Source organism: Prionailurus bengalensis, chromosome X (assembly GCF_016509475.1).
Source record: "Prionailurus bengalensis isolate Pbe53 chromosome X, Fcat_Pben_1.1_paternal_pri, whole genome shotgun sequence".
NCBI lineage: Eukaryota > Metazoa > Chordata > Mammalia > Carnivora > Felidae > Prionailurus > Prionailurus bengalensis.
Window position 1 is genome coordinate 98,488,052 of NC_057361.1, and position 70,038 is coordinate 98,558,089.

At 50.0% G+C, this 70,038-nt stretch overlaps 2 protein-coding genes and 1 long non-coding RNA gene across 3 annotated transcripts in view; 2 read left to right on the forward strand and 1 right to left on the reverse strand.

Annotated features, from left to right (window-relative positions):
- Window positions 1-18,023: 18,023 nt before the first annotated feature.
- On the reverse strand, window positions 18,024-19,390 carry LOC122477712. The gene is made up of 2 exons (XR_006295756.1): window positions 19,249-19,390; window positions 18,024-18,483 (listed from the first exon to the last, which is right to left on the reverse strand). It is a non-coding gene; the product is annotated as an uncharacterized LOC122477712 (long non-coding RNA).
- Window positions 19,391-22,363: 2,973 nt separating this feature from the next.
- SLC25A43 (solute carrier family 25 member 43) lies at window positions 22,364-56,143 on the forward strand. The gene is made up of 5 exons (XM_043571027.1): window positions 22,364-22,955; window positions 30,702-30,943; window positions 33,552-33,724; window positions 54,670-54,804; window positions 55,389-56,143. Exons 1-5 carry the CDS (start codon window positions 22,681-22,683, stop codon window positions 55,587-55,589), a joined length of 1,026 nt encoding a protein of 341 aa, XP_043426962.1. The 5' UTR covers window positions 22,364-22,680; the 3' UTR covers window positions 55,590-56,143.
- A 10,701-nt stretch (window positions 56,144-66,844) lies between these two features.
- The window catches only part of SLC25A5 (solute carrier family 25 member 5), a 3,220-nt gene continuing 26 nt past the window's right edge, over window positions 66,845-70,038 (forward strand). The window contains exons 1-4 of the mRNA XM_043569760.1: window positions 66,845-67,104; window positions 68,147-68,633; window positions 68,851-68,991; window positions 69,656-70,038. The exon at window positions 69,656-70,038 is cut by the window's right edge and continues 26 nt beyond it. Of these exons, the coding sequence (XP_043425695.1) occupies window positions 66,994-67,104; window positions 68,147-68,633; window positions 68,851-68,991; window positions 69,656-69,813 (897 nt within the window). The 5' untranslated portion in view covers window positions 66,845-66,993 and the 3' untranslated portion in view covers window positions 69,814-70,038. The remainder of the gene's footprint in view (window positions 67,105-68,146; window positions 68,634-68,850; window positions 68,992-69,655) is intronic.

A 70,038-nucleotide genomic window follows, 5' to 3' on the forward strand; every position in this document is an offset into this window, starting at 1 on the left:
TAATTTTTGCCAATCTCCGAAGCGTGAAGTGGTGCTTCCTTATTGTTTAATTTTGCAATTTCTTGATTGCAAATGGTAGTAAATATTTTTCCATATTTTTATTGTCCCTTCAGGTTTCCGCTTTTGTGAACTGCCCATTCATAGCCCTGATCGATTTTCCTATTGAGCCATTTGTTCCAATATTTCTCTTTTTTAATGTTTATTTATTTTGAAAGAGAGAGAGAGAGAGAGAGCATGCACAAGTGGGGAAAGGGCAGAGAAAGAGAGGGAGAAACAGAATCCCAAACAGACTCCACACCGTGAGCGTGGAGCTCGACGCAAGGTTCGATCCCACAAACCGTGAGATCATGACCTGAGCCGAAATCGAGAGTGGGGCGCTCAACCGACTGAGCCACCCAGGCACCTCATTTATTCAAATATTTCTAATTGAACTGTAGTTCTTTACATACCCTGGATACTAGTCCTTCATCATTTATATTCATCTGATAAATATTTACTAGGGTATGCCATGTGCTAGACATTGGTTGAGGGCCAAGAAATATGGCAGCCAACAGAACAAAGTCCCTGTGCTCAAGGAGCTTGAATTCGAGTGGAGAGGTGGGTAGTAAATAAATGAGCAAACAGATGTAGAATATCAGGTCGTAGTAAGTGGTGCGTAGGCAAAACAGATGATGAAGTGATGGAGGTGTTATTTTCAAAAAGGAGGTCAGGAAGTCCTCTCTGAGGAGGAGACACCTGGACGGAGACATGACTGAATTGAAAGAAAGAGCCAAACGTGCGTTTGAATGAAGACTGTTCCAGGCAGAGGAAGATCAGATTGCCAAGGGTCTGAAGGTAGGAGCCAGGACATCACAAATGCCTTTCCCTGGTCTGTGGTCTGTTTTTTCATTTTGTTCATGATTTATTTACTTGTACGCAAATTGTACATTTTCAGTGTAGTAACACTTATCCAGCTGACGCTTACGGTTCATCTATTGACATTTTGTTTAAGACATCCTCCCTTCCCACAAGATCATAAAGATACAGCGTGGGGTCAGGGTGTAATTCTGGTTTGGGTTTTGTCTTTCCACATAGATAACCAACAACGTGGTTCCAGCAACGTGTATTAAATAATTCCTCCTCTCCACCCTGGTCATGTATCAAGTTTCCATTTACGTGCGGGTCTGTTTCCATTTATGTGCGGGCTTGCTGTGTGGTGACACTGGTCTATTTCTTTTCCTCTGCACTGTCTTAATTACTACCACTTCTGAAACGTGTTGACATCCGCTAGGGTATAGTGTGCTGCTTCAATATCGCCTTGGCTATTCTCGGTCCTATTTAGAGAGACTTGGTATGATTACTTATTAAGTTTCCCTCCACATGAGCATGTCTCATCCGTCCATTAACTTAGGCTTTCTCTAATGTCATTCAATAAAGATCTACGCTCTTCTGCATACGGGTCTCACACATCTGTTGTTAGACTTGTCCTTGGGAGACTTTCAGCGTTTGCTCCTACTGCAAGCTCTGAGTATTGCCCTACTGACTTTTTTGTGCAGCTCTTACATCCTCAAACATTGCTAACCGTTCCGAATTTTTCAGTATTTGTATATTCTCTTGTATGTAGGCAAGCATGCCATCTGCTAAGAGCCCCCTCTGTTTCTCCCTTCTCAATCCTGACTTTTTATTTACTCTCCTTTCTTTACTATACTGATGGTGACTTCTAATGCAACGCTGAATAGACGTGATCGTTTCGTTCCTTGATTATTGTGGTGATTTAATAGATTTTTCTTTTTTCAGAATTTTTTTTAATGTTTATTTTTGACAGAGAGAGAGACAGAGCATGAGCGGGGGAGGGGCAGAGAGAGGGGGAGGCACAGAATCCGAAGCAGGCTCCAGGCTCCGAGCTGTCAGCACAGAGCCCGACACGGGGCTCGAACTCACGGACCGCGAGATCGTGACCTGAGCCGAAGTCGGACGCTCAACCGACTGAGCCCCTCAGGCGCCCCTAATAGATTTTTCTAATGTTAAAACATTCCTATTACAGAGATACATACAACTTGGCCCTAATGTAGTCTTATACGTTATCGTTTCTGGCTCGTTTCGCTTGGTTTGGCATGACAGTTACGTTAGCCTTGATAAAACAAGCTGAAAGGGATTTACTGCAACAGTTTATATAGTATTGAGATTATCTGTTCCCTGAATGTTTGATGAACTCATCTGTACAGCCAGCTCTCTAGGGGATCCATGGTGAGTTGCATATTTGCTTGTCGGTTGGTTGGTAGATTGTACCCACCGCTTCAATTTCATTAACAATCATAAGTCAGCTCAGCTCTCCCATTTCTTCTTCAGTCGGTTTTGCTAAATTGTAGTTTCGTATAAAATGAATCATTTCGAGGGCGCCTGGGTGGCTCCGGCAGTGAAGCGTCCGACTCTCGACTTCAGCTCAGGTCATGATCTCCCGGTTCGTGAGTTCAAGCCCCGCATCGGGCTCTTTGCTGAGAGCGAGGAGCCCCTTTGGAATTCTCTCTTTCCCTCGCTCTCCCTGCCCCTTCCCCAGGTGCACCCCCGCATGTGCTTTTCTCTCAAGCTAAATAAACTTGAAAAAAAATACAATTTGTCAGCATATGTGGTGGAACTTGTAAGTTTCATGTGTTTACGCTTTCACTGCGAGTTTGTTGAATTTCTTCCTACCACCTTGACTTGTGCTTTCTGCTTACCCTGCTTTTCTTTTTTTCCTTTGTTTGCTATTTCTTGGTGCTTGTGGTATTAGTGTTATCTTCAATCTATGGCACTGGGACGTGGAGCAGAGGAGTCTTTATTTGTTTTTACAGGAATCTTTTTAATCCACATGTACATTTTGTACGTGTTAGTTTAACTGAAACAAGATCATATTATCCATGAATTCACTTGACTCAGCACAGTAAACGTGTATTTCTTTTTTTTTTTTTTAACATTTATTTATTTTTGAGAGACAGAGAGAGGCAGAGCATGAGCAGGGGAGGAGGAGAGAGAAAGAGAGAGAGATACAGAATCCGAAGAAGGCTCCTGGCTCTGAGCCGCTTGTTAGCACAGAGCCCGACGCGGGGCTCGAACGGACGAACTGCGAGACCGTGACCTGAGCTGAAGTCGGAAGCTCAACCGACTGAGCCCCCCAGGCGCCCCAGTAAATGTGTACTTCTTTCAGGATACTTTGCATCCTGCCTCTGCCACCAACCGTCACAATAAGGTGTCAATATATGTCCTAAATATTAATATCTTACTTGATGTCAATATATGTATTAAATATTAATATCTTACTTTCTGGTTTAAAAAAATGAATATATATTCTAACATTTTTATACCCCTCCTAAAAAGGATTAGTGTTATGGGTTGAATTTTACACACACCCCCCACAAAGATATGTTGAAGTCCTAGCCCTATAGCTCAGGATATGACCTTGCTTGGAGAGAGAGTCTTTACAGAGGTAATCAGGCTAAAATGAGGTCATCAGGCTGGGCCCTAATCCAATATAACTGGCATTCTTTAAAGAGGGGAAATCTGGGGCGCCTGGGCGGCTCAGTCGGTTAAGCATCCGACTCTTGGCTTCGGCTCAGGTCATGATCTGATGCTTTGTAAGATCGAACCCCGCATCGGACTCTGTGCTGACAGCACAGAGCCTGCTTGGGATTCTCTTTCTGTTTCTCTCTCCCTGCCCCTCCCCCATTCACGTGCATGTGCACTTGCTCTCTCTCTGTCTCTCTCTCTCTCTCTCTCTCTCTCAAAATGAATACTTTAAAAAAATAAAGTTAGGGGCGCCTGGGTGGCTCAGCCAGTTAAGCGTCCGACTTCGGCTCAGGTCACGATCTCGTGGTTCGTGAGTTCGAGCCCCGCGTCGGGCTCCGGGCTGACCGCTCAGAGCCTGGACCCTGCTTTGGATTCTGTGTCTCCCTCTCGCTCTGCTCCTCCCCCACTCACACTCTGTCTCTCTCTCTCTCTCTCAAAAATAAATGAACACTAAAAAAAAATTTTTTTAATAAAAATAAAAAATAAATTAGTATTAATATTAGTGTTACTGATGTGGTTGCGAAGCACTGATCTTTTTTCTTTAATGTTTATTTTTGAGAGAGAGAGAGAGAGAGAGAGAGAGACAAAGCGCGACCAGGGAAGGGGCAGAGAGAGAGGCAGGGAACAAGGATCTGAAGCGGGCTCCGTGCTGACAGCAGCGTGCCCCATGTGGGGCTCGAGCTCACGAACTGTGAGATCATGACCTGAGCCGAAGTTGGATGCTCAAGTGGCTGAGCCACTCAGCCGCCCCATTGTTTTTTAATATTTTTATTTTTTTAAGTAATCTCTACACCCGACGTGGGGCTTGAACTCACAACTCCAAGATCAAGAGTCACATGCTCTACCGGCTGAGCCGGCCAGGTGCCCCTCTAATACGCTTTTATTCAATGATAGAGAGCAATAAATCGTTGAAGATATTTTTCACTCACGCCTTCGTTCAACAAATGTCAAACAGGGGCTTCCGGGTGGCTCAGTCCGTTAGGCGGACAGCTGACGGCAGCTCAGGTCTTGAACTCATGGTTCGTGAGTTTGAGCCCCGCATCACTTCAGATCCTCTGCCCCTCCCCCTCAAAAATAAATGAAACCTTTTCAAAACTCTAGTCAGTCTTCAAGTGGGGGTGTCAAGTGGGCAACTGAATATGTAAGTTTGGAGCTCAGGGGAGAGGTGTGGGTTGGCCTTTTTTCTTTTGAGTCATCAGCATCCGTGATATTGAAAGCCATGGGATTACGAGGGATTGTCCAGGGAGTAAGTGTACATAGAGAAGGGAAGAGGGCCAAGGACCCAGTCCTGGAGCATCTGACATTTAGAGATTAGATTTTGTCAGATCAGCATTACAGTCTGAAGACTCTCCCTTCCTGACTCTGCGGCCTCCTGACTCTGCGGCCTATTCCCTCCCTGTTCACAAGTGACAGGTCTGTGGTCTGGCCTGAGGCATTTCCTGCCCACTCCTGCTTCCTCCCCCTTTGTTGTTTTGGGGTTTTCTTTTTTTTTTTTTTAACATTTTTTTTCCTTAACATTTTAATTTATTTTTGAGAGACAGAGTGTGAGCAGGGGAGGGGCAGAGCGAGAGGGAGACACAGAACCCGAAGCGGGCTCCGGGCTCCGAGCTGTCAGCACAGAGCCCAGCGCGGGGCTCGAACTCACGGACCGTGAGATCGTGACCCGAGCCGAAGTCGGACACTTAACCGACTGAGCCACCCAGTCTCCCCTAGTTTTTTTGTTTTTTTTTAACGTTCATTTTTTTATTTGGAGAGAGAAAGAGGAGGCATGCGAGCTGAGGGAGGGGCAGAGATGGGGGGGGGGAGCGGAGAGAGAATCCCAAGCAGGCTCCACACTGTCAACGCAGAGCCCGACACAGGGCTCGATCCCATGGACGCTTAACCAACTTAACCAATTAAGCCCCCCAGAGGTCCCCCTCCCCCTTTGTATCTCACAGGCAAAACTCCCGAACTCCGAGCTGTTTCGGTATCTGCTCCCGAGAGGACCTAAAGTGACAGCATTCGTCCTAGGGTTGGTCCGAGAAACAGAGCTAAGGTGGGGCTGTGGGACCGGATCGCTTACCACCTGAACTGACACGAGGACTTCATCTCAGGTGATACAGGAGGCCAAGAATAGTCCTTCGTACAAGGTGGTGGCCCAGTGGCTAAAACTTGCACTGGCAGCGAGGTGGGAAAATGTGGTGAAAGCATGATGCTCAGAGGCAGCTGAAATGAAAAGTGGGGGTAGACAACATTACTTACAAGGACAGCGGAATCGGCTGGCTGTTATTAATCGGCATTGACACCCCACGGAAAGAGCATGAAACCGCTGAGGGCAACGGAGAATAGAAGTGGGCGCCTGGGTGGCTCGGTCCGTTGAGCGTCAGACTTCAGGTCAGGTCATGATGGTGAGAAAGAAAAGGGTCTATGTGCCAAGGGGCTGTAAGCCCTGGCCGACTGTGTGATCAGTGGGGCTAGAACATAAGACTAGGTAACGGAGAGTTTGTTGACGTGGGGGTGCTCTCTTGAGATACAGGACTCAAAACCCTGGCAAGGACCCTAGGGGTAGGTGCAAACCCACTGTTATGATGGTGGCTTCTAGAAGCCTGGAGAAAGTGATGACCCATACCGGGTGAGGTTAAAATGCCTGAATTGCCACAGCAGATGGTAAAGAAAAGAATTAAACCCCTCAGAAGACCCGCCAGAGAGTGACGTTGCATGGGAAGGTTCTGGAAACGCCGTTTACCAGAGCTGAGGGACACACACCAGTGCAGGCCAGTGGGAACGGTAGGAGAGGCAACCACAGAGTTGGGTTCGTTAATAGAGACCAAAGCAACAAGGATTAGGCAGCTGGGTTTAACTGCCCAAAGCCAGGAGGCTACGGTAACCATACTGGCTGGCAAGGGCCGAGGGGCAGCCAAGGGGGCTTGCCCCTCAAGGAGTCAAGAAGATTAAGAGAGTATGGTGTCCCCAGGGGCAAATAGATGGACAGCCAACAAGGATATTGTTTAATTATATCATTTTTTTTTTAAAGCAGCAATAGAGGGGCGCCTGAGCGTCCGACTTTAGCTCAGGTCATGATCTTGCGGTTCGTGAGTTCGAGCCCCGCGTCAGGCTCTGTGCTGACGGCTCAGAGCCCGGAGACTGCTTCGGATTCTGTGTCTCCCTCTCTCTTGGCCCCTCCCCTGCTCACGTCCTGTCTCTCTCTCAAGAATAAATAAAGATGAAAAAAATTTTTTACGAAGCAGCAAGAGAAAAGAGGCTAAGGGTAACACCGTGAAAATCCTAGAAGAGAGCACCAGCAGGGATATTTCTGACACTGGCCGTAACAACATTTTTCTTTTTTTTTTTTTATGTTTATTTATTTACTTTGAGAGACAGAGAGAGACAGCGAGCAGGGGACAGGCAGAGAGAGAGAGAGGAGAGAGATAATTCCAAGCAGGCTCTGAGCTGGGAGCACAGAGCCCGATGCAGAACTGACTAACCATGAGATCATGACCCGAGCTGAAATCAAGAGTCGGATGCTCAACCAACTGAGACACCCAGGTGCCCCCAGACTCTTAACTATAGAGAACGAACTAATGGTTACCAGAGGGGAGGTGGGTGGGGGATGGGTGAAATAGGTGATGGGGATTAAGGGGGGCAGTTGCCTCGATAAGCGCCAGGTGATGTATGGAATTGTTGGATCCCTATATCGTACACCTGAAACTAATATAACCCTGCATCTCAACTAATTGCAATTTATTTTTTTATTTAAAAAAAATTTTTTTTTTCAACGTTTATTTATTTTGGGGACAGAGAGAGACAGAGCATGAACAGGGGAGGGGCAGAGAGAGAGGGAGACACAGAATCCGAAACAGGCCCCAGGCTCTGAGCCATCAGCCCAGAGCCCGACGCGGGGCTCGAACTCCCGGACCGCGAGATCGTGACCTGGCTGAAGTCGGACGCTTGACCGACTGCGCCACCCAGGCGCCCCATTAACTAATTGCAATTTAAACAAAAACTGGAAAAAACAAAACAAACAAAATTTAACTTCATCCAGAAACACCCTTAGGAACACTCGGAAAACAAAAAAGAGGGGCACCTGACTGGCTGAGTGGGTGAAGCCTGTGACTTTGGATCTCAGGGTTGTAGGTTCCAGCCCCACATTGGGGGTGGAGATTACTTAAAAGTAAAATCTTCAGGGGTGCCTGGGTAGCCCAGTCAGTTGAGCACCTGACTCTTGGTTTTAGCTCAGGCCCTAAACTCATGGTCGTAAGATCGAGCCCCGAGTCGGACTCCCATGCTGAGCGTGGAGCCTGCTTAAGATTCTCTCTCTCTCTCTCTCTCTCTTTCTCTCTCTCTCTCTCTCTCTCTCTCTCTCTCTCTCCCTGTCCCTCTCCCCGACTCGCTTCTCGCTCTCTCCCAAAAACATCCACTATTATAACTGGAGATTTTCTCCAACACACCCTTTGGTTGGCAACTGATAGATGGAGTGGACAGAAAATCAGTACAAGTCTAGAATGCATATTGGAGAACAGAAAGGTGAGGACCGACAGTCGCAAGCCCTGAGAGCAGCTGCGGAGAGGTGTGGCGCTTCTCACTCGCCTCTTCTTCTATGTCTCTCCTCAGGGAGAGAAGCCCACGGGAGCACTGAACAGGCTCGGAGAAGGGGGTCCCTGCAGCGCCAAGGGTGGACTCCGACAGCAATGGCGGTGCACGCTCGATCTCCCTTCGGGAAAGAATTTGCCACGTGTCTCTGAGGAGCGCGGTTAGCCCACAGCCTCCCACCGCAGCACCTTGGGAGATCAGCTGCAGCACCCTCAACAAGGCCATGTTTTCTTTGGGAAGATTCTAGCCAATGACCAAGCGCAGCAGCAGTACGAGGGCCTAGCCCCTTCGGCCCAACACGGGACTCTTCCAGCAGGAAGTCTTTCCTCCGGAGCTCCCCACTGGGTTGGCCAAAACTTTGTCACATCTGCCTGGCAGTCTAAGGCAATTCTGCCCACTACCCGTCCTTCCCCTCCCTTTCACGAGCGTCAGAGCTGCGTGATGATGTAAGGGCTTTCCCCGCCCATTCTTGTACCTTTCGCTGGCATCGTCCCCAGTCAACGGCTTGCATTCCCAACTCCATATTAGCATCTGCTTCCTGGAGGACCCAAATTGGCACAATTAGCCACTCACCACTGCCATCCACTTTGGAGAGATTCTGCAAAAGACCCTTAATCAAGCATCTCAAGAGTCTCTTCATTATAATCAAAATGTTGGTAGCAGGCTTCTCTGTCGAATTCAAAACTAGGTAATTCCGACCACGAAAACCATCGAATACCCCAAACTCCACAATCTCCCTCAAGGCGTATACGTGTTACAGCTACAGTTTTTGCGACCGTGTCATTGGGTTTCTCGTGCACTGATGAAGCCTGTCATGAATTTGGGTTGTTCCGGGTCAATCCTACTCGTGCTTATGATCGTTCGGATTGAAGATGTCCTCCCCGCCCCCCCCCCCCGCCGTGCCCAGAAAGACACAGATTTTTTGTAAAGTTCAAATAGTCGGGTGATGACTTCTCCTCGTGAAGACCAGCGCAAAAGTAGTTATTTGTAGTCCTTGCCCATCTCTTCATAAAGCTGAGGGGAAAAGTTCTTGACATGACTGGCAAGTATTAAGCGCTTCCCTCCTATCTTCGTTGCAACTCAGGCGGAGAGGGCTTCTCTGTGGACGACCATGGGGAGACATGTTCGTCAGGGGAGATGAGACTCTGCTGTGGTAACAGATCCACCCCCAAAATGTCAGTGGCTTAACACAAAGGCGGATTTCTCACTCGCACAAAGTCCCATGAGATGGTTCCAGTCTGAACAACTCTCCCAGGTAGGTTTCCTCAAAGCGGTAGGCTCGAGGGTCCAGGTTCCTTGAATTGCACGAAGCCCTTTTAGAGTCCATCGCTTAGTGGCACTGATCAATCCCGTCCGCAGTCCACTGCCTGAAACAAAGCCACGTGGCTTCACTTGGCTAAAAGGAAAGTCGGGAAATACGAGTACACAGGTGTTGGTGTAGTCTCGGCCATAACAGACTTTGCTTTTGGCGTAACCGCTTGAATATATGCAACGAGCCCTCAAGTTGGATTCACCATAGCTTGAACGTGCTTCATACTTTATCTTGACACATCGCCTTCAGCCTAAATTATTCCCACGAAATCATCAGTGAGCTTAAAGTCCTTCCCTATCTCAGTTACTTGCAGCACCACCCCCACCCAGTGAGTCCAGTCCAAACTTTAGACGTTCTTTCCTCTACATGGAAACAAAACACGAGAGAGCCAAGGAGCCCAGTGCGAGGGCGATTCCAGAAAAACTTCCATAAATATTACAGTCCAATAGGAAGGCATATTCCCCCTAAAGGAAAGAGGGTGCCCTGAATATACAATGTGAGTATTCAGGTCCGCTTAGCTGTCATATTTCTCACAGTAAGTTAATAAACAGACATTCTAGGGGAGCCTGGGTGGCTCAGTTACGTGTCCAACTCTTCATTTCAGCTCAGATCGTGATCTCCAGGTCGTGAGATGGAGCCCCACATCTGGCTCTGTGCTGACAGCCCGGGGCCTGCTTGGTATTCTCTCTCTCTCTCTCTCTCTCTCTGCCCCCTCCCCCACTCACGCATACTCTCTCTCACCCATGCTCTCTCAACATAAATAAACATTCTTAAAAAAACAGACACTCTGGGGCCCCTGGGTGGCTCAGTCGGTTAAGTGTCCGACTTTGGCTCTGGCCATGATCTCGCGGTTCATGAGTTCCAGCCATGTGTTGGGCTCTGTGCTGACAGCTCAGAGCCTGGAGCCTGCTTCGGATTCTGTGTCTCCCTCTCTCTCTGCTCATGCTGTGTGTGTGTCTCTCTCTCTCAAAAATAAACATAAAAAAAAAAAACCCAGACATTCTGATTTATATATCAGTATCTTAAAGTAGGGTCATTCTAATATATATATATATATTCAACAAATATTTATGTATATAATGTATAATGCATATATATAATGTATATATGTATATGTATATCATATACATATATTCAACAAATATTTATCGAGTGCCTACTAGCCTACTATGTTCCACAGCAGTGTTCTAAGTTCTAGAAATATGGAAGTACAGTTGACCCTTGAACAACACGGGTTTGAACTGCATGGGTCCACTTATATGCAGATTCTTTTCAATAAACACAGTACGGTACAGTAAATGTATTTTATCTTAGGATGTTCCTAATATTTTCTCTTCTCTAGCTTACTTTATTGTAAGAATACAGTATTTAATACACATAACATACAAAGTATGTGTTAGCCAACTGTTTCTGTTATTGGTAAGGCTTCTGGTCAATAGCAAGCTATTAGTATTTAAGTTTGGGGGGAGTAAAAAGTTGTATGTGGATTTCTGACTGCACAGGGGGTCCATACCCTTAACCCCACGTTGTTCAAGGGTCAAGTGTATACAAAATAGACAAAAACAGACTCCTCGCGGAGTCTTCAGTCTAGCAGGCTAAAGAGATGTTTTTTTTAAGGAAAATGTGTGGTACATCAGACAGTGATACATTCTATAGAGAAAAAAGAAAGCAGGGAAGGGGGCAACGGTGGAAGCAGAAAGACCGGTTAGGAGGAAATTCCAATAACGTAGGTGAGAGATGATACATTTTAAAGACAGGAGCACCTGGGGGTGCCTGGGTGGCTCGGTCAGCTAAGTGCCTTTGTGGCTCAAGTCATGATCTCAAGGTTCATGAGTTCCAGCCTCGCGTCGGGCTCAGTGCTAACAGCTCAGAGCCTGGAGCCTGCTTCGGATTCTGTGTCTCCCTCTCTCTCTGCCTCTCCCCTACATGTTCTCTCTCTCTCTCTCTCTCTCTCTCTCTCTCTCTCTCTGTCAAAAATAACTAAATAAACATTTTTTAAAAAGAAAAAAAGAGCGCCTGGATGGCTCAGTCAGTTGAAGCGTCCAACTTTGGCTCAGGTCATGATCTCATGGTCCGTGGGTTCGAGCCCCGTGTTGGATTCTGTGCTGACAGCTCAGAACCTGGAGCCTGCTTCAGATTCTGTGTCTCCCTCTCTCTGCCCCTCCCCTGCTCATGCTCACTCTCTCTCTCTCTCTCTCTCTCTCTCTCTCAAAGAATAAATAAACATTAAAAACAACTTTTTTTAAAAGAAAAAAAGATAGGGGCACCGGGCTGGCTCAGTCAGAACATGTGACTCTTGATCTCAGGGTTGTGAGTTCAAGCCCCATATTGGGCATGGAGCCTACTTTAAAAAAATTAAATATAATTAAAAAAATTTTTTTTTCAACGTTTATTTATTTTTGGGACAGAGAGAGACAGAGCATGAACGGGGGAGGGGCAGAGAGAGAGGGAGACACAGAATCGGAAACAGGCTCCAGGCTCCGAGCCATCAGCCCAGAGCCTGACGCGGGGCTCGAACTCCCGGACCGCGAGATCGTGACCTGGCTGAAGTCGGACGCTCAACCAACTGCGCCACCCAGGCGCCCCAAAATATAATTTTTTAAAAAGATAAAACTGGGTGTCAGGCAGACTACAAGTGTTTTGGCCTGAGTTACCAAAAGAACGAAGTTTCCATTCACGAAGATGGGGAAGACCAGGGGTTTGGTTTGAGACACATTAGGTTTGAAGTGCCCATTAGATGTCCAAGAGGAGCTGTTAAAGAGGCATCCGGGTATGAGAATCTGGAGTTCGGGGAGAATTCAAAGCTGGGGATACACATTTGAGAGCCGTCAGGACATAGATGAGATCCCCATGGAATTCAGTGTAAATAGAGAAGAGGTTCAAGGATTGAGCCTGGAGGACTTCAATATTTAGATAAGGAGAAACCAGGGGCGCCTGGGTGGCTCAGTGGATTAAGCCTCCAACTCTTGATCTCGGCTCAGGTCATGATCTCGCGGCTTGTGCTCTCGCTCTCTCTCTCTCTCTCTCTCTCTGTCTCTAAGTAAATAAAGAAACTTTAAAAAAAACTTTTAAAGAAAGAGATAAGGAAGAAGCAGCAAAGGAGACTGAGGCGTGACCAACAGTTATCAAGAGTTGACTCACTGCACCAGTTCACACTGCTGGGTACGCTCCTAAAGTGGAATTTCTGGATCCACAAAGCTAAGGCATAGATACCGGGGACCCCCACCAAGGTATTGCCGTCCTGTGAAGTCTGACTCAGTAGCCGGGCAGCCTTTCTCTTTGACTTCTTTTCAGCGCAACAAACCTCACGCAAATCATAGGGAGAACAGCAGCTGCAGCATGGCGATACTTTGGTAGGTGTGGCTGGCCTCTAACTGGGACGTTAAACACCAGCACCATGCATGTCACACTTGCAGGGGGGGCTCGGCCCTGTGACCTCCCCCACGCCGACTAGGTCCTTGGGCCCCATCTTGGGGAACACCCAGAAGAGACGCTGGAAACCATTCCCAGTGCCCCAATAGCGAAGGGCCACATGGCTCATTGTAGCCAGAAGGCGAGGGTGAGGGTGAGGGTGAGGGTGAGGGTGAGGGTGAGGGTGAAGTCAGGGTTAGGGGCTAGGTTAAGGTTAGAACTGCCAGGCTGTGATGGGCCAAGTCCCTCCAGCCTCGAACCTCTCCTCAGGACGTTCCCTCCACATCCTGCTGTAACTGAAACCTTGGCGGTCCGCTGACCCCTCTGAAGACCAGGCTGTCTCTTCTCTGTCTCGGAGGCATTGAGAGGCCTGAAAGGGTGCACGGAGTGGAGGGGGGGCTCCCCCTGCTCCCCAAGGCCGCCTCAGCTCTTGGCCAACGACCACTGCCGTGTGGGGAAGCACTTCACAAGCCCAGGCTGGAGCACTAGCGTGGGGCCTTGTATCTTGAGGGTCCACAGACCTCAAGACGCCATTGCCGGAAGCTGACAACCCAACCCTTCGTACAGGAAGGAGGAAAAGGCGTGTATAATTTTTATGAGGAATTAGGCCAGTGCTTCATTCTTCTGCTTTGTTTTCTTTCTTTTTTTTTTTGTAATGTTTTTATTTTTTAAAATGGACAGCCAAATTAGCATATAGTGCAGCCATGATTTCAGGAGCAGATTCCTTAGTGCCCCTGACCCGTTTAGCCCGTCCCCCCTCCCCCAACCCCTCCTGCAACCCTCAGTTTGTTCTCCGTATTTACGAGTCTCTTCTGATTTGTCCCCCTCCCTGTTTTTATGTTATTTTCGTTTCCTTTCCCTTATGTTCATCTGTTTTGTCTCTTAAGGTCCTCATATGAGTGAAGTCATAGGACTGTTGTCTTTCTCTGACTAATTTCACTTCCCAGAATACCCTCCAGTTCCATCCACGTAGTTGCAAATGGCAAGATTTCCTTCTTTTTGATGGCCGAGTAATACTCCGTTGTATATATACGCCACATCTTCTTTATCCATCCATCCATCGATGGACATTTGGGCTCTTTCCATACTTTGGCTACTGTCGATGGTGCTGCTATAAACATGGGGGTGCATGTGTCCCTTCGAAACAGCACACCTGTATCCCTTGGATAAATGCCTAGTAGTGCAATTGCTGGGTCGTAGGGTGGTTCTCTTTTTAGTTTTTTGAGGAACCTCCATACTGTTTTCCAGAGTGGCTGCACCAGCTTGTATCCCCAATTCTGTTTTGTTTTCTATTGAACTCAACATGGATCAGTGGTTACAACTGGGATTTTAAAGTTTAACAGCAGATGAAGATCAACCCCAGCAACACCAAAATACATATTCCCAAAGTTATTCATTGTAACATTGCTTTGTGTGTGTGTGTGTATTCATTTTTGAGAGAGACAGAGGGAGAGCGGGGCAGGGGCAGAGAGAGAGGGAGACACAGAATCCGAAGCAGGTTCCAGGCTCTGAGCTGTCAACACAGCTGTTGACAGATGTGGGGCTTGAACTCACGAACTGCGAGATCATGACCTGAGCTGAAGTCAGACACTTAACCCACTGAGCCACCGAGGCACCCCTGTAACAGTGTTTATAATTGCAAAATATTGCAATATAAGTATGAAATGTCCGTACTTGGGAGTGTGGTTGAATAAACAGATACATCTATACAATAGAATACTATGTGGCCATTAAAAAAAAAGTGAGAAAAATGTCTCTGAACTGAGTCGGAGTGACTCCTTAGATATCGTGTCCAGTGTAAAAAGCCAAGTGACAGGCTGCATCCACAGAATGCAACCTTTTATGTAACAAAAGGAGATACTTTCTTTTTTACTTTTTTTAATGTTTATTTATTTTTGAGAGAGAGACAGAGCGCGAGCAGGGGAGCGGCAGAGAGAGAGGGAGACACGGAATCCGAAGCAGGCTCCAGGCTCCGAGCCGTCAGCACAGAGCCCGACGCGGGGCTCGAACTCACAAACTGTGAGATATGACCTGAGCCCAAGTCGGACGCTCAACCGACTGAGCCACGCAGGTGCCGCTAAAGGAGATATTTTCAGACCAATGCCTGTACAGAAATGTTCATGGCTGCTTTATTCATAATAGCCCCAAACTGCAATCAGCCCAAATGTCCACCAATGGACGAGTGGGTAAACCCTGTGGCGGGGCCCGCACAACGGAACACGACTCAGCAATAAAAAGAACAAATTACCGAGGAACACCGGAACAGGGATGCATCGCGGAAGCATCCGGGCCAGTGGAAGAAGCCCGTCTCGAAGGGTCACCGGCTGTACGCTTCCATGTGTGTGACATGCTCAAAAGGCAAACCTAGAAGGCCAGAGGAAAGATCGGCGGCTGCCCAGGACTGGGAATCGGGGAGGCCCTGACGGGAAAGGGGCAGCGCAAGAGCATCGCGGGGGCAGAGGGGCAGTGGCTCGGTCGGTTAAGCATCAGACTCTGGGTTTCAGCTCAGGTCACGATCTCAAGGGTTCTCTGCAAACCTTGTAGGATCAAACACTCCCCCTCGCGACCTGTGGGAGGAGTGCCCCCAAATGATCGGAAGCAGCCTCCAAGAGAGAGGACCCTGTCCCGGGTCCTAGACCGCCTCCCTCACAGAAAAGGAAAGGACCCTGTACCCTCAGGGCAGTTGCCGCCTCGGGGCCTGCCAGCTGTCCCACCTTAAGTGTACTGTCACTAACAAAGCTGCTTTCTGCGTTCACTTTGGGCGCCCGGGCTCTAATCCCTTATTGTGTCCCTGCTAAGGAGCACAATGTTTTTTGCACCGGGGCGCCTGGGTGGCTCGGTCCCTGAAGCGTCTAACTTCGGCCCCGTCCCAAGCTCATGGCTCGTGAATCCGAGCCCTGCATTGGGCTCCCTGCTGTCAGCAGAGCCCGCTTTGGATCTTCTGCCCCTCGCCTGCTCTCTCTCTCAAAAATTTAAAAAAAAAAAAAAAATTTAAAAACAGTGCGTTTTACGCCGACACAGTACTACAGATGTATCACTCTATCAACCTGGACCATCTCTCAGAGTTGTAACCTACCAGCAGCCAAGAAACTAAAAGTATCATGTGACTACCATAATAAAAAAAAAATTGAAATTTGGATTACTGTGGCCTGGTCACGGGAGCTAATTAAATTCCATGAGGTGACAGCATAGTTCCTGATATAGAGCAAGTATTCGTTAAATATTTGTGGAATGAATAAATGAGTGATTGAATGAATAAATGAATGAATGAAAACCTCACCTAGTTTTCACGCGAAGGCTTCCCGCGTCAAACATCATCGAAACTTCTGAAGCGGAGCAGAAGGATGTCCAAGCATCGCCTAAAGTTAAATACCGCGTGCCAAGGGATAAAAATGCCAAAGCCATGGAAGCCACATTTTATGGTGTTTATATTTCACTGCGAAGGTTTTGTTTTTTAATTTTCTTAATGTTTATTTATTTTTGAGAGAGAGAGAGAGAGACAGAGAGACAGGATGTGAGCAGGGGAGGGTCAGAGAAAGGGAGACACAGAATCCGAAGCAGGCTCCGGGCTCCGAGCGGTCAGCACAGAGCCCGCCGTGGGGCTCGAACCCACGAACCGGAAGATCACGACCTGAGCCGAAATCGGATCCTCAACTGACTGAGCCACCCAGGCGCCCCCTGAAGTCATTGTTGACACGTCTGCCAAAAAAACTGCCACGGAAGACAGGGTGACGGTGAGGACTGGGGCTAAAGCCAAGTGTCCCTGTCAAGTATCAGTTCACTTTAGAATTCCAGATGCGGCTATAAACGTAAACTGGCAAATATCCAATTCTGACCAGGCCGAATATCATCCAGTGCAAATTGAATCCACGGATCTTGTGAATTCAGCTAATCTTCTGCTATTTATCACACATGACCTAGAAACTTTCATGAAGACGTTGTGTTTCGCTCATCTTTGCCCAATCGTACGGCGGAAAAAGAGATTTCCTTCCTCCCTTCCTTGTTTTTTTTCCTTCCTGTAACTAACGATGGCAGAGTGACGTGCGTCAACCAGCGCTCCGGGCGCGGCGGGGGACACAGCTGTGAACAAGCGACAAGATCCCTGCCCTCGTGAATCTTACACTCTGGTAGGTGAAAACACAGGCGATCAACCGAGAAAGAAAAGTAGCAGATCGGGACAGATGCTATAGGGAGAATTGGAAGGCGGCAAAATGTGGTAGAGTGAACAGGGCCTCCGTGGAATGGGTAGAAAGGCCAGCGCTCTGGGGCGCCTGGGTGGCTTGGTCGGTTAAGCGTCCGACTTCAGCTCAGGTCATGATCTCACGGTCCGCGAGTTCGAGCCCCGCGTCGGGCTCTGTGCTGACAGCTCAGAGCCCTGAGCCTGTTTCAGATTCTGTGTCTCCCTCTCTCTCTGACCCTCCCCTGTTCATGCTCTGTCTCTCTCTGTCTCAAAAATAAATAAACGTTAAAAAAAAAATTAAAAAAAAAAAACAAAAACGAAGAAAGGCCAGCGCTCTGGGGAGGTAACGTTTCGGCTGAGCTTTAAACGAGCCGAAGGAACCAGCTCCTCAAACGTCTGAGGAAAACTTTCCAGGCCGAGGGAGCAGCGGCGAGAGCACGTGGTTCTCAAAAGGAACGGCGCTGGCTTCTGGGGGGTGTTTTGAAAATTGGGGCAGGGGCCGCCTCACCGATTGCGGTGCTCTACTGGCAATCAATGGGCAAAGGCCAGGCCTCTGCGATGCAGGGGAATGTCCTGCCTCCTTCATGACTTCCATAGATCCTACCAGACACTCGTGTTAATAATAATCATCCGAGTTGAGAGCTTAACTCTGCTCAACTCAAAGACGAACCGGCTTTTGCACGGTTTCCTGTGCATGAAATTTCCCAGGAACGCAACTAACACGTAAGTGGAAGCTAGGTCGTATTTTGTTGCATTCGGACCTTCACCAAGAGCCGGTCAACATTTTGAAACCGACCCCTCCTGAGGGTAAAGCCAATGTCACAGAAAACACTGTACCGAACGGGAATGCTTCAGAGGAAATTGATGGCGGATGAGAGCATTTTTTTTAATTGGTAGAGATTTTTTGTCGTTGTTGTTAAATTGGCAAAAAGAGCGGGGGAGGGAAACAGTACTGGGAGGAAGGAAAAATTACCTCTGCCCTCCAGGATCCTTCTAGCTGGAGTAAGAAGCAAATGGACCGGAGACAAATTAACAGGAGAAAATCAAATTTAATTTCAGGGGCATAGGGAATCCACACACGCGTAAGATTCCAAAGACAGCCAGGCAGTGCGAAGTCACCCTGAACTAAGGAGGAGGAAGGAGTCTGAGACTACAAAGGGAAGGAATGCTCACAGGAAGAATGAAAAAGAGCGAACGTGGTAAATAAATGTTGACTGGGTCATCCAGAAACAATGGGACACAGGGAAGATATTGATCAACCAGACTTTGCTGAATTCCTCGCTCTCCACCATACCTACTTCACATTATAATGTAGGTAAATATGGCAATGGCTCCCTTCCCGGAGCACGTCCCCAATCTCATTTCTTTGAGGCAGTTTTGGGGGCAAGGTCAAAATTTCTCCCTGCGTCTTCTGGGCCTGGATTGTTTTCAGCTCGGCATGGTCTGCGTGACCAAAGTGGCACATCTTGGGGGCAGTCGGCCTTCGCCCCTACAACACAAAAGGGCACAGTCAAAACTCAATCTCCCTTGCACCTCTGTTCCCAAGTTTCACGTTTCCCTTCCTTGAGGGAACCTGTGGAATAGCTTTTTGGATGTCTCTCCAGAGGAATTATCTCGCTTTTGTTTAAAAGAAAGCCTGGCATGGGGCGCCTGGGTGGCTCAGGTCATGATCTCCCAGTTCATGAGTTTGAACCCCGTGTCCGGCTCTGTGCTGGCGGTGAGGAGCCGGCTTGGGATTCTCGCTCTCTCCTCTCTCTCTGCCCCTCCCCTGCTCGTGCTCTGTCTCTCGATAATAAATAAACACTTAAAAACGAGAAAAAAAGAAAAGAAAAAAATTCAACTGAGTAAATGTAAAGATCAAATTGCCAGCACTCCATCTAGCAGATAGTAAGGAGCTCCACTGAGCTGCAGCCGAGGGTTTTAAAGGTGGGGGTGGGTGGGCCGGTATTCTTAGCAAAGAATGCATTGTTTTAGGCAAGGTCACCCCCCCTAAGGGGAACGGGAGGGTCCAGCAGCGTTACCTCCAAATGCTGACCAGAAAAGTCCCAGGTTGGTTAAGGACCACATTTCTGGGGAAGCTGGGAAGCTGCAATTAGCCTGGGTACTAAGTTTTGGTGGGGTTTAACGTAAGTGACTCCATTTTTAACAGAAGGAGGGAACAAAGGGAGGGGGAAACCCACATAAAGGAGTATCTGAGCGTGAAAAAAAAAAAAAAATGCAAGGAAAGGTGCACAGATGCCTGCCAAGCTCTTACCCCTGAGCGCCTCGAAGCATGTGCAGGGGGCGCCTAACTCTCTTTAATACACTTCTGTACTGTTTGTCCCAGCTTCTGACAGGCATGTACTACTTCTGTAATTTGCAAAATTCCACAAGGCTAAAGAATAGAAGACAAATTGGGGCGCCTGGGTGGCGCCGTCGGTTGGGCGTCCGACTTCAGCCAGGTCACGATCTCGCGGTCCGGGAGTTCGAGCCCCGCGTCGGGCTCTGGGCTGATGATGGCTCGGAGCCTGGAGCCTGTTTCCGATTCTGTGTCTCCCTCTCTCTCTGCCCCTCCCCCGTTCATGCTCTGTCTCTCTCTGTCCCCAAAAGAAATAAACGTTGAAAAAAAAAATTTTTTTTAATAAAAAAAAAAAAATGAAAACCAGAGGCACCTGGGTGGCTCAGTCAGTTAGGCGACTAACTCCACGTCAGCTCAGGTCTGGATCTCAGGGTTGTGTGTTTAAGTCCCGCAGTGGGTTCACATGCTGGGCACTGGGCGTGAGGCCTACTTAAAATATTATATATATATAAATATATATATATATATATATTTATTTATTTAGATGCCTTTTAGAAAAGGTTTCTTTATTGTCCTGTGTGTCGGTAACTTGTAGAAAATAACTGTATGAAGGGCGCCTGGGTGGCTCAGTCAGTTAAGCATCTGATTTGGGCTCAGGTCGTGATCTCACAGTTTGTGGGTTCGAGCCCTCCATCGGGCTCTGTGCTGACAGCTCAGGGCCTGGAGCCTGCTTCGGATTCTGTGTGTGCGTGTGTCTCTCTCTCTCTCTGTCTCTGCTCCTCTCCTACTCATGCTCTTTCTCTCTCTCTCAAAAATAAAAAAGAGGGGTCCCTGGGTAGCTCAGTCGGTTAAGCATGCGACTTTAGCTCAGATCATGATCTCACAGTTCATGGGTTCAAGCCCCGCGTTGGGCTCTGTGCTGACAGCTCGGAGCCTGCTTCGGATTGTGTCTCCCGTCTCTCTCTCAAAAATAAACACTAAAAAAAATGTTTTTTAAGAAGTAAAAAGAAGATGGGGCGCCTGGGTGGCGCAGTCGGTTGGGCGTCCGACTTCAGCCAGGTCACGATCTCGCGGTCCGTGAGTTCAAGCCCCGCGTCGGGCTCTGGGCTGATGATGGCTCGGAGCCTGGAGCCTGTTTCCGATTCTGTGTCTCCCTCTCTCTCTGCCCCTCTCCCGTTCGTGCTCTGTCTCTCTCTGTCCCAAAAATAAATAAACGTTGAAAAAAAAAAAATTAAAAAAAAAAAAAGAAGTAAAAAGAAGAAAAAAAGAACTGAATGAGCCTAAAAGCAACTGTGTACCTGGGATGTTTTACCCTAAGAGACTGCTGACTGCCCCTTTCCTTTTCACTGTTATTATCAATGTGGCTTTTTAAAAAGACAGGGAGAAATTGGGAATTCTTTTAAATTTTTTTTTTCAACGTTTATTTGTTTCTTGGGACAGAGAGAGACAGAGCATGAACGGGGGAGGGGCAGAGAGACAGGGAGACACAGAATCGGAAACAGGCTCCAGGCTCCGAGCCGTCAGCCCAGAGCCCGACGCGGGGCTCGAACTCCCGGACCGCGAGATCGTGACCTGGCTGAAGTCGGACGCTTAACCGACTGCGCCACCCAGGCGCCCCGTATTCTTTTTAACTTAAGAAAATTCTTCTTAAAAACAAAAAAAGAAAATTCTTCTTGGGTTCTGGCCAAATCACTCTTAGCCTCCATTCCTTGCCCTCTGAAGCTTACAAAACCACTGAAATGTCCCTATTTGAGGTACACCCTGCAGTCATAGTGGACGTGTAGTGTAGCTATTAGGTGGCAGAAGACTGACCTAGATTTGAATCCCGCCTGCCTCCAGCAGCTGTGACCTAGAGCAGGTCAACCTCCCCGTCTCGGTTTCCCCTTCTCCAAAATAATACCTAATCGTAGCACACACAGTGTGTGGACAGGCGGTCCCAAGATGGACCACTTGGGCAGGCCAACTCTTTGGAGCTGAGGCAATCGAGAACCCGTGAGCTCAAAAGAATCGTTTGCCCCTCCCTTAACGACACAAAAGAATTTAAATTGAGGGTCTTTTCCTGAATAAGGGCTATTACCAGAGATAAATTTTATCTGAGTGACGCATCTGTCTGGCAGGACAAACATCTAATTACCAAACATCTGCTCTTACTGCCCTGTGAGCTGCATTCCTTTCCTTTCAAGTCCCAGACCCTACCCCCTTCTGAGTTCAGGATGACATATATCCCTTGTTTTGCCTGTCTTTGGAATTTCCACGTGTGTGTGGTTCCCTGTGTGTACAAAATTAAATTTGATCTTCTATTAATCTGTCTTATGTCAATTTGATTCTTTTGTTTAAGTATACTTCTTTCTTTCTGACAGAGAGAGAGAGAGTCAGAGACAGACAGCAAGCACGAGCAGGGAAGGGGCAGAGAATCCCAAGCAGGCTGTACAAAGTCAGCCCGAGCTGCACTGGGGTGGGGGGTGGGGGGCGGGGGGCAGGGAGCTCGAACTCAGGAACCGTGAGATCATGACCGGGGCTGAAATCCAGAGTTCGGCGCTAATCGGACTGAGCCACCCAGGCGCCCCTCGTGTCAATTTGATTCTTTATCTAGAAGGACCCTGAAGGGGACAGGAAATTCTTGCTGCCCGGAGGTGCTTACTCGTGTCATTGTTCATTTAATCTTTACAACAACTCCTGGAGGAAGTAACTACAGATCGAGCAACTGAGGCACGGAGAGGTTGGACTTCCCCCAGGTCACACGGCTGGTAAACTGCGGAGCCGAGATGCTAAGGCAGGTTCCAGAGTCCAAACTCTAGCCGCCACCACGTACAGCCTCTCCAAAGGAGGGCAGTAAACGAGGACGTACCTGTTCAGGGATGATTTGAGGATTAAATGAGATCATGTGCGGGAGGGAACCCGATGTTTGACAAGGGCGACGGGTGGCAGCTGTGTGTAATCGGTTTCTTTTCCCCTTCTGCGTTGCGAAACTGGCCCGCCTTCTTCTTGGAGCAGAAAAGCAGAGGTCGGAAGGAGAGCCCCGGCCCGGGGAGGAAGCGGCCGAGGTGGAATGTGGAAAGGGGAGGGGAGGGGGAGGCGGGGGAGGAGAGGTAAACACGAGAGACGAGGCGGTGGGGGGAGCGCTGAAGACTTAGGAACCGAGAAGTGGGGGCGGCGGGGCCCTGGGGACTCTCAACGGCAAACAGAACCGGGCCCTCCGCAGCGCGCGCGGTGCAGGGGCGAGGCCTCAGCCCGGGGCGGCCTCCCCGCCCAGTCCCGGCCCCGAGGCCGGCGCGGGCGAGGACCCGGCTTCCCGTCCCGGCCGCGGCCCGCCCCGTTGCCGGGCGGGGCCCGATCCGCCCGCCGCGCCGGGAGCCGCAGCCCCGCGCCACGCGGTCCCCACGGGCCGGGCCGGGCGGCCGGGGCGCGATGGCGACGTGGCGGCGGGACGGCCGGCTGACGGGCGGCCAGCGGCTGCTGTGCGCCGGCGTGGCGGGGGCGCTCAGCCTGAGTCTCACCGCGCCGCTCGAGCTCGCCACCGTGCTGGCCCAGGTCGGCGCCCGGCGGGGCCGGGCCCGGGGGCCGTGGGCCGAGGGGCTCCGGGTGTGGCGCGCCGAGGGGCCCCGGGCCCTGTGGAAGGGGAACGCGGTGGCGTGCCTGCGCCTCTTCCCCTGCAGCGCCGTGCAGCTCGCCGCCTACCGCAAGTAAGCCGGGGTAGGGTAGGGGCGGGGCGGGCCCGGGAGCCGGAGCCGGGAGGCCGCCGCGGCCCGACGCCGCCCTGCTGCCCCGGCCCGCGCTCGGGGCGGGGGGGGGGGGGGGGGCGGCGCGCTCGGGGAGCGGGGGGAGGGGGTGCAGCCTCCTTCCGGATCGCGTGCGAGCCCCTCGGGGCACTTGGGCCGGGACGCGGGCCCCCGGGACGCACTCTGGGGCTCCCTGCCCCGCCAGGCACCGTTTTGTGGGGGCGCGGCCACCGCCCGGAGAGGCTCACCGGTGTCGGACGGGCGAGGACGTGGAATGGGGCAAAAGCATCTCCAGAGAGCTGGCTCCATACCATTCCCACCGTCCACCGACTTGGAAAGTTCCGTGCACCGACTTGCAAAGTTCGCCTTGGGCTGCCTCAGGAGAGACAGACCCCGTGGAAGGGGTGTCTGCGCGGTGGCGCAGTTGTGAGCAAAGCCCGCCGAAGAAAGTGCTTGGTTAGGGGGAGGTGCCACAAAAGGCCACAGATTTCTGCCCCCCCCCCCCCCGAAGCTTGCCTTTTGGGCTCACCAGAGGCTGCAAACAGGCCCCTCAACTTACTGTCTCGCCGCACCCTCTGCCCACCGGCCTCCTCCTTTGGGCTTTTTTTCACCTTCTCCAACAAGAGCTCCTTTTTTTTGTTTGTTTGTTTGTTTTTGAAACAGAGAGAGGGCAACTCGGGGAGGGATAGAGAGAGCCGGAGGAGACCTAGAATGTGAAGCACGCTCCAGGCTCTGAGCTTGTCAGCGCAGAGCTGGAGGCGGGGCTCGAACTCCCGAACTGATCGTGACCTGAGCTGAAGTCGGAGGCTTAACCCACTGAGCCACGCAGGCGCCCTCAACAGCTGCTTCTTAAGGAAACTTATCGAAACATGTAAATACCAGATGAGTCTTCAAAGCTTCCTCAGAGCTCAGAAATATCTGCATTTTAACTGAAAACAAGCTTAAAAGAATGAAATGGTACTGATGGAATTTCAGGAAGAGGGGATGTTTCTGTACTTGGGTTGGGATGGTCCCTGTGTTCCTCATTCCGTGGCACACAGTGCCAACTCCGAAGACTGGCCTTGGCTCTGAATTAGACAAACAGCTCACAGTCTTGACCACACAGTTGAAGCCTTGGAGGCGAACAGCCGGGATTTTTGCCTTTTTTCTGGGAGGCCCGGCTTACCTGGCAGCTGACAAGCCAGATAGAATCATTCTTCTCATTGCGTCTCTAGCGTGCATGACCTAGGCTTGGGAGAAGTTACCTTCTCTTCCCCTGGGGAGGAAAGGTAGTGAGATCCTGGGGCATTTCTCTCAAGGCTCTCTTGCGACATCTGGCCTGATGTCTGTAAACAGTTCTCTGAGGGTTGTTTTTTTTTTTGTAAGTTTTATTTATCCTGAGAGAGAGTGTGCAAGCGGGGGAGAGAATCCCAAGCAGGCTCCCTACTGTCAGTGCAAAGCCCGACACAGGACTCGAACTCAGGAAGCTGGAGATCATGACCTGAGCGGAAGTCAGACACTCAACTGACTGAGCCACCCAGGCGCCCCAGTTATCAGAGTTTTAATGACTCCAGTCCTCCCTACTTCCCTCCATTCTCCACAAAGTGGTATGGAACTCTTGCTTTGGAATGTGTACCAAGGAGAAGGGGGTGGAACTTTGAAGGCTGGTTGAAGTATTGTCAGCTGTTCTGGGGACAGCCTTCCTCTGAGAGGAAGACCTTTTCCTCTGTGGGAGGTTCTTCTAGCTGGACTAAGAAATTGACATGAAACAGATTAAGGGAAGAAAGCCAAACTTAATTTCCTATGTATGTTCGGGAGTACACACACACACACACACACACACACACACACACACACGAGATTGCAAAGACTGGCAAAATGAGGTAGAGATGTCACTCCGAACTAAGGAGAAGGAGGTGTAGGGGTCTGGGACTAAGAGTAAAATGTTTGGTGAACAACTGTTTGCTGGGCCACTCAGAAACAAGGGGACTTAGGAATTTTTTTTATTATTTTTAAAGTTTTTTATGCATTTATTTATTTTTGAGCGACAGAGCATGAGTGGGGGGAGGCAGAGAGAGAACAGAACCTGAAGCAAGCTCCTGAAGATGACGAAGCCTGCCCTTGGCCTTGGCACCACCTAGTATGTATAGACATCATTGGATTTTTTTTAACAGCACCATTGAGATATTGACCTATAAAAAGTGTATATGTTTAAGGTGTACGACTTGATGTTTTGATGGACGTTGTGAAATGATCGCAATCAAGCTAACCAATATATCCATCACCTCTACATTGTGTGTGTGCGTGTACACGCACACATTGGATTTCTACAATTCCTGCCTCCTGCCCTGTAAGGTCCATAAGGTGGGAAGCATTATGCCCATTTTACAGATGGAGAATTGGGCTCAGGCTGGCCGCACCACTCCTCAGTGATCGAGCAGAGAGCCCCGTCACCTGACCTTCTGCCTCCAGATCTGTTACTCTATTACATCATGCTGCCTTTCTGTCTGCATTCATCTGACATTAATTTAGCCAAGCTTCATTAAGTACCCGCTGTGTGCGTAATGCTGGGGCCACGCAAAGATGAACGGGGCGCGGTCCCTGTGCACCAGAGCTTACAGAGTGATAGAAGAGTAAGACTTGTGTGTCTGTAGCATGTGGCTGAAATGCTATAGAAATTCACGCTTCCGGGGCGCCTGGCTGGCGCAGTCGGTAGAGCGTGCAACTCTTGATCTCCGAGTTGTGAGTTCCAGCCCCACGTGGGGTGTAAGGATTACTTAAAAATAAAATCTTAAAAAAAAAAAAAAAAAGAAAAAGAAATTCACACTTCTGATGAGGAGAAGATGTGAAGACTTCACAGAGGAAGAAAGCCATCTGAGTTTGGCCTTGGGAGAACGAGGAGGAATCTGCTGGCAAAGACGGGGAGAAGGAGGTTGCAGGTAATGTCAAGAGCAAAGGCACAGAGGCGGGGAGGCATGTAGCATGGCTGGGACACAAGGTGGGTCTGCAGCAGTAATGGGAAGTACAGCCAGAAAAACAGGTTAGAATGAGGCCTCAGAGTGCCAGGTTAAGAAGTCTGGTTCCGCACGGCCAAGGTTAGGCGTGGGAGGTTTTTGAGGAGGTGGGGGGTGGGTGTGATGATGAAAGCAACTCCACGGGAATTACTGTCATCTGGTGGCAGGACCAGTTAGGGACCTGTTGCACTAGTTCGTGTAGCAGCTGAGGGCACCTGAGACAGGCTGGTGACTGGGAGAGGAAGAAAGAGATAGTTACCCGGGCTAAGTTTGCTAATAATTTTTCCTGCGCGATTATTTTCTTTCTGGAAACTAAAAGGAAGTGTTTCAGTGAGTGGCTAGGCATAGAAAGCCAAGTGGTTGATTAATCATGGTGCCATCCTTCCTACATAAAGATGATACCTTTGGCCCAGCATCCTACTGACTCATCTCTACTCTTTCCTGGCCATGAGTTTGTGAAAACAGTTGATGGAGGTTAATGGTATAGCCTATGATCGTGGGTTTGAACAAAGCATAAGCATCCAGAATGTTCAGGAAATGGAGTGGTTAATTGACTTGCCCCCAGAGAGAATTAATGGCAGAGTTGGAGCTTGAACCCGGGTCTTCTGGCTCCTTAGTCCAGGGCTCTGCCCACCATCATCTGTCTGCTCACTTGGATTTCTGATCAAAAGTCCACTCCATAGTCTTTTAGGAGCTAGGTCCTTGCAATAAATACTACGTAACACAGTAGATGGCTTTCAAATACATCAAATAGTAGATGCTCATCCAACTTTACTCCACGACTCCTCGCCTAGCTGTATAAACATTGGCCTGGGTCCCTGCAACACTGAAATAGTTCATAACCAACACCACCTCTTTATTGTATAACCACGTCATGAGCTTGGGTCTGGCTGCTAAGCTACGTTAGGTTGAAGCTCTACCTGCATATGTCCAGGGTGTGTGAAATATCATCGCGGCTGAAAGGCAAGGGTCACTGCTGTTCACCAGCTTACCCAGTCTCCCTGGGAAAAGCTTCTGTGCTTGCGTGGGAAGCGAGCTGGGGGAGGAGAGCAGAAAGGGGGCCATTGCCGCCCCAGGCAATCAGACAAGAGCTTGAGCGGATGTCATCGATGGCCTATCAGGGTTGCCTGCCTTGACTCTGCAATTCTAAAGGGGAAGGATTGGTGGTCATTGCCTGTTCAGATGCTAAGAGCCTGAGAAGAAAGGACTCCTTCCTCTGGTTCCTTGTAATTTTGGAGATTTGAGAGGAAGACCCTCCTTTGTAAACCAGACTGATCAAAGACAAGGTTCCTATTCCTAGTCCGTCCAGGTATTCAGTGAACCAAGGGCCTGTTTCCCCTCCCGTTGCCCCGTGGGTCACTGCTTTGGCAGGACTGTTGAGCTCGGTTAGGACCATGCTGGGCGCTAGCACCGTGTCTGGCACGTTGTAGATGTTCAATAAATGGGGAATGAATGAATTCAGGCCCCGGACGTGGCCAAGTGGGATAGGGAAAACGGTGAGGCGATGAGAATGAATGGTGTTTCTTTTGGCATTTCAAACTCCCACCTTCGTCTAGATCCGTTCCAGCTTGCCGTGGGCCGCCCTTCCGGTCGAGCATTTCCATTTCCTCTGTCCCCCCTGCCCCTCCTCAGGGTCCCCTCCAACCTGACTAGCCTGGGGAGAAAAAAAAAAAGGGAGGAACAAGGAAGTGTCCACGCCATGAAACAAGTCAATGGTCCCTTGGCGAATGCCTGCTGTAGTTACTGCGACTTTCAAAAGCAGCTGGTTGGGGCGCCTGGGTGGCTCCGTCGGTTGCGCACCCGACTTCGGCTCAGGTTGTGATCTCACAGTTCAGGAGTTCGAGCCCCGCGCCGGGCTCTGTGCTGACAGCTCGGAGCCTGGAGCCTGCTTCGGATTCTGCGTCTCCGTCTCTCTCTGCCCCTTCCCCGCTCATGCTCTGTCTCTCAAAAATGAATAAACATTAAAAAAAAAATTTATACAAAAGCAGCTGGTTAACTCACGAGTGTTTCTTTTCTTTTTTCAGTTTTCCATTAGTGCGGTTAAGGCAGGTTGACAAAATGAAGTTAAGACTTTTCCTACAGTTTGAAGGAGATGCTTTTAATCAATGCGTGTTTACCTGGGCGCCAAGGAAACCTTCCTGGAACCTCTTCAGTGACTTCAGGACATGCCTCTTTGCGGGAGATTTAAAAGTCAAAGTACTGAGGATGCTCTCGTTGTTAAAAAGATAACAATAATTTTATTTTAGCCTAGCCCCGTTCACTTTCCTTTCAGTCAAACCCTTGATATTTCTCTCCCTCCCCCCTACCCCATTCTCTGGCAGAGAATATTGTTTTTCCTGGTCTCCAAGCGCTTTTTGATTTTGTCCTCATCAGCAAGGAGTACTGTGTGAAAGTCCCTTTATAACCATTTCTGCCAAGGTAGGCCCTCATGACTAGGGGATGCACTGCTTCCAAAAAGGGGCACCTGGGTGGCTCGGGCGGTTGAGCGTCTCTGCCTCTTGGTTGCAGCTCGCGTCGTGATCTCGCGGTTCATGGGTTCAAGCCCCGCGTCGGGCTCTGTGCTGACAGCGCTTGGGATTCTCTCTCTGTCCCTCTTGCTGTCTTCCTCTCTCTCAAAATAAATAAATAAGCTTTAAAAAGCTGGGGCGCCTGGGTGGCGCAGTCGGTTAAGCGTCCGACTTCAGCTCAGGTCACGATCTCGCGGCCCGTGAGTTCGAGCCCCACGTCAGGCTCTGGGCTGATGGCTCAGAGCCTGGAGCCTGTTTCCGATTCTGTGTCTCCCTCTCTCTCTGCCCCTCCCCCGTTCATGCTCTGTCTCTCTGTCCCAAAAATAAAATAAACGTTGAAAAAAAATTAAAAAAAAAAAAAAGTTAAATAATAAACAAGTAAATAAAAGGGGGGAGAGAGAGAGAGAGAGACTGTAACACAGTGGCTTTCTGGTTGGCATTTGGAAAAGTCCACCCAAAGCCATTTTGGACTCCATTATAAAACTGTAGAGAAACACAAACCCCGTGTGCCCGCCGCGCGGAAGTAACAGTACAAGCGACAGTATGAAAGTATAAAAGATACTTCAGGTATCTTCTTTGTTTTAATACAAGGAAATACAATATTACTAAGAAAGCTGGAGTCCTGTTCATTCTCATTCCCAGCCCCTTCCCCCCCCCCCCACCTTCCTGGAGGTCTATTTTACACATTTTTAGATGTATCTACGCCTCTCAATGAATGATACAAGGTATGATTTTCATGGGTGTGTTTTTCAGTGTAAAGAGTTTCTTAATTGTCATACACTGGAAGTCAGCCTGAGACTTGCTCTCTGCGCTCAACTTTATGCTTTCAGGATTATCCACGTGAATACATAGTTGCAAAGTCATTTTCACTACAGTATCCATTGTATGAGCGTGCTACAATTTATCTCCCTATGAATGGGCTTGTAGGTTGTGTGACTTTTCACAGCAACAGTGTCCTATGTGTCCTCACATGTACATGTGCAGAAGTTTCCCTAGGGGATGCACCTAGAAATGGAATTTCTGGGGCGAAAGGCTTTCTTTCAGTTGTGCTAGATACTACAAAGGGGCCGCACCAAATTTACATTCCTTTTTTAAAAATGTTTATTTATTTTCCAAGAGAGAAGAGGGAGAGGGGCAGCAGGAGGGACAAAGAGAATCCCAAGCAGGCTCTGCACTGTCCGCACAGAGCCTGATGTGGGGCTCGATCCCATGAACCATGAGATCATGACCTGAGCCGAAGCGGGATGCTCAACCGACTGAGCCACCCAGGCGCCCACCCCCCCCCCAATTTACATTTCTACCAGCAGTGGGTGAACATTCCTGTTTCCCCAGGTCCTCACCATCACTTCATATTCTCAGACTATTTCATCTTTGCCAATCTGCGAGGGGAGAAATGGTACCTTGTTTTTACTTGTCGTTTCCCAGACAATGAGTGGGGTAACACATCTTCTCTTATAATTGTTCAACCAATACATTTTTAAAACTCAACTACAGGGGGCGCAGTGGTGGCGCCTGGCTGGCTCAGTCGGTAGAGCGTGTGACTCCTGATCTCGGCATTGGAAGTTCAAGCCCCACATTGGGCACAGAGCTTAGTTAAAAAAAAAAAAAATCAACCACTGGGGATGCCCCAAGTTATCATTTCAAGGGATTCGTTCAAGTTTCAACAGAACCAAAGGGGTTGACAGGCAGATAACAGGGGGGAAATGCTTAAAATGAAGTGGGAGGAGGGGCACCTGGGGGGGGGCTCAGTGAGTTGAGCATCTGACTCTTGATTTCAGCTCAGGTCATGATCTCGCAGTTGGTGAGTTCGAGCCCCTCATCGGGGCTTGGTGCTGACAGCACAGAGCCTGCTTGGGATTCTCTGTGCCTCTCCCTCCCTCCCCACTCCCCGCCCCTGTCCCAACTCGGGCTCTCTCTCGCCAAATAAAGAAAGAAACTTTCAAAAAATAAAATGGTTTTTTAAAAAATGAAGTGAGAAGAACTTAGGGTAGACATCAAGAAGAAGTTTGGACGGCTCCTCGCAGCTAACTAGAATTCTACAGATATAGTAGAAGCGAATGTGCTATTCATTCACCCTAATACATTAGTATAGTACTTTTCACTTTGGAAAACCTTTCCAAATGCTGGGAGATAATGCAAGAAATTGTAGAGAGCACTCTAGCACAATCCATAGCCGACACTCTTGGGCTTTTCCCCCTTTTGTCTCCTAGGTTTGTCATGCTGTTCACGGATGACCTGGGCCATATTTCCCAGTGGAGATCTATCATGGCGGGGAGTCTCGCAGGCATGGTTTCCACTGTTGTGACCTACCCTACAGACCTCATCAAAACCCGGCTGACTGTGCAGAACCTGCTGGAACCATCTTACCGAGGGATCTTCCATGCTTTTTCTACTGTCTATCAACAAGAAGGGTTCCTAGCCCTTTACCGAGGGGTTTCCCTTACTGTTCTAGGTAAGATGGAACTTTTCACCTTGTCCAAGAAAAGGCTGTGTTCTGTGATATGTATGAACGTACCGTATACCGTTGCTCGTAACCAGTTAAATGCAGCTTTTTGAGGTCGTGGTCACATGGATCCAATCCATATAGAGCCAGTTAGCTTGGTTCTATTCCATAGCTATACGCCCCACTTGCAACTTTGGCCTGTCACACCCCAGGGTGGGAAGGAGGAGACAGTGGAGGTGGCTCAGCCCAAACCGATAGGAAGGCAACCCCACGCACCCCATCTGACTGCGGGGAGGCGTCTCAGCCTGCACCCATGGGCGCGCACGACCAGGGCAACAACTGGAGCTTCTGTGGTCTTGGGAACCTTTGCCAGGGCTACAGACGCACGAGTCGCCCGTGTCCCCCAGTTGCCAGACGCAGCCGACTTTCACCCATTATCTGACCTTTGTTGCAGCGTTCGAGGAGACTGGCCACCCCTTCTTCCGGAAACTTGGCTTCTAGGACCCTACCAGCTTCTGGGTGTCTTCCCCATCTTTCTGGCTCACCTGACACTCTCCCCGGGGCTCCTTCCTTACCTTTCTTTCCACCCTCCATCCCGTCCCTGGGTGGCCTCAGCTAGGCCAGTGGCTTAAACAGGCATCATGATACTCTAATGACCCCCCAACGTCACCTCTGTAATAACAGAGACTAACGGTTCCCCTGCTGCTTCCTGTGGCTCAAGCGGGAAGAAATTTACAATCGAAGAAATTTACAATCGCCTCAGCTCCGCCCCTCTCACCGCTGTGGCTTCAGTCAGCGCATACCGTGGACTCGACCCCTCCACTCTCAGTCTGTCGCCCCCTCCTTCCCTGCACCCACTGCGCTCATCCTCCCTTCCCCGCAGACATGAGCAAGACGCTCCCACCTGGTCCCAGGCCCGGGTCTCTCCTGCCTACACTGAAATTAGCCCTTTCACCACCCCCATGCTGCTGTCCTCCTTTAGAGCCTTCACTGATGGGCGCCCGGGTGGCTCAGTCGTTAAGCACCTGACTTTGGCTCAGGTCACCATCTCACAGTTCGTGGGTTCGAGTAGCACATCGGGTGAGCTCGAACCCCACTTCAGGTGAGCCCTGCTTCTCTGTCTGTCTCTCTCTGCCCCTCGCTCACTTGCGCCCCACCCCCTCTCAAATAAACAGATAAAGCCTTCACTGACTTCTGAGCTACAGGGGAAAGCCCAAATTCCTTATGGCACACCATCAGATCCTTCACACACGTGGCCCCCACGGCCCATCCCACCTCCTCTCCTGCCCCGCCTCCACCTGCACTCACTCTCCAACCATACAGAAAAACCTGCAGTTTCCTGGAACCCCACTCCCTCTGTAACAGCTGTTCCCTCTGCCCGGACTGCCTGTCCTCTCTCCCGATGTCTGGCGAACTCCTACTCAATCGTCAAGACCCAGTGGAAAAGTTCTCTCTTCTGTGAAATCCTTCCTGATCCCCCTAGGCAAAATTACGAGGATCGTCATGTGCCTAAAGAACTTTGTATAGCCCACCCCCCCCATCCCCGCCCCACCCAATTATGGCACACATCCGCTGCCTGTCCCCTCCACTAGAGGGTGAGTATCTCTAAGAATTAGCCTACTCTTTGTGTTTACTCCTCTTTGTATTCCCAGCAGCTGACACAGGGCCCAGCATATGACATAAAGTCCACAAATATTTTCTGAATGAAGGTAAATGCGGGGTTGGTGCTTCATGTTTAATGTGTTTATTAAATAAATATTATTGCATCTTCCTAAAGGCAAGCAACCCCACTGATGCTATCCCCTCTTTTAAATCTCATTTGAAGGAAATGTAGTACCTCTGTAAACTTAAGATAGCTCCCAAAGTTTCTGGAAGACCACTCCCTCCTAACCGCTTCCAAAACCTGATTAAGTGCCACTCACTGACTTTTTCTTTATGGGAGTGATTTTTTTCCCCCCAAGATTTTATTTTTAAACATTTCTAACACCCAACCATCCAGATGCTACAATTAACTTTTTTGCTTTATCATCTATCTGTCCATCCCTCTGGCCATTCACCAGTCCATCTTCCATAATTTTTGATGATTTCCATGTAATTTCCAAACATCGAGGCACTTCACCCCTCAACCCGTTCAACATTGTGTAATCATTATCTAGAGTTCAATATTCGTTTGTGGTTCCTCGTAACGTAAAATTTACGTAAAGGGCGCAAACCTTTAGTGAACCATCCCGTGCGTTTTGACAAGTAACACAGCCCCTATCAAAATGTAGCACATTATCAGCACCCAAGAAAAGTTCCTTCCTATTGCTCTGGTGGGAGGGATTTTATTTATTTATTTAAAAAAAATTTTTTAATGTTCATTTTTGAGAGAGAGAGCGCAAGTGGGGCAGAGAGAGAGGGAGACACAGAATCCGAAGCAGGCTCCAGGCTCTGAGCTGTCAGCACCGAACCTGACATGGGGCTGGAACGCACGAACCTTGAGATCCTCCTCCGTCATCTGAGCTGAAAGTCGGACACTTAACCAACCGAGCCAGCCAGGCGCCCCTGGTGGGAGGGATTTTAACAAGCCCAGTGTTGCCAGAGACAGAAGCAGCCTCTTCCTGGCCTCGTTTTCCAGGTGCTCTCCCGTTCTCTGCCGGCTCCCTTCTCGTTTACATGAACCTGGAGAGAATCTGGAATGGACCCCGAGATCGGTTCTCTCTCCTCCAGAACTTTGCCAATGTCTGCCTGGCCGCTGCAGTAACCCAGACCCTCTCCTTCCCTTTCGACACAGTGAAGAGAAACATGCAGGTGAGGGGTTCTGTTGGGGGCGCGTCGCGTACGAAGGGGCGCCTTGACGTGGGCTGCAAAGAACACTGACCCTGAGTGATGCCGGGTCTCCAGGGCGCTCGTGACCACTCACGAAAATCCTGTGCAACGCCACGCACCCTCCTCCCGGCATTTCTGCTACTAACCTCAGGGCTAGTGGCCCGAGCCAGGTCACCTCCCTGTTCCCATACTCTGCTTTTGTAGGTCCTTGTCAAAGCCTCCAGATGAGGCCCACTTTTCTTTCCTCTCTTCCTCAAAGCTGCCTCAATGAGGGAGACTGGAAAGAACCAAAATCAGTTTAGCTTAGTTTATCTATAATAATGCACATGGATTATAGAAAATTTGGGAGGGGCGCCTGGGTGGTTCAGTTGGTTAAGCATCCAACTTTGGCTCAGGTCACGATCTCATGGTTTGGGATTCTCTCGCACTCACTCTCTGCCCCTCCTCTCTCTCTCTCTCTCTCTCTCTCTCAGAATAAACTTAAAAAAAAAGAAAATTTGGGAAATACAGAAAAGTATAAAAAAGAAAACAATAATTACCTATAAACCCAGCACCTATGCACTATGATTAATAGTTTTCCTGCATGTTTGTGTGTGTGTACATGTATACATGTGTGCGTATGCATAAATGTATACGATACATGTATATGGAAATTTGGGTTTTTTTACAAACTTGTGTCCCTACCACATATAAAAATTGATATCCTACTTTGTTCACTTATTATATAATGGATATTGCCCCAGGCCATCAGCTATTGAAAATGCCTTTTTAAATTTTCACATAATATCCCATTATATGGGAGCGCCTGGGTGGCTCAGTCGGTTGAGCGTCGGACTTCGGCTCAGGTCATGATCTCATGGTTCATGGGTTCGAGCCCCGCATCGGGCTCTGTGCTGACAGCTCAAAGCCTGGAGCCCGCTTTGGATTCTGTATTTCCCTCTCTCTGCCCCGCCCCCCACTTGTGCTCTCGCTCTCTGTCTCTCTCTCTCAAAAGTAAATAAAATGTAAAAATATTCCATCATGGGGATGTGCCATAGATATTTTTTTTAATGATGATTTATTCTTGCAAAGTTCTCGAGGCTAGAATTTTAATATCAGGTTGATGCCAGGGCCAGGCCCCATTTGAAGGCTTTGGGGTGGATCCTTCCTTGTCTCTTCCAGCCTCTGGTCGCTTATTCCTTGGTCTGTGGCTGCATGCTTCAATCTCTGCCTCCATTGTGCCATAAATAACAATTTCTTGGTTTTAAAATATTTAGGCTATTTCTAATTTTTCCGGGTGATAACGTTACAGTGAAAACCTTTGTATTTTTTTTCACATCTGTGATGACACCCTTCAGCTCTATTCCTACAAATCGACTTACAGGTCTCACGACAAAAATAATTGTAAGGCTCTTTTGCTTTTTTAAGTTTGTTAGTTTGTTTATTGTTGGGGGGGGGGAAGACGGGGAGGGAGCATCCTAAGTGGGCTCCACACGGCCAGAGGAGCCTTATGTGGGGCTTGAACTGACAAACTATGAGATCATGACCTGAGCTGAAACCAAGAGTCAGATGTTTAACCAACTGAGCCACCCAGGTGCCCCCCCCTCTTAAGTTTGTTTGTTTGTTTATTTATTTATTCATTTATTTGTTTATTTTATTTTTAAAATTATTTGTATTTTTTTATACTATAAATCGGGGTAAGATGCACTAGAAGTAGGTATTCGGGGGTAAACCTGATTATCTTTTTCCCTGGTATGGAAACCTTCTTGATAACAGATGCCCAGAGCTTCAACAAGAAGCTTTAAAATATACGCAAAGTCATGATGGTTATTGGAAAAAAAAAAAAAAAATCCCAAAGAGGTAATTGCATGGGTTTCATAAAGTATGATCAGCATCCAGTTATGAATAACATCATAAATATCACCCAAAGATATAGGAAGTGAATTCTTAGGGTTGCGGTCAAAGTGTTATTTTACAGGCATTAATAAACATAATAATACCCGGTCCGCCCTACTTAAAAAAAAAAAATTCACTCCCAAGACAGAACCACAGGCTGCTGTTCCATGGCAACATGCATTGCTTCCTCTGGCCATTAGATGTCGCTGCAGTAAACGGGGCATTTCTGGGCACTCAGGATCTTAGCCTTGCAGGTAGCGATCTCTGTCCAGTTAACAACCTCCTAATCCCTGCCTGAAATCCACCTTCAGTTTGGAGGGTAGGGAGCCTAGAAACAACAGGCTAACTCGAAACTCTGTTGTGGTGGGTTTTTTCCTGCAAGGCACACGATCCACATTCTCCAAGACAAAGCTTCGCTAGCAGCAACCCCCCCCACCCCCCCCCCCCCCCCCCCCCCCCGGCGGGAGCCTGCCAGTTTTGCCAGTGGAATTTGTAACGAGGGGACTTTGCCTGGGAGCCAGGCTGCCCTGAACTGAGGACACTTAATGGCAATGTTTGCATTCCGCTGGCTTTCCTCCTCGAGCTGCCTGTCAGGAAGCGAATCCACGTCAGGTGTCTGTTAGATAACCAGCTGGGCGGGGAATTTTCTCCTAATATGCTTTTGTCCAGATACACACACACACACACACACACACACACACACAGTCTGCCCATCCAATGCCCTATCAGGTTGGAACGCTCTCGAACATTAATGAGAATCATCAGAAGTCTCGTTTAACCAGCTGAACCCTTCCTTCACCATGCTTCCACTCATTTTTACTCCTTTCTCTTTTTCTCACCCTGGCTCCTGGCTGGCATGCTAGGGAATGGGGAGGTAAATAAATTATGAGTGTGCATGTTTTGATGCAGTGGTTTCCGGTGGGAAGCGGGGGGTGGGTCAGCCCTGTGCACAAATGGCAGGAGGTGTCCCCCACCCGGTGTGCCGCCTGAAATCGCCTTGGCCGCTCTTCAGTGCATCATGGCTCAAGCTCTTGCAGGCACAGCCTGTCCTTTTCATCTTCATTCTCCCTCACGTGGCCCAGAACGTGGGCCTGAAATGTGTATTTCAAGGCAGCACTGAGTGTACTGAGGGAATAAGTGGCACAGGGAAGATATTGACGGAGACTAAGCCGTCTAATTAATCTGTGGGCCCTTAATAAAGGCCGGGGACGGAGTCCTAAGCAAAAGGTTCTCTGGACAGGTGCATGTGGAAGAGAGAGGGAGACCGGCTGCCCTGACACTCGAGGGAGCAGCTGAGAACATGGGAGCCTTGGAACCTGGCGGGCCCTCTGAGAGGGTCAGGTGGGAGGCACCGGGCACCAGCTTGGTGTCGCCCCCCCCCCCCCCGCCCCGCCCCACACCCAGCCCAGAATCTCTGACGCCCTCCCCCGCGGCCCATGTTAGGTGTCTCCATTTCATCAAATATAAAACCGAGTGCCTGCCTGTTGCTCTGTACCCCAGGGGACTTTGACCCCATCAAGGCTCACAAGGCAAGCAGGATTGGGCCAGGTCAGCATTTGAACTGAAAGTACATAAACTGAAGGACAAAGGTGGTATCCGAGTGGCACAGCTGACCGAGCAGAATACACAGGGTCCCTGAGCGAAGAGAGGCCCCGGGGCTGTTCAAACAGAGACGCTGAACCCACCCGAGATGCTTAGCACCTCAGGCTGCCTTTACCAAACGGGGCGCGCTGTCACTTGGTCCGTCCCCTCCCGGCACAGCCCTGTCCTCCTGGGTCTCACACCCAACTCCACGGGTTCAGCCCCGACCCACGCTCCTCGCTGCCCGCTGCGCGTGGTTATCACCTGTATACACTGTCGCCTCTAATGTAATCTGTATCAGACCGACCTCTCCTTCCCCTGCAACTTTGTGCCCAGGGCTTTCCATTTCAGTCCCACCACCCCCCACCCCCCAGTCACCCAGACTGGAATTCCAGAAGTTGCTGCTCACGCTTCCTCTTCCCCTCGCCCAGGCAACCTTCAGTCCAGTTGGTTCTTCATGCCTGCTGCTCCCACCCTGGTCTTTTTGTCGAGGTCCCTGCCCTAACCTAGGACCTTGTCAGCTCCTGCCCAGGCTATGGCAGTAAATCCTCTAACTGGGCTCCAGGATTAAATCCAAAAATGGGAGGGCGCCTGGGTGGCTCGGTCGGTTGGGCGGCTGACTTTGGCTCAGGTCATGATCTCGTAGCTCATGAGTTCGAGCCCCGCGTCGGGCTCTGTGCTGACGGCCTGGAGCCTGCTTCAGATTCTGTATCTCCTCCCTCTGCCCCTCCCCTGCTCACGCTCTCTCTCTCTCTCAAAAATAAACATTAAAAAAAATGTTTAATCTAAAAATGATCATAAGCACCGAACTTCATGCTCATTATCTCATTTCATCCTTAACAACGACCCTACGAGGTGGGTACTGTTCATATGAAGCCCATTTGACAGATGAGAAAACAGAGGCACTGAAAGGTCCCAGGGCACCTGGGTGGCTCAGTTGGTTAAGCGTCCGACTTTGGCTGCGGTCATGATCTCACGGTTCAGTTCATGAGTTCAAGCTCCGCGTTGGGCTCTCTGCTGTCCGCACAGAGCCTGCTTCAGATCCTCTGTCCCCTTCTCTCTCTGCCCCTCCCCTGCGTGTTCTCTCTCTCTCTCTCTCAAAATAAATAAACTTTAAAAAAAAAAAAAAGAAAAGAAAGAAAGAAAGGTCCTGCAGCCTGCCCAAGTAACTGAGCTGTGATTGAAGACCAGGTAGCCTGGAGTGGCTCAGTCGTGAAGCACCTGACTTTCGCTCAGGTCATGATCTCACGGTTCACTCCCCGCTTTGGGTAAAAAAAAAAAAAAAAAAAAAAAACAACCACAAGCCCTACTTCCCTCTCCCTCTCTCTCTCCCTCTCTCTCTCCCTGGCTCACTTGTACACCCTCCCCCCTCAAAAAAAAACAACAGAAAAAGACCAGGTAGAGGTAGCTTGTCTCCAGGGTCAGTACTTATTTCAGTCCCTCCAGCCCAGCCCAGCCCCTGGCTCCTGCCAGCCCCATTTCCTTAAGATCTGCCTGTGTTCTGTCCTCCTTTATTGCCCGTAGAGAACACAAGCTGAAGTTGAGCCCCTTGGCCTGGCCTGCTGCCTGTGCCCACTTTGCCACCGCATTGCACAGAGGTCCTATATTCGGAGTTGCAAAATCAAATGCCAGCAGCAACTTGGAAGTAACATGGAGAAGAAAAAAAAAAAAAAAAACCCGACACAGGGAAACCCAGATAACAGACACTCACCCACTAAAGACGGCTTTCAAAGGCTTTCTGAGCCATCACAGTCTTTTTGGCTTGCGAAGCATTTTGGAGAGCTAACTGGTTCTGTGCTCACAAAACGTGATTAGCATCTCAATACGGGTCGCGGGAGGGAATAAAGGAAGCCAGTGGAGGCCAAGGCGAGTTCCCCTTCTCCAAGGGTTGGATGCCATTTTGAAACGTGGGCCCAGTTTTTCAGGGGAGGCTACACTCCAGATTTTTATGTCAAAATCTCCCAGTGTTCCAATGTTGGCAAATAAAAACTGTTGAATCTTGCGTGGGCTAAATAAGCCCTGCCTTTTTATAACCTCTGCTCTATTCAAGCCTCCAGTTCCGTCAGAATGATCTTAGTCCCCGCCCCCCGGGCCCCCTAGAGAATGAATAAATGTATTTCACATTCCTGTCACCTCTGCCTGGACCATCTACCTGCCTCTTGAAGGCTCAACTGAGGTGTTTCACCTCACAGTGAGGGTGTTCCAGACCACCACGAGGAGGGGATTGTGGGGCAGGAGAGGCAGAGTTCACTAACAATGTGCTTTACCAACAATTGCAGATTGGAAAGCACTGGAAGCCAAGGTTGCTTGGGTGGCTCAGTCGGTTAAGCGTCCGACTTCGGCTCAGGTCATGATCTCACGGTTCGTGAGTTCAAGCCCCACGTCGGGTTCTGTGCTGACGGCTCAGAGCCTGGGGCCTGCTTCAGATTCTGTGTCTCCCTCCCTCTCTCTCTCTCTCTCTCTCTCTCTCTCTCTGTCCCACCCCTGCTCACGCTCTTTCTCTCGCCCTCTCTCAAGAATAAACATTAAAAAAAAAAACAATTGCAGATACTATGTTTTCATTTTCACCCCCACCCCACCCCTGAGGGCATACTTATTTGTTTCAAGAGCTCAGTGGGTAACACCTCCCCCCCCCCCGTTTTTTTAATGTTTATTTTTGAGCGAGAGTGCGATCAAGCAAGGGAGGGTCAGAGAGAGGGAGAGGGAGACAGAGAATTCCAAACAGGCTCTGTGCTGACAGCAGAGAGCCTGATACCAGGCTCAAACCCACGAACCATGAGGTCATGACCTGAGCCCAAGTCGGACGCTCAACCCACTGAGCCACCCAGGCGTCCCCCCCCCCCCAAGTGATCCCTTTTAAATGACGCCGTTAGTCTGTATGTGCCCTCTGAGCCAGCCAGTTGAATTTCCTTAGCGTTTCTCTACATGCCCCACCCTCTCCCACGTCTGTGTCTCTGCCTCCCCCCTCTCAGGGCCACCTCCTCAAGCCTTCTGTCCCCTCACAGCGGGAGTCTCCCCCTTCGGAATGCCCCATAGCTCAACTCTCCTGACGGCTCTCTCCTGGCTCGAAGTCACCTGCTTCCTTGTGTTATAACCTTCCGTGTCACGAGCCCCTCCATCCCCTCGAGACTGCAAGCTCTTTGCCTTCGGGAAGTAGGGCTCACACATTTGTGTGTCCCCACCGCATGTGGCCTCATGTGGCAGGCACTCGATACTTGCTGAAAAATGAATGAAGTTCAGGGCCGGCTTATGAGATCTCACTGCCCGCGAGCACAGAATTGAGCCTTAGCTGCCGTGGGGTGAGCTCCAAGTCCTGTGCCCGTCCCTCCCCAGCTGTTCCCATCTGAAGTCAGGTGAATATGCTGAAAGGCCAGCGTCGGAGAATTTGGATTTGTTAGTTTGTTGATTTCAGTAACTGTGGCCCAAGGTGAACGAACGGGGGGGTCTCAATCTGTGCTCTCTTGTGACGGGGGAGGCTTTTGTCAGGGGCAAGGGTGGGGACAAAAGTAGGTCAGGAGGAGGGAATGAAAGGAGAGTCTTGCCTGGGATTAATAAATTATAATCTGATAAGAACTACCATTTATTGGTCATGCAGCAGGGACGAGGCAGTTTATTATCCCGCTCCATCCTCCTTATCGACCCTTTGAAATAAGTGCCGGTACTAGTCCTGTTTTCTAGCTGAGGAAAGGAGGCGCAGAGAGGGTAAGTTACTTGCCCAACAGTCACACAGCCAGCAAGTGGTGGGGCTGGGATTGAACGCAGGCCTCTCCTTCCTCCGGCCCATGCTCTATCTTCCAGGACGGAGTACGGGGCGCTTGTGCCTAGACACCAGGTAATCTGTCCATTTCTTTCCGTTCCCTTGCCCTGGAGGCAGGAGTAGAGGATGAGGGCGGAGACCTGACCTTGACCACTGGGAGCTCACGGTCTCAGTGCCAGAGCAGTTGAAACCAACAAACAAAAAAACAATAACGTACACGCTCAGAAACGGACAGACAAGAGCGTGGTTTGGGCCAGGGAATGGTTAACTCACGTTAAAAGGGCGGGGAGGGGAGTCTTTAGAAAAACCGGGCTGCCCAAAGGCTCTCTTTTAGTCCCTGGCAGCCTGACAATGGAAGGCTTGAAGCCAGCAGATCGGAATGAGGAACACAGATGGTTCAGTAGCCAGGACCTCTGGCGGGCCACAAACTGACCAGGCAGGCACAGGCGAGCAGGGTTTCAGGTCTTCTGTCTAGTTCAACACTCCTTGCTTGACATAGCGTCTCTTCCCAGCAGGAACAGAGCTGGAACAGAGCTCGGTAGAGCCACCTCACCGATCCAGTGGTGCAAACACTGCTGAGTTCTAAAGCTCTCCGGGTAGTGGGAGAGGACGGGAACGTTGCCTTTACTCTGTTGACATTTTCCGCTCCTGGCTGGCTGCTGGCTTACTCTGGGGTCTGGCCCCTTTGGGGAGTAACTTCTGCCTAAGTCAGTAGCATTACCTTGGCAGTCTGCCAAAAAAAAAAAAAAAAAGAAGAAGAAGAAGACACTTTTCGGATCCAGGTGGATGTCCGGACATCCCTTAGGCAAGACGGCTTTGGTTGAGCGTCAGTTGTGCCGGTGTAGGGGAAGAACTCTCCCCTGGGTTTTCCCAAGAGGTGTAGAGTGGCCTAAATACTTTGGGGATGGCAGTTGTTGGTCATGGAAACAAGACTGGCCCTAGAGGCAGGCGAGGAGGCAGTAGGGAGGGGCCTGCCTAATTCCACTCCTGTAAAATCACTCTGCCCCTTTCCTCTGACCTGAGCTGGCTTACTCTGGGAATCAAAATGGCCGCCCTGCGCTAAGCAGGCTTCTCTAAGCTCCAGCTCAACAGTAACAGCAGCTCTGATAGGCGCTGACCCCCCCCCCTCCACAAAAGGGGTGAAGAAGGAGGTAGGGGAGAGAGCGAGGTCCCCACCTCCACAGCAGGGGTGAAGAAGGAGGTAGGGGAGAGAGAAAGAGAGGTCCCAGAGAAGGCCTGCTCTCAGCCAGGAAAGACCGCAGCCCCTGCTGTCAGGAGGAGACCAAGACCACAGCTTGCTGACCCCTCTGCTGGCCTCCAGCCAGCTGGGAAACGCACACACCCCTGGTGGTCACCCCCTCCCCCCACGGAGCTGTTGCTTGTTTGGCTTTGACAGCTACGTTCCTCTTAAAGCCGTAATGGGCAGACTCGCTCAGTGGTCAAGAGTATGGGCTTTGGGGGGCACCTGGGTGGCTCAGTCAGTTAAGCAGCTGACGTCGGCTCAGGGCGTGACCTCGTGGTCTGAGAGTTCGAGCCCCGCATTGGGCTGTCTGCTGTCAGCACAGAGCTCGCTTGGGGTCCTCCGTCTCCCCCTCTCTCCGCCCCTCCCCTGCTCACGCACTCTCTCTCTCTCTCTCTCAAATATTAAAATTAAAAAAAAAAAATTCCGAGCGTGGGGTCTGGATGCCGGCCCTGCCCCTTACCCCTCTGTGAACTTGCGTAAGGCGTGCGGCCTCTCTGAGCCTCGTCTTCCTCATCCGTAAAACATGGGGATAAGTGTAGTGCCTGCCTCATACACCCGCAGAGAACACAGAATTGGGTTAATGCAGATACAGAGCCGGGCACGCGACAGATCCTCAATAAAACTGAGGTGCTGTTTGTTATTGTTCTTGAAGCATCTCTTCAGAATCTATGCGTGGCGTTGGAGGCCCGATTCGAGCTATAAAAGCCTGTCCAGGTGTGTTTCCGTGTGCTCTGTGATTGTCATACCCACACAAAAGGGCCAGCTAGCCTCACAAAACCTCAAAGGAAAGGACCCTCGATCTCGAGAGAGAATGGGGAGCGGAGACGGTAGGAGGGTTAATGATTCATCGGGTTGGGTGAGCTTGACAGGCATTTACCTAGAGGCCACCGTGCGCCAGCACGGCACAAATCTGTATACTCCCAGCCCTCCGAAAAACTGCTTTCTTGATCTTTCCCCTCAGCCCCATCGGGGTGACGCTAAATTTGGCTCTTCGGGGCCACTGCTGCTCCCAAGGCCTCAGCCGGCTCCACCCCCCTACATCTCAGTCGCTTCCTCGAGTCCCCGCGAGTCCAGTCGGGCCCAGCCGCACCTCTGGTTTCCCCACCCCCACCTCCCGACCCCGCACCCAGGAACTCACCGTTTCTCTTCTCTCTTGCCAAGCGCAATACTAACCTGCGGTCCCCTTTGCCGGCTTCCCCGCCATTCCCGTTACCTCGGGCTTTCTGGACTGCTAGTGGCCCCCCTGGTCTGCTGAGAGGCGAGGCGTGCGGGTAGGGGTGGAGGGTAGCTTGTCGGCGGCCGTGATGAGGCCAGCTGCCCACACCCACTGTGCGGACCTCCCCACGGCAGAGCCGGGCGTTCCCCAGCCGTATGTGGACCGCCCTTGGGGGTCAAGGTCTGCCAAGAGCAACCTGGGCCACGCGGTTCACAGGACCATGAAGGTCCTCTTACGCCCATACGGTGGGCTTCTTTTGTCGCTCGGTTATTGGAGACGGGCCAGAAGACAAAAGCTTCCTACCATGACTGCCTTCCGCATCTATACGTCCTCAGACGGTGTGGGGACGGGACGGCTTGGTCTTCAGGTCGTGTCTTAACGTGTCCACGGAAGATAAAAGTTGTCTCCAGTAACAGGCCAAAGGTTCTGAGCTCCCGTTTGCTCCAAGTACAAGACCCTTCTTCTTTTTTTTTCTTTTCTTTCTTTTGTCCCTCCTTTTACGTACTCTTTTTTTATAGTTTTTTTAAAAGTTGATTTATTGGGGCGCCTGGGTGGCGCAGTCGGTTAAGCGTCCGACTTCAGCCAGGTCACGATCTCGCGGTCCGGTCCGTGAGTTAGAGCCCCGTGTCGGGCTCTGGGCTGATGGCTCGGAGCCTGGAGCCTGTTTCCGATTCCGTGTCTCCCTCTCTCTCTGCCCCTCCCCCGTTCATGCTCTGTCTCTCTCTGTCCCAAAAATAAATAAAAACGTTGAAAAAAAAAATTTTAAAAAAAAGTTGATTTATTTATTTTTGAGAGAGAGAAACAGAGAGGGCCCTCGCACACGTGGGGGAGGGGCAGACAGAGCGAGAGAGCGAGAGCGAGAGCGAGAGCGAGAGAGAGAGAATCCCAGGCAGGCTCCACACTGTTAGCACAGAGCCCCACATGGGGCTCAGACTCACAAACCGTGACATCATGACCTGAACCGAAATCAAGAGTTGGACGCTTAACCGACTGAGCCACCCAGGCGCCCCTCTTTTTATAATTTTTTTAAAATTTTATTTGAGAGAGAGAGAGAGAGAGAGTGTGCGTGAGCAGGGGCAAGAGGCAGAGGGAGAGTGAGAATCTTTTTTTTTTTAAGGTTTTTTTTTTTTAACATTTATTTTTGAGACAGAGAGAGACAGAGCATGAATGGGGGAGCGTCAGAGAGAGAGGGAGACACAGAATCTGAAGCAGGTTCCAGGCTCTGAGCTGTCAGTACAGAGCCCGACGTGGGGCTTGAACTCACGAACCGCGAGATCATGACCTGAGCCGAAGTCAGACGCTCAACCGACTGAGCCACCCAGGCGCCCCAAGAGAGAGAGTGAGAATCTTAAGCAGACCCCACGCTCAGTGCAGAGTCCGACCCGGGGCTCGATGCCACGACCCAGGGATCACGATCTGAGCTGAAATCAAGAGTCGGGCCGCTCAACTGACTGAGCCACCCAGGCACCTCATTTAAATATTCTTTTTTTAAACCAAGAATTTATTTTTTTAGAGCAGTCTTAGGTTCAGAGCAAAGTTGAAAGAAAGGTACAGAGATTTCCCACACGTCCCCCGCCCCCACACATGCCCGTCTCTCCCATTCTCACCACCCCCACCTGAATGATACACTTGTTACAATCGATGGAACTCTGCGGGCACATCATAATCACCCAAAGTTTGGACTTTACCTTAGGGTTCACTCTTGCTGTTGTACATCCTATGGGTTTGGACAAATGTATAATGATGTATCATTATAGTATCCAGAGTATTTGCACTACCCTAAAAATCCTCTGGGCTCTGCCTATTCATTGCCACCCCCCCAAACTCCTGCAAGCACTGATCTTTTTACAGTCTCCAGAGGGTCATATATTGGAGGGGGAGGTGAGGGAGGTGGGTTGGCACCTGGGAAGGTGCCGGAGAGGACGCATTTCAGCTGGGTCCTGAAGGGTCACCGGGAGTTTACCTGGCAGTAAAGGGGGGGAGGGGGAGGTCTCTGCAGGCGAAAGCAGCAGCCTGAACAGTGGCAGAGATGGGTGTGTGTGTGTGTGTGTGTGTGTGTGTGTGTTTAAGTAAGCTCGAGGCCCAACGTGGGGCTTCAACTCCTCACCCTGAAATCAAGATCCCATATGCTCACTGACTGAGCCAGCCAGGCACCTCTACAATACAAGGTTGTGGGTTTTTTTTAATGTTTATTTATTTTTGAGACACACAGAGAGAGAGAGAGAGAGAGAGAGAGAGAGAGAGAGAGAATCCCAAGCAGGCTCCATGCTCAGCACTGAGCCCGACTCAGGACTTGATCCCATGACCATGAGATCATGAGCTGAGTCTAAATCAAGAGTCGGATGCTTAACCAACTGAGCCACCCAGGCGCCCCCAAAGTTTTTTAAAAAGACAGGTAGGGGTGCCTGGCTGGCTCAGTCAGGAGAGCATACGACTCTTTTTTTTTTTTTTTTTAAATGTTTATTTATTTTTGACAGAGAGAGAGAGAGAGAGAGAGAGACAGAGCATGAACGGGGGAGGGTCAGAGAGAGAGGGAGACACAGAATCTGGAACAGGCTCCAGGCTCTGAGCTGTCAGTACAGAGCCTGACGCGGGGCTTGAACTCACGGACCACGAGATCATGACCTGAGCCGAAGGCGGACGCTCAACTGACAGAGCCACCCAGGCGCCCCACAGCATATGACTCTTGATCTCAGGGTTGTGAGTTCAAGTCCCACATTGGGCGTAGAGATTACTTAAATAAATATTTTTTTTAATCCTCAAAAAAAAAAAAGAGAGAGGTAAAGTTTAAGAAAAGAAGAGAGAGAGGGAAGAAGGAGCTGGGAAACAGTTCCAATTAGGGAATTTACAATTTTTTAAATTAAGTTCATTTATTTATTTTGAGAGAGAGCACAAGTGGGGGAGGGACAGACAGAATCCCAAGCAGGCTCCGTGCTGTCAGCCCAGAGCCCACTGCGGGGCTCAGTCTCACAAACCTGTGAGATCTTGACCTGAGCCGAAATCAGGAGTCAGATGCTCAACCGACGAAGCCACCCAGGCACCCCCGGGGAAAGGAGTCTTTTAGTATCTAGCAAGAGTCCTTTTTTTTTTTTTTTTAACGTTTATTTTTGAGAGAGAAAGAGAGCACAAGCAGGGGAGGGATGGAGAGACAGGGAGACAGGGGACCCAAAGCAGGCTCTTCCCTGACAGCACAGAGCCCAGTGTGGGGCCTGAACTCACGAACTATGAGATCGTGACCTGAGCTGAAGTCGGACGCTCCACCGACGGAGCCACCCAGGTGCCCCAGCGACGTTGGATGTAGAGATTACTTAAAATCTCTGGGGCGCCTGGGTGGCTCCGTCGGTTAAGCATCAGACTTCAGCTCGTGTCACAATCTCATGATCTGTGGGTTCAAGCCCCTCATGGGGCTCTTTTCTGGCAGTGTGGAACCTGCCTGGGACTGACTCTCTCCCTCTCTCTCTCTCTCTCTCTCTCAAAATAAATAAATAAACTTTAAAAAACAATAAAATCTTTTTTAAAAAGTTGATCAGGCTGGATTAATGAGGAAAGAGACAACGATGTCTCATATAAAATGAAGAACTATGGGACCTTATTAATTTGCATGGCATTCAAATTATACTAACAACAACCCAGGACTCGGTAAGGAAAATAATAATATAAATAGCACAGGGCGCCCGGGTGGTGCAGTCCGTTAAGTGCCTGGCTCTTGATCTCGGCTCAGGTCGTGATCCCACAAATCTTGTGGATTCGAGCCCCGTGTTGGGTTCCGCGTTGACAGCGCAAAGACTGCTTGGGATTCTCCCTCTCTCTCTCTCTGCCCCTCCCCTGCTCACACTCACACTCTCTCTGTCTCCCCCCAAATAAACTTAAAAAAAAAAAATAAATCCCGTTTTTGAAATGAGGAAAATTGAAGTTCAGAGAAATTAAGGAACTTGCTTGCGATCACACAGCTGGTGACCGGCAGAGAGAAGGGTTGGAATCCAGGTCTGTGTGACGGTAAAACCCATGCACGTGACCTTTGTGCCCCACTTGGACTTCCCCAAACGGCTCAGCTGTCTGCGACTGTAGGGCCCGGAAAGTTTCTCTACTAGGCTGTCCTTCGTTAACCTACTTTCAGTCATATATAATAAAACAGAACATCCTTCTAAAATTTCGTAATTTAGGTGTCACTAATTTAAATTTTTTTTTTCAATTTTATTTATTTTGGGGACAGAGAGAGACAGAGCATGAACGGGGGAGGGGCAGAGAGAGAGGGAGACACAGAATCGGAAACAGGCTCCAGGCTCTGAGCCATCAGCCCAGAGCCCGACGCGGGGCTCGAACTCACGGACCGCGAGATCGTGACCTGGCTGAAGTCGGACGCTTAACCGACTGCGCCACCCAGGCGCCCCATAGGTGTCACTAATTTAAACGACCCCCCCCCACTCCTCCCCCCCCCCGCCCACCACACACACATAACATGTCGGAATTAGTGACGTTTTTCTGTATTGTGTATTATACGCCCTTGTGGTGGGGGGTTCACGAGAGAGGCTAAAGTCTAATGACATAGAGGACTGCTGCCATCGCCGGGGGGGTGTGACAAGCAGCGGGGTGGGGTGTCCTGCAAGGACACAAGTGAGGCACATGTTGGGTGCAGCACACTTGTCATTTTATGTCTTGGAACTTAATGCTTTATTTATTTTTGAGAGAGAGCGCGAGCAGGGCAGGGGCAGAGAGAGGGGGACAGAGGATCCAAAGCGGGCTCCACGAGACAGCTTCGAGCCTGATGCGGGGCTCAAACCCACAAGCCACGAGATCATGACCTGAGCCGAAGTCGGACGCTGAGCCGACTGAGCCGCCCAGGTGCCCCCATGTCTTGGAACTTAGAGGCCAAGGTCAGGGAGTCCCTGGGAGGCAGGTCCTGGAGGGCAGGCCGCAGTGACCCAGGAGGCAGAGCACCTGGCTTTCGTCCCGGTCACTCTTCCGTTCAAGATCTTGAGTTTTCGTCTGTCAAATGAAGTCATTGGAGAGGAATATCATTTTTTTTTAAGTTTATTTATTTATTTGGGGAGGGCAGAGAGAGGGGGGGAGAGAGAATCCCAAGCATTGACAGCGCAGAGCCCGATGCGGGGCTCGATCTCACGAACCGCGAGATCATGACGTGAGCCAAGATCAGGAGTCAGACGCTTAACCAATCGAGCCACCCAGGCGCCCCGGAATATCATTTTCTGAAGATTTTATTTTTAAGTCATCTCTACACCCAAGGTGGGGCTCCAACTCACAACCCCAAGACCAAGAGTCACACGTTCCACTGAATGAGCCAGCCGGGCGCCTCCGTTGGACTAGAATATCTTAAAGTCCCTTTCAGATCTGAGTCTGTGGTTTGGGGATTCGGGGTTATCGGGGCCCAGAGTAACGAAGATCTGGGAACCAGAAGGAGAGCAAGACAGGGCCAGGCTTTGTGGTCAGAGACAACAGAAATCTACAGTCCCCGAGGCCTGACCTTCTTGGTAGTTTGTTTCAGTGATTAAACTTGAGTCTGAGCGCTGCTTCTCTGGCTGTAATTTGCTCGTACATTCTACGGAGATTTGTGGAGGATGGCGGAAAGAGGAGAGTAAGACGTGGTCTCAGCCATCAGGAATTACGGTCTCCGGGGGAAGAACACGAAACAACGAACGAACAGAAAACAGAATAAAATGTCTTATCGACTAGCCGTGTGGCCTTGATCAAATCACTGAACCTGTCCCCAGGCCTCAGTTTCCTCACCTGAAACAGGTGCATACGCGGTCAACAAATGCCTGTGGATTAGTAATAGGACTACGACTATTATTATGCGCGACGGGTGTGCTTACCAAAATAGAACTATCTACACAGTGTTGCAAAGGGAGAAACGAAACCGCGTGAAAGTTGATCCTGGTTTTCTCCGTATCATATTGGACAGTTTTTTAGCCACCGTCTTTGTAACTCGTGCCTAACGTTATGCCAAAACGCTTTAAAAACTCCAGACCACTCCCGTCCTGAGCATTTCAGGCATTTGTTCAGCAAACCGTTCACCGAGCCCCGGCCATGTGATACAGAACTGAACAAGGCCAGTCCCTACGGAGTGCACAGCCCCCTCCGAAAAACGGACATGCGAAAGAGTTGTTTGTATTCACTGTCTCCAGTCTTTCTCTTCCCATCTCTCTTGAATGATGCCCACCAGACTTTGGCCCTTACCACCCAACAGAAACTTCTTTTCTTAAGGCAAGCAGTGACCTCCGCGTCTCTAAACCCAGCGGTCAGTACTCAGGCCTCATCTTCTCGGCTCCCTCTGATTCGCTCACTGCCTGCACTTGGCTTCTGAGACACCACCCTGGCCTGCTGTCCCTTCTCAACACCGACAGCCCCTTCTCGGTCTTCTTTGCGTGACTTCTAAATGCGGGGGTATCCCCGGACTCGGGCCCTAAGTGATCTCATCCGGTCTCCTGGCTTTAAATACCATCCAGGTGTTGAGGACTCCCAAATTCTATCTCCAGCCCTGACCCTCTCTCCTGAGCTCCAGACTTGTGTGGCCAGCTCTTGGTTTCGGCTCAGGCCATGATCTCACAGTTCGTGGGATCGGGTCCCACGTCGGGCTCTGCATTGACGGTGTGGAGCCTGCTTGGGATTCTCTCCCCCTCTCTCTGCCCTTTCCCACTCCCCCCTCTCAACATAAACATTTTTATGTCACTCTCCTATTGAGAACCCCCCCCCAGCGACTCCCATGCTCACTCAGTAAAAGCCAAAATACTTACCATGGCCTACCAGCCATTGTTACTGTCTTGTTCATTCCGTTCTCACCACATTGGCCTCCTTTTTGTCTCTCTAACGCCCTAGGCATGCTCCTGCCCCAGGGCCTTTGCAGATAGCTGCACAATTCAAGTCCTTCAGATCTTTCCTCAAAGGTCTTGCTTGGTGAGTCTCCCTTGACCACCCAAATAAGACTTCAACACCCTCTAGGCACTCCCTGTATCTTTTCCCTGCCCCTATTTTCTTCAGAGCATCCCGTGCCTTTTAATATTTGGTATAATCATTTACCTTCTTTGTCTATTCCTCTCCCCCAACTAGAATTTCAGCTCTGTGGGAACAGGGACTTTCATCTGTTTGTTCACTGCTGTATCCTCAGCACCTGGCACCTAGTGGGTATGAAATAAGCATCTGAATAAATGAAAAGTCTTCAGAGGGGATAATGAGAGCTAATAGAAACACAGAAATATTGCCAAGGAGTGCAGGGGGTGAATGGTGCTTTTAATGCCAGGAAAATTGTTATTTAAGGGCCTTGTACGTCATTCTAAGGAGCTTGGATTTCCCAGGAATCCCAGGTTCCTGACTTGGGGCAGCAGGTTGAATGGTGGTGACATTCACGGAGTTAAGAAATACAGAAGAGGCCGGGTGCCTGGGTGGTTCAGTCAGTTAAGCATCTGACTTTGGCTCAGGTAATGGTCTTGCGGTTCATGAGTTTGAGCCCCACATCAGGCTGCCTGCTGTCAGCACAGAGCCTGCTTTGGATCCTCTGTCTCCCTCTCTCCCTCTCTGCCCCTCCCCCACTAGCATGCTTGTTCTCTCTCTCTCTCTCTCTCTCAAAAATAAATTTAAAAAAACGAAAAAGAAATACAAGAGTGGCCGAGTGGTTCGGGCAGTTGAGTGTCGGACTCTTGATTTTGGCTCAGGTCATGATCTCACGGTTGGTGAAAATGAAGCCCCACGTTTTGGGCTCTGCCCTGACCGTGTGCGGAGCCTGCTTAGAATGTTCTCTCTCCCTCTCTCTCTGCCCCTCCCCTGTGCTCAACCTCTCTCTCTCTCTCTCTCTCTGTCAAAATAAATAAATAAACTTAAAAAAAGAAAATAAATTTCATGTGGTCAAGGTGAAAGGCAATAATGGGTTCTAAGAGTGTCAAGTTTTGAAAACCTGTGTGCTGTCCAGGTGGAGATGTCCAGTAGGCAGCTGAGTGCTTGGTTTGGGAGCTCAGGGTGGGAGGTCAGAGCCAAAGAGAAAAATTTGAAAGTCATATAGCTGTAGATGGCGTTTAAAGCCATGGCTATGGTAGAATTTCCTAGAGAAGTCGTATAAATTGAGGAGGGCAAAACGTTACTGGTTATTAATGCCACATACTGCTCCAAAATCCAATAAGAAAATACCAAGGGTGCCCGGGTGGCTCAGTCAGTTAAGTGTTTGACTCTTGGTTTCAGCTCAGGTCATGAGCTCATGGTTCTTGAGCTCCACGCTTCGAGGAACCTGCTTAGGATTCTCTCTCTGCCCTTCCCCAGCTCGCCCTCCCTCTCTCTCTCTCTCTCTCTCTCTCTCTCAAAATAAACTTAAAAAGATATTTTTAAAAATCCTACTGAATTTGGCAGTGAGGAGGCCCTAAGTGAATATATTCATTTCTTCAAATATTTCTTGAACATTTGCTCTGTGTCAAGGATACAGAAGATACCATCGTGAACCAAACAGGCAAAAATCCCCTTTGCCCCAGAACTAAAATTCTAGTTGAGAGGAACAGACAAATAAGAAAAGAAATAAGGGACGCCTGGGTGGCTCGGTCGGTGAAGTGTCCGACTCTAGAGTTTGGCTCAGGTCATATCACGCTTCATGATATCATGCGAGGTCATGGGTTCAAACCCCGCATCAGGGTTCACACTGATGGTGCAAAGTCTGCTTGGGAATCTCTCTCCCTGTGTTTGCCCTCCTCTGCGTGCTCTCTCTCTCTCTCTCTCTCATACGCAATAAATAAACTTGCAAAAAAAGTACAAATGAAAAGGGAAAGGGACGTCCGTTAACAGACGAGTGGGTAAGCCCTGTGGCGGGGCCGCACAACGGAACACGACTCAGCAATAAAAAGAACAAACTACCGAGGAACACCAGAACAGGGATGCATCGCAGAAGCATCAGGGCCAGTGGAAGAAGCCCGTCTCGAAAGGTCACCGGCTGTACGCTTCCATGTGTGTGACATGCTCAAAAGGCAAACCTAGAAGGCCAGAGGAAAGATCGGCGGCCGCCCAGGACTGGGAATCGGGGAGGCCCTGACGGGAAAGGGGCAGCGCAAGAGCATCGCGGGGGCAGAGGGGCACTTCTGTGTCCTGACGGTGCTGATGGTCACACGAAGCTCTACGGAGGAAGGAGTTGTTGTCTTTTTTCCTTAAGAGAACGTTTTTTTCGGGGCGCCTGGGTGGCACAGTCGGTTAAGCGTCTGACTTCAGCCAGGTCACGATCTCGCGGTCCGGGAGTTCGAGCCCCGCGTCGGGCTCCGGGCTGATGGCTCGGAGCCTGGAGCCTGTTTCCGATTCTGTGTCTCCCTCTCTCTCTGCCCCTGCCCCGTTCATGCTCTGTCTCTCTCTGTCCCAAAAATAAATAAACGTTGAAAAAAAAAATTTAAAAAAAAAAGAGAACGTTTTTTTTTCTTTTTTAATGTTTATTTTTGAGAGAGAGAGAGAGAGGCAGCATGAGCGGGGAAGGGGCAGAGACAGGTTGAGAGGGAGAGAGGGAGAGAGAGAGAGCACCCAAAGCAGGCTCCGCGCTGACAGCACAAAGCCCAGCACAGGGCTCAAACCCGTGAACCGCGAGATCATGACCTGAGCGAAAGCGAGAGTCAGACGCTTCACCCACCGAGCCACCCAGGCGCCCTGAAGCGAACTTTCTATGTAATAGTAAACAGCAACGCTGGCCCCATATTTATCGACCCTTCCCATGTGCAGGACGCTGCTGAGTGCCTTCCATGCACCCCTCGTTTAATTCTCACGAAAGTCCCATGAAGTGGGTACTATGAATAAGGAAACCAAGGCTCGGGGGGGCTAGGTAAGTGCCCAGGGTCACATGGCCAGCAGGTGAGGCGGCCGGGATAGAACCTGACTTCTCTGACTCCAGAGATTCTGCTCTTCTGACTGTGAGACTCTATTGCCTCGCCCGCGTGGAAGATCGTTTTTGTTGTGTGTTTATCTATTTGCTTATTTATTTTTAAGTAATCCCTACAGCCAAGTTGGGGCTCGAACTCATGACCCTGAGATCAAGAGGCACGTGCTCTTCTGGCCGAGCCAGCGGGGCGCGCCCCTCCCGCCTGGCAGGTCTGGATTGCGCTTCACGAGAATGCCATGCTAGCCTCAACTAGACATTGCCGAAACAAACCAAAGTATGCGCGACGCTCAGTGTGACCCTGACACCATTTCTGAACGCCAGCTGTAAGGGGCCGTCCCCCCTCACGGTGGCCCAGAGCTGTCACGTGCGTATGCAGATGGCATACTGAGAAGTCCTTTCATCTGGTCCCTGAAACTGTTCTACTAAAGGACAAAAATGTGACTTTCAGGGAGGGAGCATTTTGGTGATCGGCCCGGACAGTCCTCGGAGTAGTGATGAAGTCCGTGAACGTGGCCAAAAGTGGTGTGAAAGTAAGGATGGCCGAAGTCGAGGTCCAGAAACTGGGTGCGGGAGGGGTTGTCTCAGGCGGATGCCGAAGTTCCCTGAGATGGCGTGGCATCTGGAAGAGGGGGAGCCCCCAGGGGGCACGGTCTTCAGTGAACATGGCAGACCTTCAGGAGGTCAAGAGACGGGAGCAGCAGCAAGGAGTGTGGTTCAGTGACACGAGCCCCGGCCGAGAACTTGTGGCCTTAGAGCCAAGGAGTCAGGGTCCGGGGACGGCGAGACGGATCTGCTCCTCAACCGGGGACGTCTGTGACGTGGAGAAACGAGCGGCCCACACCTGAGAGCTTCACAAGGGAGGCCTCAGTTAAGACAGGGAGACGGAGGGGCGCCTGGGTGGCTCAGTCAGTTGAGCGTCCAACTTCGGCTCAGGGCACGACCTCACGGCTCGTGGGTTCGAGCCCCGCATCGGGCTCTGTGCTGACTGCTTCGGATTCTGGCCTCTCTCTCTCTCTCTCTCTCAAAAATAAACATAAAGAAAAAAAAAAAGACAGGGAGCCAGAAGAGGGAGGCACTTAAAGGTAAAGGGCCTGGGAGAATGTTAATCACGTCCAGAGGGCACAGGTAGGGAAGCCACGTTAAGTATGACGTTTCCTTTGTCCTGAATGGTGGCTTCCTTCCGAGCAAAACAAGCCGCAAAAATGTGAACGGGGCGTCGTGACTTTACTGAGTGTTGATGTTCATCCTGAGCCCATGGAACGGGAGGCCTGTGACAGCCGTTCTTGGCCAGCCTCTCGGCCAGGAGCATAGCAACCGGGGCCCGGACTGGAGACGCTGGCTTCTCTGGCTAGAACATTTATTTCCCGTGACTGCGTCACCTCATCCCATCTTCTCGATTTCCCGCCAGGCTCAGAGCCCGTGCCTTCCGCACCGTGGAGGAGTGGACGTCCATTTCTCAGGAGCGGTGGACTGCTTCCGGCAGATAGTCAAGGCCCGAGGGGTCCTGGCGCTCTGGAACGGACTGACACCCAACTTGCTAAAGGTGAGAAGGGCGGTCAGTGTCTTCTTCCCCACCTCTTCCAATTCTAGCCCGTTCCCTTGCCGCTGCCCGACAGGATGTATGGAGACACCCTGTCTTGTGCCGACGGTCGCACGAGACCCAGGTGTGGAGGCTGGCAGTCAGCCCCGAGAGAGGGGACCCTGTGCGGCGTTGGGGCATCTGACACCCCACCCCCGAGCAGCTGAGCACTGAGTGTAGAGGCTCCTCCCATGGGGGCTCATGGCCTCCTAAGGGGAACCTAACCCCCCCCCCAGCCTAACATCGTTTGCAAAAAAGCGTACGATGTGCCCGCGTGCATCTCTCTGGGGAGAGGATCCCAAGCGTTCATCGTATTCCCAAAGCAGCTCATGACCCTCCCCACCACCACCACCACCAAAGAAGGCAAAGAACTCCAGACTGATCTTGCGTGAGCCGACACTTAAATGATTCCAACCAAGACCAGCATACGTCGCCAGCTTTCATTCTGTCATCTTCCCTGATTCCGAGAATCGCGTCAGGTTGACTGCAGACGCACTGACTGTTTTCCGCTTAAAATTTGAACATGCTTTCCATTTCTTTTTACACAGATAGTTCCGTATTTTGGAGTTATGTTTGGCACCTTTGAGTTCTGCAAGAGAATCTGTCTCTACCAAAACGGTTACACTGTGTCTCCTCTGAGCTATCAGCTGACCCCAGGGGTGGATCAGAGTTTGAAGCCCCAGGAATTACGGGAATTTAAAAAGTTCTTCAAAACCAGACAGCTGAAGTCTAAGAAACCAACTCTTTAAAACCGAATGGAGCAAGAAGGGCACTGACTGAAGGCGTGTTACAATCACAGAAAAGAGGTAGCCTCGGAATTGCGTGTGCGTGGAGCGACAAGCGGGTCCTCCTGTCTGCTGCTCTCGGAAATGAGAAGGTTGAGCCGTGTATCACCTCCGAGATCCGATCTGATGTCCTGGTGAACACCTGTGCCAGGGGAAGTTTCCCAACGTGACTGTTTTGTGGCAGCATTCCACCCGATTTCATAACAAAACGTGGCTGTAGCGAAATGTGCAACGTACACGTGCAACTTACACGACACCAAAGAAATGGCACACCGCCGCGACCTCAAAGCGAAGTGTTGTTGGAGTGGCTGAGCGGATACATACCACCCCGTGAGCTTAGCCGCAGGGTCACAGCTTGCACTAAGCCACACTGGCCTAGCTTTGCTCCATTTGACCCGAGACTTCCCAACATAGCTGCTCTGAAACTCCTAATCCTTGCTGACTCCGGAGTGCACACGCTATAGCGTAAATTACACCTTCTCAGAAACTAAATTAAAACGTTTAACATTTAAAAATTATCACTGCCGTAGTAGAAGCATCCTTCTCTATTTAAATTTGAGGTATCTCTGGGCGCCCGGGTGGCTCAATCGCTTGAGCATCCGACTTCGGCCCAGGTCATGATCTTGCAGTTCACGAGTTCAAGCCCCACGTCGGGCTCTGTGCTGACAGCTCAGAGCCTGGAGCCTGCTTCGGATTCTGTGTCTCCCTCTCTCTCTGCCCCTCCCCTGCTCACGCTCTGTCTCTCTCTGTCTCTCTCAAAAATAAATAAACATCAAAAAAAATTTTTTATGGGCGCCTGGGTGGCTCCATTGGTTAAGCGTCCGACTTCGGCTCAGGTCACGATCTCACGGTTTGTGAGTTTGAGCCCCGCGTGGGGCTCTGTGCTGACGGCTCAGAGCCCAGCGCCTGCTTCGGATTCTGTGTCTCCTCCTCTCTCTGCCCCTCCCCTGCTCATGCTTATGCTCTGTCTCTCAATAATAAATAAATGTTAAAAAAAAAAAAAAACACTAAAAAAAATTTTTTTTTAATTTAAAGTATCTCAAGCTGAGGAATTTCAGGAATCTTGTTTCAAGAAGGCAGTTTTTACGGTGACCGCTTAATTATACCCCAAAAGAGCTTCTTCCAGTTGAAGTCATGTGCAGGTGAACGGGCCTGAATTCTCCACCTTTTTAACTTGCTTTAACTTGCAAGCTTACCCTGGAAATAAATTAGTCACGTTATTCTCACAAGATGTCCCCGTTGCCTAAAAAGGATCAAATAGAACATTTGACACACATATCAGAAATACATATATAACTGGGGCGCCTGGGTGGCGCAGTCGGTTAAGCGTCCGACTTCAGCCAGGTCACGATCTCGCGGTCCGTGAGTTCGAGCCCCGCGTCGGGCTCTGGGCTGATGGCTCAGAGCCTGGAGCCTGTTTCCCATTCTGTGTCTCCCTCTCTCTCTGCCCCTCCCCCGTTCATGCTCTGTCTCTCTCTGTCCCAAAAATAAATAAACGTTGAAAAAAAAAAAAATTAAAAAAAAAAAGAAATACATATATAACTGAACAAAAACGCTTCAGGCTAATCATCTCTACTAGATTTTTTAAAAACCACATTTCAGATTATTCCACCTTAAGGACTCCATGTCAAGTTTCTATAGCTGTACTTTCCAATAGTGCCTATGTATGCATTAAAAAACAGTAAAATTGTTAATTTACACATGCATAAACACACACACACACACACACACACACAGGCTTTTGGTATGTTGAAAGTATTCGGGGGGCGCCTGGATGGCTCCATTGGTTAAACGTCCGACTTCGGCCCAGGTCATGATCTCGCGGTCCGTGAGTTCGAGCCCCGCGTCGGGCTCCGTGCCGACAGCTCGGAGCCTGGAGCCTGCTTCGGATTCTGTGTCTCCCTCTCTCTCTGACCCTCCCCCACTCATGCTCTGTCTCTCTCTGTCTCAAAAATAAACATTAAAAAAATTTTAAATAAAAAGTATTTTACCCTGTTAAATTTATTTCCCAAAGAAAAATGTGTGGTCATTTGTTACTAATGTGAGTTGTAGCTGTAGCCCAGTCTGTTTGTTACAGTTTGGGGGGTGGCAAATTCTTTCCCCACAGTGAGGCGTCATATTTATTACTCTTCGTTTTCCTGGAGGTGAACAATTTTGTTTTCAGCTGTAAAATCTACAAAAAGAAATTATTTTTTTTACTCGATCTAAAATCCTAACCTCAGGGTACTTACATCATGTTAATATCCTCTGTGTATTTTTCCATAGGGTTGACTTTTTCAATAAAGTTACGTGGGGAAAAGGAATGCCTCATTTTTCTAATTTCGGGACCACTCTTAAAACTCTAGTTTGGGGGCCGGGCGCCTGGCTGGCTCAGTCAGAAGAGCATGTGACTCTTGATCTCGAGATCATGAGTACGAGCCCCCTGCTGGACACAGAGACTGCTAAAAATACATTTTTGTAAATCCCCCTAGTTTCGTCCTAAAAGAAACTTCCAGCTTATTTTCATTTTCTCAGGGGTGTGAAGGGAGCGTTCTGCTTTTCTGCTTTATGGCTGGCAGGGTGCACCAAACTGGGTTGGTTAAACGTCCGACTTCAGCTCAGGTCATGATCTCGTGGTTCGTGAGTTCGAGCCCCACGTCGGGCTCTGTGCCGACAGCTCGCGGAGCCCGGAGCCTGCTTCGGATTCTGTGTCTCCCTCTCTCTGCCCCTCCCCCGCCCATGCTCTGTCCCTGTCTCTCTCCCTCTCAAAAGTAAATAAAAGATTTTTAAAAATTAATGTGGTAGCAGCCGTGTATAAGACTGCCAGGGGGCTCCCTGTATAGCCACCGAATCAATGATTAAAGGAATCATCATAGATGAGAGGAGCCAGTAATGAGTCTTGAAGGAAGGGAGAGGACATTGGGGGGTGAAGAACAGGTTGGAGGTAGGTCAAGGATAGGTTACCGGCGGAAGGGGAGGCCCATGTGGTATCGCAAAGAATGGAAGTAAGCAAACAGTGGGGTAGAGTAGGAAGACTGACTTCCACACGTCGATGCAAAGGCCGTCGGACCCCCTGGCCACAGCGGTAACGCAAGGCGGACAAGGTCCTTGCCCTCTGGGGCTTTCTAGTAAGGGTCACAGGCCATAAAAAAGTAACCTGCAAGTCAGGTAATTACAGATTGTAATGTTATGAAGGGGATAAACAGGGAGCTTCATCAGAGAATTATGAGGGGGCCAGGGAAATAATGTTGCATCACAGACTCAGGGAAGGCTGCTCTGAGAGCTGACAATTGAGATGAGGCCCGAAGGAAGAGCATTCTGGCAGAGGGAACAGAAGGTGCTAAAGCGGTAGTGGAAAAAGACCGGCGAACCGCGGAGAGGTGAGCGTGGCCTGAGTGGGCTGTGTGAGCGAGAGCGTTAAGAGCTGAGGTTGGACAGAGGGCCGGATATGTGGCCGTTGGGGCCATAATGAGAAGTTAGATTTTGTACTTTTTTTTTTTTATGTTTTATTTATGTTGAAAGAGAGAGAGAGGGGCAGAGAGAGGGAGAGAGAGGATCCCAAGCGGGCTCCGATGCGGGGCTCCAACCCACAAAGCAAACCGTGAGATCATGACCGGAGCCAAAATCAGGAGGAGGACGCTCAACCAACTGGGCCACGCGGGTGCCCCTCAGTTGGCTTTTATTCTAAATGCAGGTGGAGGCCATTGAAGGTTTTTATGTACACAAACGATATAATCTGATTTTCTTTTTAAAATATCCCTCTGGGGATACCTGGGTGGCTCAGTCAGTCAAGGGTCCGACTCCTGACATCAGCTCAGGTCACCATCTCACGGTGCGCGAGTTTGAGCCCCAAGTCGGGCCCTGCACTGACCCCGTGGAGCCTGCTTGGGATTCTCGGTCTCCCTCTCCCTCTGTCCCTCCCCCACTCGTGCGTGCACACACGCACACACTCTCTCTCTCTCAAAGTAAATAAATAAACACTTATAAAAAAAATATATCCCTCTGTTTGCTACGTGGATAATAGATTAGAGGGACGCAAGGCTGTGATGGAGAGGACAGAATGGGTTCAAGACAAATTTTGCAGTTGAACCCAGCAGGATGTGCTGAACAATTGAATGTAGGCAACGAAAGGGTGGAATCGAGGGCACGTGGGTGGCTCAGTCGCTTGAGCATTCGACTTCGGCTCAACTCATGATCTCACGGCTGGTGAGTTCGAGCCCCACGTCGGGCTCTGTGCTGACAGCTCCGAGCCCGGAGCCTGCTTCCGGTTCTGTGTCTCCCTCGCTCTCTTGCCCCTCCCCTTCCGTGCTCTGTCACTCTCTCAAATAAACATAAACATTAGAAAAATAAATACAATAAAAAGAAAACGATGCAATCAAAGACGGTACCTAGGTTTTTCGCTTTTGATTTGAATAACAAGGTAGATAATGTTGCCATTTGATGACGTAGAGCAGACTTTTGGTAGGGAATGGGGCCCCTGGCTGGCTCAGTCGGTAGAGTATGTGACTCTTGATATCAGGTAGTAAGTTCGAGCCCCATGTTAGGTGTAGAGATTACTTAAAAATAAAATCTTTAGGGGTGCCTGGGTAGCTCAGTTGGTTGAGTGTCTGACTCTTGATTGCTGTTCAGGTCACGATCTCCTAGTTCATGAGTTCAAGCCCTGAGTCAGGCTCTGTTCTGACAGCAAGGAGCCCAATGCTTGAGGTTCGTTCTCTCTCCTCACTCTCTGCCCCTCCCCACTCATTCTCTCTCTCTCAAAATAGATAAACATGACAAAATTAAAAATATCAAACAAAATAAAATCTTTAAATGTTTATTTATTTATTTTGAGAGGGAGCAAGCATACGCACGCTGAGTGTGGAGCCTGTCTCGGGGCTCGATCCCACAGCCTCGAGATCATGACCTGAGCCGATATCAAGAGTCAGTTGCTTAACTGACTGAGCCACCCAGGCACCCCTAAAATAAAATCTTAAAAAAAAAAAAAAGACTTTTGGTGGGGAAGGAATTAAAAGTTCTCTTTTGGACATGTTTAAATTCGACGTGCACATGAAATACCGAAGTAGAGAAGTCAAATAGACAGTTGGCTGGAGCATAAGCTGTCCATGTAACTGTCCAAACCGGTTGCAATGGAGAGAATAATGATCCCCCCACCCCCAAGGGTATCCACACCCTTATCCCTAGAACCTGTGACTCTACCTTACATGGCAAAAGGGACTTCGCAGATGTGATTAAGGTTAAGGACGTTGAGATGGACAGGTTATCATGGCCTATCCAGGGAGGGCCAATCTAATGACAGGAGTCCTTACAAGTGGAAGAGTGGGTCACAGACACTCAAGAATGGAACAAGAGGCAGAAGAAATGGGGCATGAGAAGGACTTAACTCATTTTTGCTGACTTTGACGACAAAGGTGCCCGCGAGCCAAGGGGTAGGGTGGCCCCTAGAAGCTGAGAATAGCCCTCAGACGACTGCCAGCAAGGAAACAGTCTCACGACCATGGGGAATTGAATTCAGCCAACACCCTGAATGAGCCAGGAAACTGGTATCTCCCTAGGGCCTCCAGAAAGGGACGCAGTCCTTTGGGACACCTTAATTTTAGCTCAGTGCAGTACCGTGTCAGACTTCTGACCCACAGCACTGTGAGGTAATAAATTTGTGCTGCTAAGAATTATGTCCGAATAATACACAGAAATCAGGACTGTCCTGGGCGAACCTGGACAAGTCTGGAGTTCAGGGGAGAGTGATGGCTGGAGACAGAAATCTGGGTGTTATCAGCAAATAGACGGCTTTTAAAGCCAAGAGACTGAGGGGCTCCTGGGTGGCTCAGACTGGAAATGTTGGACTCTCCCGTTGGGGATGTAAAATAGTATAATCATTTGGGAAAACAGTCTGATAATGCCACTTTCTAGGTTTAAACCCCAGAGAAATGAAAACAGGCCCACACAAAGACTTGCACAGGAATGTTTAGAGCAGCATCACTCATAATAGGCCAAAAGTTTATTTTATTTAGTGATCTCTACCCCCAACCCACACGCTCTTCTGACGGAGCCAGCCAGGCACCCCTGTGGAATTCCACCGACAGAAAATTCTAAGAAAATGGGAACTAAGGTGACAGAAAGCCGGTCAGTGGTTGTTTGGGGCAAGAGGGAGAACATACATAAAAAACTTACCAAATTGTAAACTTTACATACTTACAGTTTGATTGTATGATAATTATACCTCAATAAGATTGTTTTTTGCTTTTTGTTTTAAAGGCAGCGGCTCCCGGGCTGGAATCCATCAAATGCTTTCTTTTTTTGTTTGTTTGTTTTGTTTTGTTTTATAACGTTTATTTACTTTTGAGACAGAGAGAGAGAGCATGAACGGGGGAGGGGCAGAGAGAGAGGGAGACACAGAATGTGAAGCAGGCTCCAGGCTCTGAGCCATCAGCCCAGAGCCCGACGCGGGGCTCGAACTCACGGACCGCGAGATCGTGACCTGAGCCGAAGTCGGACGCTTAACCGACTGAGCCACCCAGGTGCCCCTCAAATGCTTTCTAAACACACCCGGAGGGGCCAGAAATAAAATCCTTGGTGGGGATGGGAGAAAAAAGGGCTTCAAATGCTAAGCTGAGGAGTTTTAGTTTGACCAACCAAGCAAAGAGGGAGGGATCACTTGTTTCTTGAGCAACCCAAGGGACCGTGGTGAAAACTGGAGGTAAGCAAGACTGTTCCAGAAGCTGAAGGGGTAATGGGAGACTAGAGACAAGAAGATTGCCGCCGAAGATCAGCATTGTTTTCTCCTCAGTAGCTGCAGGACAAACCCTGGTGTGATGTTACAGTCTTCCGTGGTGCACGCCAGGTCGGCACACAGAGTGCTTTTCCTGGGTACCTCTTAGACGCTCAAATCCAGCTTCAGTGGTCACTGATAGGGTTGCCAGATTATAGGTAGGGTCCTCAACTTGGTGCTGAGAACTGGCTTACCACCTTGCTTAAGTAAGGGCGGAGTGATTTGTCCATTAAAACTCAAGAGTCGGTCAATCTAACCTAATATTTGCCTTCGGATACTTTTTACCTTTTTTTTTTTTTTTTTTTTTTTTTTAATGCAAGCTCCATGCCCAATGTGGGGCTTGAACTCCCAAACCTGACATCAAGAGTTTCATGCCCCTCGGACTGAGCCAGCCGGGCACCCCCATGAACACAGTTATGATGTCCCTCCTTCACCCAAAGCTCTTCCCTAGTATCTCTCATTCATTCAGCCATTTCTCAAATGACATGATTTACGGGAACTTCACCTTCCTGATGCCTTCTTTGAATATGTTCCAGTTTGTCAATTTCCTCTTAAACATGGCATCCAGAAGTGAGCATAAAGCTCATAAAGACTCATTGGCCCTTTTTTGCATTGCCAACGCACAGTGAGGACCCCCCAGTTCTTTATCATACATGCTGCCGTTTAACTCCTCATCCTTTTTTTAAAAAAATGTTTATTTATCTTTGAGAGTGGGGGGCAGAAAGAGAGGGAGACAGAGAATCCCAAGCAGACTCTGGGCTGTCAGCGCAGAGCCTGATGCAGGGCTTGAACTCACGAGTCCTAAGATCATGACCTGAGTTGAAACCAAGAGTCAGACGCTTAACCAACCGAGCCAGCCTGCTGCCCACTCTAACTCCTCATCCTTAAATGTCCTCCAATAAATAGAACATTGGAACCCTACATTGTGGTCCATCCCATTTTATAAGCCGGGTTTCTTCTGGACTTCAGCCCTTCTGACTCAGCTCCTAGAGGTCTGTGATGCTCTTTGGTCTTTGTCCTCGGAAGTCCAGCCCTCCTGTCATCTATATATGTACTTCTAAAATCTGAGCTTATCAGAGAATAATCTGGAAGGACATTTACATTTATAAGTATCTCTCCCTTTGTAGTTTCACATTGGAATTTTTGTAAATTGTACAGGTTTGAACTTTATCTTTGGAATCTTTTGCCCCCTTGAGCGATCTTTCTCTTTTGGTATTTTGCCAGGACATCTGTTAATCTTTTCCCTGTGAAGTCTATCCCCTACACACACACACACACACACACACACACACACACACACACACACACATTAGTTAACCTATCTGACCATGCCCAGCATTCTTTTGCTGAACAGATCCAGATGGCACTGGCGTGGTCAGTTTCCCCAGTATTCTTGTCACTTTCACTTTGCTAACCAGATCTTCCTTATTTCTTATCAGGATGAAGCCCCATTTAGCAATTTACCTCACTGATTTTTTAGACTTCTGAGAACTGTAATTACCAACCAGAGAGTCAAGAATGTATCCAATGTGTTGCTATCAGAATAATGAGACTATCAGCAGGTGTTCAGATGGTTTATGCCTCTGGTCACCATCTCTCGCCTATGTGATGGTTTTATGAAGTATTATTCACAGCTGTTACCTAACCAGGCAGTTCCTTGTATCCTTCCACAACTACAATCACTTTCATTTCTCCCTTTCATTTCATTTTCACCCTCCAGCCAATGAATTACTGATACATTGTTGCTGCATTGTTACTACTCGGCTGTCCCCCTACATAGTATCTCTGTGAACCAGGTTTCCCCTTCCTTTTCCAAATGACAGTCAGAAGTCCTACTCTACCAAGTTTGAACAATGCCTGTAAACTTGTGTTTTCTTGCTTGTATCAGCATTTTACATTCACTTTATGACCTACATTCTGGGTGTGTTGGGACATAGGTGACTGAGGCCTTAAGTATCATTTCTGACCTTCTTCCTAGTTTTTTTCTCGAGAATTACTAGGCACGGCCTTAGCTTTAGCTCCTTTTTCTTAATTATACGTGTATTGTAAAGAGCTTCCAGAACTCACAGTAGTTACTAACACAGAGCCCCCACTAAGGCTTCACTGGATGAATTCGTTTTTGTGTGTTCTTTTGTTGTTGTTGTTGTTGTTTTATTTTTCTTTCTTATTTATTTTTGAGAGAGAGCACAAGTGAGTAAGGGGCAGAGACAGGGAGAGAGAGAGAATCCCAGGAAGTGCAGAGAGAAAGGGAGAGAGAGAGAGAGAGAGAGAGAGAAAGCGTAGAGCCCAGAGCGGGGCTCAAATTCACAAACCCTGAGATCATGACCTGAGCCGAAGTTGGATGCTTAACCGACAGAGCCACCCAGGCGCCCCTGGTTTTTTTGTCTTTTTTTTTTTTTACTATAATTTATTTAGTCTTAAAGTTTATTTGAGAGAGAGTCAAAGAACGAGCACTCAGGCAAGGGGCAGAGAGAGAGAGGGAGAGAGGGAATCCCAAGCAGGCTCTGCACTGTCAATGCAGAGCCCGATGCAGGGCTCGAAATCACAGACCTGAGCTGAAATCAAGAGTCGGACGCTCAACCGACCGAGCCACCCAGGCGCCCGCCCCCTGTATATTATTTTGAAATGCACTCTAAAAACCACCTCCCTCTAAATAAAATGCTCCGTAGATTTTTGTTTTAGCTGTTAATTCTCTCACCAGTAAAAGTGAGAGGAGTGGCCATCACTTTCAGAGAATATACTTCATCACTTAAACTCTACAGTAAGGTCATTTCGGTATCCAGCTGTGTCACCGTTATAATCAACTAATGAGAAGTGGAGCAGCTTCCAAGAACACAGGTCAGAGCTGTCACCCAGGATCAACAAAGCTGGATTCAAAACTTCTCTTCTTTGGGGGCACCGGGGTGGCTCGGGCGGTTATGCCTCTGATTCTTGATTTCAGCTGAGGTCATGATCTCCCGCTTCGTGGAAATCAAGCCTGGAGTTGGGCTCTGCACTTGACAGCGTGGGGCCTGCTTGGGATTCTCTCTCTGCCCCTCCCCCACTCACGTTCTCTCGCGCACGTGCGCCCTCTCTCTCTCAAAATAAATACATAAATTTGAAAACAACAACAACAACAACAACAAAAACTGCTCTTCTTTGAACACTCTCGCTGGGGTTCCTGGGAAGACTTAATGGATTGCAAAGTATACTTAAATGAAGGACCTGACAATCCTGGAGGAACCCCGAGAATTGGGCCCTTCAATGAGCAGATTCGGAGAAGCTGGGAGAGGGCGGGATAGGAAAGCGAGGGATGCACACCCCTGTGTCTTCAGTGTGCTGGGAGCTTTGGATCAGCAGCAGTTACAATTTACAACAATGATCATTTTTGTCAACATTCTTGTGATTACTTAGACGTATGATATGTTTTCATACTCTCCTGTCCCGTTCTGAACCCGAGAGCCCACTCAAGCTAGCAAGTAGGTTTTTAAGGACTTGTCTGGCAAATGCTTACCCAGAGCAGGGATTAAGGGACTCAGTAAGCACTTGTCCATTGACACAATGGCTGTCAACCTAACTCAATTGATTCCTCTGAAAGCTTCTGGAGTGAGGAATCTACTCAATCCAAGAGTACTTTACTTTGCATCCGAGGAGCCAAATGCCAACCTAGTTCACACAGCCTCTCAACCTTCCTGGTACAACCTCTTTATTTGACCCCTGGCTAAACTAATTTCCCTATCCCCAGCCGAGTTTTTTGGAGTTCTCTTTTGCTAATTCCCAGCAAGATCTTTGTTAAGTCGGTTTTGCAAACCAGAGTCCGGGGCACGGTGACAGTGTCCCGACTCTGCTGTTCCCCCAATTTCCTCTGGCTTCACCCGGGCAGCTCCAGAGCAGACCCAGGTCTAGCTGCGAGGAACGAGGCACCCGCCCTCGCTTAAGGGGTGCCAAACAGCTCAGTAATCAAGACCAACGATCTGTAATGCACTATTTTTAAAAAGGCCAAAGTAATGCAAAAGTCTATGATGAACAAATTATCCAAACTTAGAATAAAGACAGGATCCCACCCTGCACTTCCATGACCCTGCCTCATCCTCCTTACCCTAATCCCAACCCTGGGGCTCCGATTCAACTTTATTTACAAAAACAGGCGACCGGGCCAACGGGCCGTAGTTTGCCCGTATTACTTTTTTTTTTAATATTGCACTGAATATTTATCTTGATTATAGGGATTTTTTTTTTTTTTTTGATACTCGGGAAGTTTCTAACCAGGCACACCGTGAGCTCACTCGCCCTCCCCACTCGCGCGCTTTTCCCAAGAGTCCAGCGGCCCCGGGCCTAGGTATTCCCTGGGGTCGCCCCTTCCTCCTGCCAGGGCAGGTGCGGCAGGCAAGCGGCGAGGCGCGGGGGGCGGCCCCGGGCCCCACTCCGCGGCTCCGCCCCCCGCGCGCTGAGCCACTCAGCCGCCCCGCGGGCCCGCGCGCCGGGGCTCAGTGCCCGCCCAAGGCCCGCCCCCGACGCCGGCCGCCCGGGCTCCGGCTCGCCCTATATAAATCGGCCATTTGCTTCGCTCCGCCCCGCACTCCCGGAGTCCCAGCCGGTTCCTACCGCAGTCCCGCAGTCGCCCGGCTCCTCTTTCCTTTCAAAATGACAGATGCCGCTGTGTCCTTCGCCAAGGACTTCCTGGCGGGTGGAGTGGCGGCGGCCATCTCCAAGACCGCGGTAGCGCCCATCGAGCGGGTCAAGCTGCTGCTGCAGGTAGGTCCGGGGGTTGGAGAACCCGACCAGGAAGTGGCCGGGGGTGGGGGGCGGGGGAGGCGCGGAAAGCCTTGCGCCAGGGGTGGAGGGGAGCCGACTCTTCAGGCCGGTCGGGGGAAGTGGCCGCGTGCGGGCTGGGGTGGCCGCAGCGGCCGACCCACAGGCAAACTCGAGGGAGGTGCTTTAGTGACCTGAAGTTGTGGATCTAGGAAGGGGTCGGGGCGGAGGGAGGCGAGGGAGACCGGGGCCTTGGCATCCCGGAGGCGGCGAGCTCGGAGGGGGCTTTCCGGGAGTGGCGGTCTCCCCGGGGCCTGGAGGTCAAGGGCGAAGCCTGGAAGCCGGCGCTGGACGCAGGAACGCGTGGCCGTGGCGAGGGCCTCAAGGTCGCGGCAAGGAGATAACAGCCTTGCGGAGGCCACGCGGCAGGTCGAGGGACCGCGCCGCCCGCGGACGCGCTCTCGCCTCGCCGGGCCGGAAGCCGGCGCCGGGAAGCGCGTGTGACTACTGCGTCCGCCCCCGCGCAGCCGCCGGCGTGTCCCTGCCGCCTGCCTCCTCGCGCCGCGCTCTCCCGCTGCGGCTCTAGAGGGCGCTCCCGGTCGAGCATAGGGGTGGTGGCCCGCGGGTCACCTCTAGGAGAGGAGTGGGGGCGGAGCGGGAGAGGGAAGCAGCCCCGGAGACCTGAGGCGGAGGCCACGGTCCCCAAGGTGACCGCGCCCTGCGTAGGACAGGCCCTACCTAATGCCTCCGAACCTGGATCTGAGGTAGTGAGTGACCTTTCTCCCGGGTCTAAAGGGCACGGGTCCACCTGAGGGCGCCCCCTCCCCACCCAAAGGGGTGGAGGCTTAGTGCCTTCTAAGGGTGCCGACCTCCCTTCCGCTGGTGACAACCTCAGGGTTAGGAGGGTCCATCCTGTGTGACCTAGAAGACTAGATTTAGGAAGTAACTAACCTTAAAGCGCCCTTAGTGATCGGGAGGGTGTATTGTCTTCCTTTTTCCCTCCTCCGCGGTTGTAACTCTCCCTGTTGGCCTCCTTGTCTATCAGGTGCAGCATGCCAGCAAGCAAATCACCGCAGATAAGCAATACAAGGGCATCATAGACTGCGTGGTTCGTATCCCCAAGGAGCAGGGAGTCCTGTCCTTCTGGCGCGGTAACCTGGCCAATGTCATCAGATACTTCCCCACCCAGGCCCTCAACTTCGCCTTCAAAGATAAATACAAGCAGATCTTCCTGGGTGGCGTGGACAAGAGAACCCAGTTTTGGCGCTACTTTGCAGGGAATCTGGCATCGGGTGGCGCCGCTGGGGCCACATCCTTGTGTTTTGTGTATCCTCTGGATTTTGCCCGAACCCGTCTAGCGGCCGATGTGGGCAAAGCCGGAGCGGAAAGGGAATTCCGAGGCCTTGGTGACTGCCTGGTTAAGATCTACAAATCTGATGGGATTAAGGGCCTGTACCAAGGCTTTAATGTGTCTGTGCAGGGCATTATCATCTACCGAGCTGCCTACTTCGGTATCTATGATACCGCAAAGGGTAAGTTCGCTGTGTGCTTTGAAGCTGTGTTCTTTTCATCTAAAAGATCAGTAATGCCACCCTAATTTTCCGGAGCCCGAGATTGGCTGTGATTGCTAGAGGAAGCTGTGGTTGTCTAGTACAAACTGGACGCACGAGGGGCTGGGGGTGGGGTGTAGAAAACAACAAGCCACTAAAACTCTGCTTTCTGGTCAAAGTGTCCCTTTCCTGTTACCAGGCATGCTTCCGGATCCCAAGAACACTCACATCTTCATCAGCTGGATGATCGCGCAGTCCGTCACAGCGGTTGCCGGGTTGACTTCCTATCCCTTTGACACTGTTCGTCGCCGAATGATGATGCAGTCGGGGCGCAAAGGAAGTAAGTTCCACTTGAGCAAAAGAGAAAGAGATGCGGGCACGGGACAACGTGTGGCCACAAGCTAGCGATGCCTGACTTTACAAATGCAGTCTAGGGGCGCCTGGGGGGCTCAGGCAGCTGAGCGTGCGACTCTTGATTCCGGCTCAGGTCATGATCCCAGGGTCGTGAGACGGAGACCCGAGTCAGGCTCCTTGCTAAGCGTGAAGCCTGCGTAAGATTCTCTAAAATGAGGAATGCAGTGTGTTCTGGTCAAGGGATGGGGTTGATTGTATCTGCCTTTGAGCGGGCCCTTTGCATGCCTATGAATGAGGGCGCTTAAATGGTATTAGAGGTTAAGACCAATGGGTAGCGTACCTATCCCTGTTGTCTTAGTCACGGCATTAATATTTCAGTATCGCCCACACAAGCGTGTAACCCTTGGATATTCCAAAAGTGCGATTACCTCTTAGAGGTGGGACTGCGAGCAGGGGAGGGACAGAGAGTCCAAAGCAGGCTCTCCACACAGGCAGCTCGGAGCCCGATGTGGGGCTCCAACTCCCGAACCGTGAGATCATGACCTGAGTCCGGATGCTCAACTGACAGAGCCCCCCGGGCGCCCCTGGTTTAGTGTCGTAAGTCTTGGGGAGGACTTTGGCCACCAACTCCATGTCTTTATTCTTTGCAGCCGACATCATGTACACAGGCACGCTTGACTGCTGGAGGAAGATTGCTCGTGACGAAGGGGCCAAAGCTTTTTTCAAGGGGGCGTGGTCCAATGTTCTCAGAGGCATGGGTGGTGCCTTCGTGCTTGTCTTGTATGATGAAATCAAGAAGTTCACATAAGTTATTTCCTAGTTTCTTCCCCTGTGAACAGGCATGTTGTATTATATAACACATCTTGAGCATTCTCGACAGACTGTTGGCTGTCTATTTATCAACGGCAACTATTGACTGGTTGAAAATGGGAGGCAATAATGTTCATCTGACCAGTTTTCTCTCGGAGCTATTTCCACGATGACGGGACTCAATTATATTTTTTATTTCAGTCACTCCTGATAAATAAATTTG

Excerpts from the sequence above, each read along its gene's own strand:
- SLC25A43 (XM_043571027.1), top strand. The coding sequence starts at position 22,681 with ATGGCGACGTGGCGGCGGGACGGCCGGCTGACGGGCGGCCAGCGGCTG. Across the intron at positions 30,944-33,551 it reads GGTTTCCCTTACTGTTCTAG|GTGCTCTCCCGTTCTCTGCC; the intron begins GTAAGATGGAAC and ends CTCGTTTTCCAG. Across the intron at positions 33,725-54,669 it reads CAGTGAAGAGAAACATGCAG|GCTCAGAGCCCGTGCCTTCC; the intron begins GTGAGGGGTTCT and ends ATTTCCCGCCAG.